Source organism: Arachis ipaensis, chromosome B9, assembly GCF_059453495.1.
Source record: "Arachis ipaensis isolate K30076 ecotype BB chromosome B9, ASM5945349v1, whole genome shotgun sequence".
Classification (NCBI taxonomy): Eukaryota; Viridiplantae; Streptophyta; class Magnoliopsida; order Fabales; family Fabaceae; genus Arachis; species Arachis ipaensis.
The window spans coordinates 118,839,233-118,911,321 of NC_142444.1; the positions used below are offsets into that span (position 1 = coordinate 118,839,233).

Here is a 72,089-nt window from a genome sequence, read left to right on the forward strand (position 1 = left end):
GGCTACTACCCAGGCGGGTGTTTAAAAGCTCAACCTGGAGCGAGTGGAATCACCACTACTACCGCTACTACCCAGGCGTCACAATCTCTGACCTGGAGCAAGTGGGACGAACCACAACCCTTGCTACTACCCAGGTATCTCAAGCATATATTCATTCAGTCCCAACAATGGATCAACGTCCATCTTAGCCATACGGCCCATAACTCATTCGGCAATCAGCCATAAATCAATATCATACACAGCCATTCCGGCTCACGATTCAATCCAGAACCAGCCAATATTCATAATCATACACAGCCATTCCGGCCCATAACAAAACAGCACTTCCACCATCCAACATCATCAAATTCATAAAACCGGCATTTAAGCCATAAATCACTTTTTCTCAAATCGCTTCACTTTGAAATCAAGTTTCAACTCTTTTCAGCCTTGGCTTTAGAAATCTCGTTTCTCAAATCATCTCAGGCTCATAAGCCAAATTTACTCAAAGTGAGTTCCCTTTTTAAAACAAAGCCACTCTCGGCATTCTCTTTCCAAAACTTCCAAAACCATGGCAAGTTAAGGATTTATTTCAAAGTATTCAAAATCATCCATTCAACAATGGGATTTTATAACAAAGTTTCTCGGCAGAGTCCCAAGTCTTTAGGGGAGAATAACATAACTCATTTCGCCAAATTCATTTAAAATCATTAAAACATTTGCTTTCTGATTTGAGTAAGCAAATAGGATCTAAGCCAAACCGAGCAGGTAATCATTTACTTCTTTCAAAACCATTTCCTTTTCTTAAACAAAAACCGGCTTCAATTCCATAATTAAACCTGAAGCGTTTCAAACTGATAAGAGAATCATTTTTGTTATGTTAAATTAGAGTTCAAAGGGTACTCTGAATCTTATTCAAAACGTCAAAATAATGAGGTTCGTCAATCGAGATCCACTTCCTTTTAAAATCACGAAAACTCTTCCAATGGACACTCTTTATGTTTAATAGAGAAAAACATAAACCAGTTTTACCTTTTAAAATAGCCTCAAGGCAAAATTCCTTTTCGAATAACTTGTGCCCAAAGACATACTATTCTTCTCGGAAAAGTAAGGAGGAATCGTGATTCTCTTTTCAATAATTCTTTCAAAGCGTAGCTTCATCGCTTTCATAATTGTTCTAAGTAAGAATAATAAAAGAAGCCATAAATTCACAATCCTCCAAGTAAATATGAAAGGCATTAAACTCCAAATTTCCCGAATAACATTTCAAATAAAGCCTCGGATTTTATAGAAATTTCGGCTAGCATCCCTATCGTCAAAGGCAAAACCGTGAGGCCTTGTGCGCCAAAGCAGACAATATCATGCTAGCGGGTGATTTGGACTGTTACAGATGGTATCAGAGCCGGAACCCGGATCTATATGCCAGCGAGGGCACTAGACTCCCTTAGGGGGGTGGATTGTAAGGCCCACATCGGTTGGGGAGGGGAACGAAGCATGCCTTATAAGGATGTGGATACCTCTCCCTAGCATGACGCGTTTTGACGAGTGAGTGTGGGGGGCTTTGGCCATCATCCCTATCGTCAAAGGCAAAACCGTGAGGCCTTGTGTGCCAAAGCGGACAATATCGTGCTAGCGGGTGGTCTGGGCTGTTACAGTAACCTTCATATGAATCATAGTAGGAAGCTTTAATTAGAGTGGTAGGGCACATTTAAATCAAGAGATGTTGATGTTGATTTCGTTGCCAAATAAATTAATTAACATTGATAATAAATAATGATATTTGTAAAAGTTGAAGATGCAATCTTGTGGTTGGACCATCCCCTTTACTATGTTCACATATAACTAAGAAGAAATACAAGTCAAAACTCCAAAGTGATGGTGACTTTGCATTCTTGAAGCTTGACTCAAGTTTCATCAAACCACAAGTTCTTGTTTCCATCCCCACGCCAATAAGGCTTCATGCTTATCTTAACTTGTGCTTGTTAATTAAGGGTGTGCAAAAAAACTGGTTTCATTGAACTGAATTGAAACTGAACTGAAACTGTTTTAAATAAACCAGTTTTTTAAATAAAAAATTGAACTGAAACCATAGTTTTTATGAAAACCAGTTTATTAAAAACCAGTTTTTATGGTTCAGTTTAGTTTTAAACCAAATTAAAACTAGTTTTATTTAAACTCTAAAATTAGTTTTTACATACTCTTTCTGTCTCTCTCCCTTCACTCTCTCTCTCTCCCCTTCCTCTCTCTCTCTCTCTCCTCTTTCTCCCCCTCCTCTCTCCCTTCTCTCTCTCTCCTCTTTCTCCCCCTCCTCTCTCCCTTCTCTCTCTCTTTTCCCTTTCTTCCTTCTCTCCCTTCTCTCTCTCTCTCTCTCTCTCTCTCTCTCTCCCTCTCTCTCCCTCTCCTCTTTGTCTCCCTCCTTCTCTCTCTCTACCCCTCCACTCCTCTCTCTTTCTCCCCCATTCTCTCTCTCTCTCTCCCTCTCTCTCTCTCTCTCTCTCTCCCCCTTCTCTCTCTCCCGCTCCCTTTCCGTCTCTTTTCCTCTCTCTCTCTCTCTCTCTCTCTCTCTCTCCCTCCTTTCCCTCTCTCTTCCCCTTTCTTTCTCTCCCTCTCTTCTCCCTCCTCTCTCCCCCTCCCATCTCTCTTCGTCTCTCTCTATCCCTCTCTCCTTTCCCCCATCTCCCTCTCTCTCCCCATTCCTTCCTCTCTCTCTCCTCCCTTCTCTCTTCCTCTCTCTCCCTCTTTTTTCTCGCTCTCCCATTTTCTTTCTCTCTCTCATCTCCCTCCTCTCTCTCTCTCCCCCTCTTTCTTCCTCTCTCTCTCTCCTTCTCTTTCTTCCTCTCTCTCTCTCTCTCTCTCTCTCTCTCTCTCCCCTTTTCCTCTTGCTCTCTCTCCCTCTCTTTTCTTTTTGTCCCCTCTCCCTTACTCCCCCTCTATTCCCCCTTCTCTCTCTCTCTCTCTCTCTCTCTCTCTCTCTCTCTCTCCTTTTTCTCTTTTATCTCTTTCTCTCTCGTATTTCTCTCTCTCTCCCTTCCCTTCTTTCTCTTTCCTCTTCTCTCTCTTTCTTCTCCCTCCTCTCTTTCTGTCTCCTCTTTCTTCCCTTTCTTTCTCTTTTTTCTCTCTCAACCTTCTCTCACTCTATATCCCTCTTCTCTCTTTCTCTCTCTCTCTCTCTTTTCTCCAAAATAAGAGAGAGAAAGAAGGAGAGAGAAAAGGGGAAAATAGGGGAGAATGAGAGATAGGAAAGAGAGAAAGAGAGGAGGAGAGAGAAAAAGAGAGAGAAGGGAGGGAAGAAAGAGCGCAAGAGAGAGAGAGAAAGAGAGAGAGGGAGAGAAAGTGAGAGAGACAGAGAGAAAGAGAGAGGGAGAGAGAGAGAGAGGAAGGGAAGAGGGAAGGAGAGAGAGAGGGAGAGAGAGATATAGAGAGGAAGAGGGATAAAGGGAGAAAAGGGAGAGAGAAAGAAAGGGGAGGGGGAGAAAGAAGGACAGGGGAGAGAGAGAGAGGAGGGAAAGAGAGAGAAAGATAAGAAGAGAGAGGGAGAGAGAGAGAGAAAAGGAAAAGGAAAATGGGGAGAGAGAGAGAGAAAGACAAAGAGAGGAGAAGGAGAGAAAGAGGGGGAGAGAGAGAAGAAGAAGAGTGAGAGGGGAAAGAGAGAGAGAAAGGGAGAGAAGAAGAAGAGAGAGAAAGGAGGGAGAGAGAGAGGGAGAGAAGAGATAAAGAGAGAAAGAGGGGAAGAAAAGAGAAAAAGGGAGAGAAGGGAGAGAGAGAAAAAGAGTGAGAGAGAGGAGGGAGAGAGAGGGAGAGAAGGAGGGAGAGAGAGAGGAGAAGAAAGAGAATGTAAAATCTAATTTTATATATGTTAAGAGAGAGAGGGAGCAAGAGAGAGAGAGAGAGGGAGAGAAAGTGAGAGATGAGGGGGAGAGAAAAGGAGAAGAGGGAGAAAGAGGGATAGGGGGAGAGAGAGGAAGAGATAAAGAGATAGAGAAGGAGAAAAGTGAGAGAGAGAGAGAGGAGGGGGAGAGAGAGAAAGACAAAGAGAGGGGAGAGGAGAAAAAAGGGAAGGGAGAGAGAGAGAAAAGGAAAAGAGAGAGAGGAGGGAGAAAGAGAAAGGAGGGGGAGAGAGGGAGAGAAGAAGAGAGAGAGAGGAAGAAGGGAAGGAGAGAGAAAGGGAGAGAAGGAGAGAGAGTGGGAGAGAGGGAGAGAAGAAGAGAAGAAGAGAGAGAGAGGGAGAAGGGAAGGAGAGAGAGAGGGATAGGGAGAGAAGGGAGAGAGAGAGAGAGCAGGGAGAAGGAGAGAGAGAGAGAGAGAGAGAGAGAGAGAGAGAGAGAGAAGGGGGGAGAGAGGGAGAAAAGGAGAGAGAGTGGGAGAGGGGAAAGAAAAAATGTAAAAACTAATTTTATATATGTTAAAATTTAAAACTAGTTTTAGCCGATAAACCAGTTTAAACTGGTTTTTTCAATTAAAACTGGTTTTATTTTTATGAACTAGTTTAAACTGGTGCACTGTATTGTAAACTGGTTTAAAACCAGTTTCTTATTTGACAAAGTAGTTTGGTTCAGTTTCTAAACCATTTAAAATGGTTTAGTGCAGTTTCAGTTCAGTTTATGAAAAAACTGAACCATGAACACCCCTATTGCTAATTAATAAATTAAATAAATGCTTTTGCCATTAATTTCTATGAATAATGTACTATTTTAATATAAATATAGAGGAGTAGTGTATATGTATTCAAGTACTATTGAGTATTGACATTTACAAAAATTTGTGGTGTAAAGAGATTTTAATTTAACAACTAAAAAAAGTTAAATTAAGACTCTGAATTATTACTCATCCACAAAATATCCATATCGCCTTGCTAAAAAAAACACTTAGAAATCAGAACTAGAGAGAGGAGTGATATAAATCCATTGCATGCAAATTAGGACACTGGTCCTATTGTAATATTTTTGTATTATAATTTTTTCACTTATAAAAAGATGCATGATGGGTACTGATGCTATTGTAAGTTATATAACAAAAGCAAATAACATAGCTATATATCATTAGGTAGGACCACCTGGCCAGCTACAAAGAACCAGTCCATATTAAACTGTATCCATAAAGTGTGATGTTGGGCTTTCTGATCAACAATAAGATTAAACACTAATATAATTGAGGCATGTGTAAAAAATAGTTTATCTTACCTTCACCTCCTCCAGTATTTGGTGCGGCAGCTTCTTGTCTGTACTTGTTATGAACACAAAGCCAAATTTTCTGCAGTACTTTCGTCCGAATTGCTCCAATTCCTACAGTGTTAAGAGACTCAAACAATGTAAGAATTTTGGTAGTGTCCTTTGTGTATAGGATAATAACATCACTCAAATTAGTGTTGCAGTTTGAAAAAGTAAAAGGACCAAGCAATTGTCCGACTTATCAAAGCGTACCAACATAATGGGCCCAGGCGCAAACTTAGCAGCCTGATCTATGTGCAAGTGTGCAGAGAACACATTTAGCCATGATTGAATAAGCAACTTGTTGAACCATAAGTCCCTTGCAAATGATGTTGCCTGCTCCAGCGAGGAGAATGGAGATGCCTGAACCATTGCCTTGGAAAACCAGATGCTAGTGCCACAAAGAAAGAAGTCTCTCTCTTCCAATTTCGCTGATAAGTCCCATCATGAAATCCTTAATAACTCCTAGAAATTAATCGGACAATCAAAAAATAAAACCATTATAAACCACCAGCAATTATGACATTCACTGCTAGTGCAGCAGCAAATTCTAGTAGACTAGTATACAAGTGCACCCTATTCAGAAAATTGCAAGATATGTACCAGTACTAGTGTATAAATATAAAATAAACCTAATGTTGGAATACCACACTTAGCAAAGAAAATTAAATCGGAGCATATGTATCACACCATAATAAAGCTAATAATAATAATAATAATAATAATAATAATAATAATAATAATAATAATAATAATAATAAAAATAATAAGCAAATGTTCTACACTAGAAACATTATAAACCTGCAAATTCTAGAGTCATATATAATTTGCATAATCTTAATAACACTTAGTCAAATCAAATTTCTAGTCTTCTTCATTGCCAAACACATCTGATAATCAACAGCCTCTTCGTGAGTATCGAAGGCATCATTGGTGGGTTCTTCTAAATCCTTATCAGTGACAAACCTTCCACGTCACACTCAGCCAACTCAGATAAACTCGGTTGGGGGAAAAGTTCCACATCACAATGTTCATGTATATCACCCATGTCGAACAAATCTCTTGGCTTCACAAGGACTACTACATTGCATTCCTTATCAACCTCATCTTCCACATAGTAAGCAAGGCGAGCCTCTGATGCAAGAATGTACGGTTCATTATCCTCTCGATTACCAACATGTATTGGATTAGAGAAATTGACAAGTGTGTGGCCCAAAACATCTTGTTTTATGCCTCTACCAGATGTGGTATTTGCCCAGATACATCTAAACAAAACGACTATGAATTGACCACTGTAATTCAACTCAATGATGTCCACTAGTTTCCCATAATACGAGACACCACCAAACGCTACATTACTGTCGCGCTTTCTTGCATAACTTCTAGTGTCGGAAGTGACGTGAACCCTGCTATTCTGAGTTTTCAGCCCTTCTTCTCTTGACAGGGTCCTAAACCTAAATCCATTTACGTTGTAAGCTATAAAGTGGCTAGCTTGAATATTGGGGTCACATGCAAGCCACTGCAGTTTGCTCGAATGCCTGATGCTTCCCAAAGGAACCTGGTAGGTAACAATCACATGTTTCATCAGTTCAGGATAGAACAAATAGGATACCGTCAAGAACAGGATTGATCATAATAGGATTCACCTCACGCTTGAACCACTCGGGAAATTCTCTGTGCACAACACTGTCTATGTGAGACTGGGACCTTGTCCTGCTTCGTAGCTGCCTCTTTGTGATGGCCCTGAAATCACTGGATAGATCACAGCAGTTTCATGTCAGAATCTCCATCTAGATTATGTCATTTTCGTAATCTATAATATTAACTTTACATACTCTATGAACTTTTCCACAGTCGGAGAATTGACCAAGACGTGACGGTGAGCTTGAAATTTCTCAATTGGTGTGAGAGCGTAAAACGAAGCAGCCCCCCCCCCCGCCTTTCCTATCTCTGGGAACATGGCTGCACTTTCACACTCACTAGGTTCACACGGTCGATCGTCAACACGCATTGGTCGATTGATCCTACTCTCAACATTATCGAGGTATCTTGAACAAAATATGAGAATCTCCTCCGATAAGTATCCCTCTGCAATTGAGCCCTCTGGGTGTGATCTATTATGCACCTACTGCTTGAGATGAAATCGGTACCTTTCAATTGGTTACATCCACCGATATTGAATTGGGCCACCGAGTTGCACTTCCTCGACCAGATGTACGGTCAAGTGAACCATGATGGTGAAGAAAGAAGGAAGGAAAATCATCTCCATGCGCCACAGAATATGGACCACATGATCCTGAAGGAGGAGAAGTTGTTGAGGGTCAATGGATTTACTGCATATTCTGCGAAAAAGGATGATAAATCCGCCAAGACAGAGGACACTGGGGCAAGCAAAGCATTTCTTAACGCAATTGGCAGTAGATGCTCCATCAGAATGTGACAGTCGTGGCTTTTCAATCCCGACATCTTGCGCTGTCTTAGGTCAACACAGCGAAAAATGTTGCTAGAGTACCCATCTGGAAAAATCACATTCTTGATAGTCCTTAAAAAGACATCCTTTTGTGTATTGGTCATAGTAAAGATGGCGGATGGATACTTTCCATCTTTCCGTGGCCATAGATCATGCTTGATTCCCATCAATTGGAGGTCTTTTCTTGCCTTAAGGTGGTCTTTAGATTTACCTTTCTCGTTCATTATCATGAAAACTATGTTGTCGCACACATTCTTCTCTATGTACATCACATCAAGATTGTGACGCAATCCATTATTTTTCCAATATGGTAGCTCAAAAAATATACTCATCTTCTTTCAAGGGGACTCATCTTGTACGGCGGTTTGCTGTCTGCGTGTCCTTTTTTCAGCAACCGATTGCACCTTGCCAAGGTGGACATGCACGTCTTGTAGTTGTCTCACAATGTCTCCACCAGAGAGTTTGACAGGTAGACATCTATCCTCTATCTTTCCATCAAATCTATCTGGTCCTTTCTATATCTGTGGGTAGGATTCAAAAAGTGACGATGACCCATGAAACACCAGTTCTGACTGTGTGTGAGCCGGTTAGTCTCAACATCCAAGTTGCATGCAGGACAAGCTCTCCCACCGTACGTGTTCCACCCGAACAAGTTGCCTAAACCTGGAAAATCACTAATTGTCCACATTAACACAGCAAACATCTTGAAAGTTTTTTTTTGTGTAAGCATCGTACGTTTCAACACCAACCCACAATAGCTTCAACTCATCGATCAAGGGCTGTAAGTAGACATCTATATTATTTCCAGTCATTTTAGGCCAGGAATAATCATGGAGAGGATAAAAGAGGTGGATTTCATGCAAATCCAAGGGGACAGGTTGTACAGAATAAGAACCACTGACCAAATTGAGTACTTCGAGCTCATGTTTCCATAAGGGTTAAAGCCATCGCTAGCCAAGGCTAGGCAAACACTGTGTGGGTCGCTGGAGAAGTCGGAATAAGTTCTGTCAAATGCCTTCCATGCGTTGCTGTCCCATGGATGCCGATAAAAACCATCAGAGCTATGACCACCCTTATGCCACAGCATGTCATCGGCTATCTTACTAGACATGTAGAGCCGTTGCAATAGTGGAATAAGGGGGAAGTAGCGAAGAGTCTTTGCCGCTTGTGGTTTTCCGTTCTTCTTAACAACCCTGTTGATCCTCACTCTGGAGTTCCTATCAGTCTTTTGCTTCCATCTTGATGTCCCACATCGCTTGCATTTAGACAACTCTTCGTCGCTGCCCTAGTATAGCATGCAGTCATTTGGACATGCATCTATCTTTTTGTATGCGATACCGAGCTTTCGTATGATCCTCTTGGCATCGTGCATAGTGCCCGGAATCCTTGCATGCTCAAAGGCATCGGCTAGCAACTCCAGTATCATTCCGAAGGCCTTGTCGCTCACTCCTCACAGGGACTTTATATGATATAGTCTCACCAAGAAAGATAGCTTAGAGACCCTTGAACATCCCGGGTATAGCTCCTGTGCTCCATCTTCGAGCAGGTCATGCAAGTTGCGGACCTTGCGACTACTTTCATTTGATAAGTATGGCAACTCCTCCCGATCCCCGCCAGCATGTTCATTCACTGAATCTTCTTCGTCACCATGAAGTACTGGGGAGTTGAATGCCTCCTGAACCATGTCAAGCATTGGGTCTTTGAGGTTTTTATCAGATTCTACTTCTTGTCCTTAACTAGAGCTCTCTGCCTTGCGTCTCTCACCGTGATGCACCCAAAATGTATAACTAGAGGGGAAAGGTTTTATTATCAAATGATCATACGCATCCTCTCTAGTTTGGAGAAGGCAGAACCCGTATTTCAAACATGGACAATGTATCATCCAATGGGTTGATACATTGGCAAATGCGAAATCTAAGAATCTGTTTAAACCGTCCCTATACTCTGGGCCAATTCGTGGCTTTGAAATCCAACTCTTATCAATGTCTACCTCAATGATATAATAGAACACCAAAAATTCAAATAATAAAGTCAGAATAACAGATAATAACTAATAAAATAGTCATAAAATAGATGCGGACAATAACTCTTAAAATGAAAAAAACAAAACACAGATACTATCCTTCAGAACAATACGCATAACACAAGATAATTATTGAAAGTTGCTTACTCATTGGGAAATTCTGCACTTTAGAAAAAAATTACTGGAATAAAGAAATGCTGGTCCCAAAGCCAAAAAATTGAAATGGAAAATGATGAGCGGATAATTTATACGCTTTTTGGCATTGTTTTTACATAGTTTTTAGTATGATTTAGTTAGTTTTTAGTATATTTTTATTAGTTTTTAAATAAAATTCACATTTCTGGACTTTACTATGAGTTTGTGTGTTTTTCTATGATTTCAGGTAATTTCTGGCTGAAATTGAGGGACTTGAGCAAAAATCTGATTCAGAGGCTGAAGAAGGACTGCAGATGCTGTTGGATTCTGACCTCCCTTCACTCAAAATGGATTTTCTGGAGTTACAGAGACCCAAATGGCGCACTCTCAATTGTGTTGGAAAGTAGACATCCAGGGCTTTCCAACAATATATAATGGTCTATACTTTTCCCGAGTTTAGATGACACAAACTGGCGTTCAACGCCAGCTTTCTGTCATATTCTGGAGTTAAACGCCAGAAACAGGTTGCAAAGCAGAGTTAAACGCCAGAAACAGGTTATAAACTGGCGTTTAACTCCAAGGAAGACCCCTACATGTGAAAGCTTTAACGCTCAGCCCAAGCACACACCAAGTGGCCCCGGAAGTGGATTTCTGCATCATTTACTTATTTCTGTAAAGCTAGTAACTAGTTTAGTATAAATAGAATTTTTTACTATTGTATTTACATCTCTGAAACACATTATGTAACTTTTATGTTCTGAAACCTCCATGGGAGGCTGGCCACTTGGCCATGTCTACCCTATTTTCACTTATGTATTTTCAACGGTAGAGTTTCTACACACCATATATTAAGGTGTGGAGCTCTGCTGTTCCTCATGAATTAATGCAAAGTACTATTGTTTTTCTATTCAACTCAAGCCTATTTCTTCTCTAAGATATTCATTAGCACACAAGAACATGATGAATGTGATGATTATGTGACGCTCATCATCATTCTCACTTATGAACGCGTGCCTGACAAACACTTCCGTTCTACATGCAAACAAGCTTGAATGCATATCTCTTAGCCTCCTGATCTACGATCAGAGTCTTCGTGGTATAGGCTAGAATTATTAGCGGCCATCTTGAGATCCGGAAAGTATAAACCTTGTCTGTGGTATTCCGAGTAGGATCTGGGAAGGGATGGCTGTGACGAGCTTCAAACTCGCGAGTGCTGGGCGTAGTGACAGACGCAAAAGGATTACTGAATCCTATTCCAGCAGGATCAAGAACCGATAGATGATTAGCCGTGCGATGACAGCGCATTTTGGACCATTTTCACTGAGAGGACGGGATGTAGCCATTGACAACGGTGATGCCCAGTATACAGCTTGCCATGGAAAGGAGTATGAATGATTGGATGAAAGCAGTAGGAAAGCAGAGGTTTAGAAGGAATAAAAGCATCTCCATACGCTTATCTGAAATTCTCACCAATGAATTACATAAGTATTTCTATCCTATTTTATATTTAAATTATATTTTAATTATCAAATCTCCATAACCAATTGAATCCGCCTGACTGAGATTTACAAGGTGACCATAGCTTGCTTCAAGCCAACAATCTCCGTGGGATCGACCCTTACTCACGTAAGGTTTATTACTTGGACGACCCAGTGCACTTGCTGGTTAGTTGTGCGAAGTTGTGACAAAGAATTAAGATTATGAACGTGCGGATTAAGTTTTTAGCGCCGTTACCAAGGAATGAACGATCACAATTTCGTGCACCAAGTTTTTGGCGCCGTTGCCGGGGATTGTTCGAGTTTGGACAACTGACGGTTCATCTTGTTGCTCAAATTAGGTAATTTTATTTTAATTTTAAGCTTTTGTTTTTATTCTTTTTATTTTTGAAAAATTTTCAAAAAAAACTAAAATAAATTATTCTATGTTCTTCAAAATTTTTAAGAATGAATTCTAGAGTTTCTTCATGATCTGTTGGAGCCTGGCTGGCTGTCAAGCCATGTCTAAATTTTTGGACTGAGGCTTCCACTTATCATGGAAAGAGTCCTTGGACTCTCATCTAATCAGCTGTTATATGCCTGATTTGTATCTGCTGGAGCTTGGCTGGCCATTGGCCATGTCTAATATTTTGGACCGGAGCTTTCACTGAAAGCTTGGCTAGCTAGTAAGCCATGTCTAATTCCTGGACCGGAGCTTTAGACTAAATTGCACGATTCCTGGAATTCTCATTAAAAATTTTGAAATCCTTATTTTCCTTTTCCCAAATAATTTTCGAAAAATCCAAAAATTTTTTAAAATCATGAAAACCAAAAATAATTTTGTGTTTCTTGTTTGAATATAGTGTCAATTTTTAAGTTTGGTGTCAATTGCATGCTTTTATAATTTTCTTTAATTTTCAAAAATTCATCATATGTTCTTCATGATCTTCAAGTTGTTCTTGATGATCTCCTTTGTTTGATCTTTGCATTTTTATGTTTAGTATCTTTTCTTGTTTTCCATATGCATTTTCAATTTGTTAGTGTCTCAACATTAAAAATTTTTAAGTTTGGTGTCTTGCATGTTTTTCTTTTCTTAAAAATTTTCAAAAATAAATTCTTGGTGTTCATCTTGACATTCAAAGTGTTCTTGGTGTTCATCTTGACATTCAAAGGGTTCTTGCATGCATTAGTTGTTTTGATTCATAATTTTTATGTTTTGTTTCAATTTAGGTTTTTCTCTCCCATCATCAAAAATTCAAAAATAAAAAAATATCTTTCTCTTTTTTTCTCATAAATTTTTGAAAATTTGAGTTGACTTTTTCAAAACTTTTTAAAATTTAGTTGTTTCTTATGAGTCAAATCAAATTTTCAATTTAAAAATTCTATCTTTTTCAAATCTTTTTCAAAAATCAAATCTTTTTCATTTTTTCTTTCATAATTTCGAAATTTTCAAAATTTATTTTCAAAATCTTTTTCTTATTTATATTTCATATTTTCAAAATTAATGCTAACAATTAATGTGATTGATTCAAAAATTTTAAGTTTGTTACTTGTCTAGTAAGAAAGGTTCAATCTTTAAAGTTTAAAATCATATCTTTTTGTTTCTTGTTAGTCAAGTAATCAACTTTAATTTTCAAAATCAAATCTTTTTAAATTTCTTTTTCAAATCTTTTTCAAAATAAATTTCAATCACATCTTTTTCAAAATCAATTTCAAAATCTTTTCTAACTTCTTATCTTTTCAAAATTGATTTTCAAATCTTTTTCAAATTAATCTTATCTTGTTTGATTCTTATCTTTTTCAAAATCACCTAACTAATTTTCCCTCTCTAATTTTCGAAAACTCTTTCCCACTTTTTCAAAATTCTTTTTTAATTAACTTTCGTTTTAAATTCTAATTTAATTTAATTTAATTTTTCTTTTTAAAACTTTCGAATTTTAACTTCAAATTTTAAATTAAAAACAAAAATATTTTTATTATATTTTATTTAATTTTCGAATTCTTCCCTCTCTCATCTCCTTCTATTTATTTATTTATTTATCTACTAACACCCCTCTTCTACAAAAATTCGAACCAACTCTTCTCCTCTGTGTTTGAATTCTTATCTTTTCTTTCTTCCATCCTTCTCTTCTTATACTCATATAAGGAATCTCTATACTGTGACATAGAGGATTTCATATTTTCTTTTCTGTTCTCTTCTTTTTCATATGAGCAGGAACAAGGATAAGAACATTCTTGTTGAAGCTGATCCTGAACCTGAAAAGACTCTGAAGAGGAAGCTAAGGGAAGCTAAAGCACAACTCTCTAGAGAAAATCTGACAGAAATTTTCGAAAAAGAAGGAGACATGGCCGAAAATAATAACAATGCAAGGAAGATGCTTGGTGACTTTACTGCACCAAATTCTAACTTACATGGAAGAAGCATCTCAATCCCTGCCATTGGAGCAAACAATTTTGAGCTAAAGCCTCAATTAGTTTCTCTGATGCAACAGAACTGCAAGTTTCCTGGACTTCCATCAGAAGATCCTTTTCAGTTCTTAACTGAATTCTTGCAGATCTGTGATACTGTTAAGACCAATGGGGTTGATCCCGAGGTCTACAGGCTTATGCTTTTCCCATTTGCTGTAAGAGACAGAGCTAGAATATGGTTGGACTCTCAACCTAAAGATAGCCTGAGCTCTTGGGATAAGCTGGTCACGACTTTTTTAGCCAAGTTCTTTCCTCCTCAAAAGCTTAGCAAGCTTAGAGTGGATGTTCAAACCTTCAAACAAAAAGAAGGTGAATCCCTCTATGAAGCTTGGAAGAGATACAAGCAACTGACCAAAAAGTGTCCTTCTGACATGCTTTCAGAATGGACCATCCTGGATATATTCTATGATGGTCTGTCTGAGATATCAAAGATGTCATTGGACCATTCTGCAGGTGGATCCATTCATCTAAAGAAAATGCCTGCAGAAGCTCAAGAACTCATTGACATGGTTGCAAATAACCAGTTCATGTACACTTCTGAAAGAAATCCTGTGAGTAATGGGACGCCTCATAGGAAAGGAGTTCTTGAAATTGATACTCTGAATGCCATATTGGCTTAGAACAAAATATTGGCTCAGCAAGTCAATATGATTTCTCAGAGTCTGAATGGATTACAAGCTGCATCCAACAGTACTAAAGAAGCATCTTCTGAAGAAGAAGCTTATGATCCTGAGAACCCTGCAATAGCAGAGGTGAATTACATGGGTGAACCTTTGGAAACACCTATAATCCCTCATGGAGAAATCATCTAAATTTCTCATGGAAGGATCAACAAAAGCCTCAACAAGGCTTTAATAATGGTGGAAGAAATAGGTTTAGCAATAGTAAGCCTTTTCCATCATCATCTCAGCAACAGACAGAGAATTCTGAGCAGAATCCATCTAGCTTAGCAAATATAATCTCTGATCTATCTAAGGCCACTTTAAGTTTCATGAATGAAACAAGGTCCTCCATTAGAAATTTGGAGGCACAAGTGGGCCAGCTGAGTAAAAGAGTCACTGAAACTCCTCCTAGTACTCTCCCAAGCAATACAGAAGAGAATCCAAAAAGAGAGTGCAAGGCCATTACTTTCCTTGGTGTGGCCAAACCCAGAGAGGAGGAGGAGGACGTGAATCCTAGTAAGGAAGACCTCCTGGGACGTTCAGTGACCAATAAGGAGTTTCCCTTTGAAGAACCAAAGGAATCTGAGGCTCATCTAGAAACCATAGAGATTCCATTGAACCTCCTTTTACCATTCATGAGCTCTGATGACTATTCATCTTCTGAAGAAGATGAAGACATTGTTGAAGAGCAAGTTGCTCAATATTTAGGAGCAATCATGAAGCTGAATGCCAAATTATTTGGCAATGAGACTTGGGAGGATGAACCTCCATTGCTCATCAAGGAACTAAATGCCTTGGTTCAGCAAACTCTACCTCAAAAGAAACAGGATCCTGGTAAATTCTTAATACCCTGTAACATAGGCACCATGACCTTTGAGAAGGCTCTGTGTGACCTGGGGTCAGGAATAAACTTAATGTCACTCTCTGTAATGGAGAAACTGGGAATCTTTGAGGTACAAGCTGCCAAATTCTCATTAGAGATGGCAGACAAATCCATGAAATAGGCTTATGGACTAGTAGAGGACGTGCTAGTAAAGGTTGAAGGCCTTTACATCCCTGCTGATTTCATAATCCTAGACACTGGGAAGGATGAGGATGAATCCATCATCCTTGGAAGACCCTTCCTAGCCACAGAAAAAGCTGTGATTGATATGGACAGAGGAGAGTTGGTTCTTCAACTGAATGAGGACTACCTTGTATTTAAGACTCAAGGTTCTCCTTCTGTAACCATGGAGAGGAAGCATGAAAAGCTTCTCTCACTGCAGAGTCAACCAAGCCCCTACAGTCAAACTCTAAGTTTGGTGTTGGGAGGTCCCAAAAATGCTCTGAACATCTGTGAGGCTCCATGAGAGCTCACTGTCAAGCTATTGACATTAAAGAAGTGCTTATTGGGAGGCAACCCAATGTTATTTAACTATATTTAATTATTTTCCATTTCTATTTTATGTTTTTTTAGGTTGATGATCATGTTAATTCACAAAAACTACTTAAAAATAAAAAACAAAATTAAAAATAGCTCACCCTGGAGGAAGAACTTACTGGCGTTTAAACGCCAGTAAGAAGCAGCAAACTGGCGTTTAACGCCAGAAAGAAGCATCAAGCTGGCGTTAAACGCCAGAAACAAGCACCAGACTGGCGTTTAACGCTAGAACAGAGCATGGAAGTGGCGTTAAACGCCAGAAATAAGCAGCAAGTTGGCGTTTAACGCCAGACATGCACTATAAGGGCGTTTTGCACGCCTAATTGGAGCAGGGATGCTAAGTCCTTGTTCCCACTGGATCTGTGAACCCCACAGGATCCCCACCTACCCCACCTTTTCTTCTCTACTCTTCACACCTTTTCACCTCCATACCTCTTCCCTAAATACCCTTAACCACTCACATCCATCCACTCTTCCCCATAAACCCCACCTACCTCCAAAATTCAAATTCTTTTCCCTCCCAAACCCAACCCTAATGGCCGAAACCTACCACCCACCCCACCCCTATATAAACCCCTCAACACTACTCTATTTTCACACATTACATCCACCACTTCTACCCCTTGGCCAAATACACCTCCCTCCATCTCCTCCATTTTCTTCTTCTTCTACTACTTTCTTTCTTCTTTTGCTCGGGGACGAGCAAACCTTTTAAGTTTGGTGTGGTAAAAGCATTGCTTTTTGTTTTTCCATAACTATCAATGGCACCTAAGGCCAGAGAAACCTCAAGAAAGAAGAAAGGAAAGGTAATTGCTTCCACCTCTGAGTCATGGGAGATGGAGAGATTCATCTCTAAGGTCCACCAAGACCACTTCTATGAAGTTGTAGCCAAGAAAAAGGTGATCCCTGAGGTCCCTTTTAAGTTCAAAAAGAGCGAATATCCGGAGATCCGACAAGAGATTAGAAGAAGAGGATGGGAAGTTCTCTCTGATCCTATTCAACAAGTCGGGATCTTAATGGTTCAAGAGTTCTATGCAAACGCATGGATCACTAGGAACCATGATCAAAGTGTGAACCCGAACCCAAAGAATTGGCTCACAATGGTTCGGGAGAAATACTTAGATTTCAGTCTGGAAAATGTAAGGTTGGCGTTCAACTTGCCAATGATGCAAGAAAATGCACGCCCCTACACTAGAAGGGTCAACTTTTATCAAAGGTTAGACCAAGTCCTCATGGACATATGTGTGGAAAGATCTCAATGGAAAGTTGACTCAAGAGGCAAGCCGGTTCAATTGAGAAGACCGGACCTTAAGCCTGTAGCTAGAGGATGGTTGGAGTTCATCCAACGCTCAGTTATTCCTACTAGTAACCGGTCTGAAGTTACTATAGACCGGGCCATCATGATCCATAGTATCATGATTGGGGAGGAAGTGGAAGTTCATGAGATTATACCTCAAGAACTCTACAAGGTGGCTGACAAGTCCTCCACTTTGGCAAGGTTAGCCTTTCCTCACCTCATTTGCCACCTCTGCAATTCGGCTGGAATTGACATAGAGGGAGATATCCTCATTGATGAGGATAAGCCCATCACTAAGAAAAGAATGGAGAAAACAAGAGATCATGGACCTCAACAAGAGCATGAGAAAATTCCTCACCATGAAATCCCTGAGATGCCTCAGGGGATGCACTTCCCTCCACAAAACTATTGGGAGCAAATCAACACTTCCCTAGGAGAATTAAGTTCCAACATGGGACAACTAAGGATGGAGCACCAAGAGCACTCCATCATCCTCCATGAGATTAGAGAAGATCAAAGAGCTATGAGGGAGGAGCAACAAAGACAAGGAAGAGACATAGAGGAGCTCAAGAGCACCATTGGTTCTTCAAGAAGAGGAAGACTCCACCCTCACTAAGGTGGACTCGTTCCTTAATCTCCTTGTTCTTATTTTGCTGTTTTTCGGTTTTTGAGACTTATGTTTTATTTATATTTGTGTCTTTACTATATGATCATTAGTGTTTAAGTGTCTATGTCTTAAAGCTATGAATGTCCTATGAATCCATCACCTCTCTTAAATGAAAAATGCTTTTAATTACAAAAGAACAAGAAGTACATGATTTCGAATTCATCCTTGAAACTAGTTTAATTATTTTGATGTGGTGACAATACTTTTTGTTTTCTGAATGAATGCTTGAACAGTGCATATGTCTTTTGTATTTGTTGTTTATGAATGTTAAAATTGTTGGCTCTTGAAAGAATGATGAAAAAGGAGAATTGTTATTTGATGATCTGAAAAATCATAAAAATGATTCTTGAAGCAAGAAAAAGCAATGAATACAAAAGCTTGCATAAAAAAAGCAAAAAAAAAAGAAAAAAATGGCGAAAAAGAAAGAAAAAGAAAAAAAGCAAGCAGAAAAAGCCAATAGCCCTTAAAACCAAAAGGCAAGGGTAATAAAAAGGATCCAAGGCTTTGAGCATCAGTGGATAGGAGGGCCTAAAGGAATAAAATCCTGGCCTAAGCGGCTAAACCAAGCTGTCCCTAACCATGTGCTTGTGGCGTGAAGGTGTCAAGCCAAAAGCTTGAGACTGAGCGGTTAAAGTCAAGGTCCAAAGCAAAAAAAAAAAAGAAAAAAAAAGAAAAGAGTGTGCTTAAGAACCCTGGACACCTCTAATTGGGGACTCTAGCAAAGCTGAGTCACAATCTGAAAAGGTTCACCCAGTTATGTGTCTGTGACATGTATGTGGATATGGTAATACTGGAAAACAAAGTGCTTAGGGCCACGGCCAAGACTCATCAAGTAGCTGTGTTCAAGAATCAACATACTGAACTAGGAGAATCAATAACACTATCTAAATTCTAGGTTCCTATAGATGCCAATCATTCTGAACTTCAATGGATAAGGTGAGATGCCAAAACTATTCAAGAGGCAAAAAGCTACTAGTCCCGCTCATCTGATTGGAGCTAAGTTTCATTGATATTTTGGAATTTATAGTATATTCTCTTCTTTTTATCCTATTTGATTTTCAGTTGCTTGGGGACAAGCAACAATTTAAGTTTGGTGTTGTGATGGCGGATAATTTATACGCTTTTTGGCATTGTTTTTACATAGTGTTTAGTATGATTTAGTTAGTTTTTAGTATATTTTTATTAGTTTTTAAATAAAATTCACATTTCTGGACTTTACTATGAATTTGTGTGTTTTTCTGTGATTTCAGGTAATTTTTGGCTGAAATTGAGGGACTTGAGCAAAAATCTGATTCAGAGGCTGAAGAAGGATTGCAGATGTTGTTGGATTCTGACCTCCCTGCACTCAAAATGGATTTTCTGGAGCTACAGAAACCCAAATGGTGCGCTATCAATTGTGTTAGAAAGTAGACATCTAGGGCTTTCCAGCAATATATAATAGTCCATACTTTGCCGGAGTTTAGATGACGCAAACTGGCGTTCAACGCCAGCTTTTTGCCCTATTCTGGAGTTAAACGCCAGAAACAGGTTATAAACTGGCGTTTAACTCCAAGGAAGACCTCTACACGTGAAAGCTTTAACGCTCAGCCCAAGCACACACCAAGTGGCCCCGGAAGTGGATTTCTGCATCATTTACTTATTTCTGTAACCCTAGTAACTAGTTTAGTATAAATAGAACTTTTTACTATTGTATTTACATCTCTGAAACACATTATGTAACTTTTACGTTCTGAGACCTCCATGGGAGGCTGGCCACTCGGCCATGTCTACCCTATTTTTACTTATATATTTTTAACGGTAGAGTTTCTACACACCATAGATTAAGGTGTGGAGCTCTGCTGTTCCTCATGAATTAATGCAAAGTACTATTGTTTTTCTATTCAACTCAAGCCTATTTCTTCTCTAAGATATTCAGTCGCACACAAGAACATGATGAATGTGATGATTATGTGACGCTCATCATCATTCTCACTTATGAACGCGTGCCTGACAAACACTCCCGTTCTACATGCAAACAAGCTTGAATGCATATCTCTTAGCCTCCTGATCTACGATCAGAGTCTTCGTGGTATAGGCTAGAATTATTGGCGGCCATTCTTGAGATCCGAAAAGTCTAAACCTTGTCTGTGGTATTCCGAGTAGGATCTGAGAAGGGATGACTGTGACGAGCTTCAAACTCGCGACTGCTGGGCGTAGTGACAGACGCAAAAGGATTACTGAATCCTATTCCAGCAGGATCGAGAACCAACAGATGATTAGCCGTGCGGTGACAGCACATTTTGGACCATTTTCACTGAGAGGACGGGATGTAGCCATTGACAACGGTGATGTCCAATACACAGCTTGCCATGGAAAGGAGTATGAATGATTGGATGAAAGCAGTAGGAAACCAGAGGTTTAGAAGGAATAAAAGCATCTCCATACGCTTATCTGAAATTCTCACCAATGAATTACATAAGTATTTCTATCCTATTTTATATTTAAATTATATTTTAATTATCAAATCTCCATAACCAATTGAATCCTCCTGACTGAGATTTACAAGGTGACCATAGCTTGCTTCAAGCCGACAATCTCTGTGGGATCAACCTTACTCACGTAAGGTTTATTACTTGGACGACCCAGTACACTTGCTGGTTAGTTGTGCGAAGTTGTGACAAAGAATTAAGATTATGAACGTGCGTATTAAGTTTTTCGTGTCGTTACCAAGGAATGAACGATCACGATTTCGTGCACCAGAAAATAAAACCTTACAAAAAAAAGAAAAAGAAGAGAGGCGTAATAGTTAAAGTTAAGATCATACTTAAGACAAAAGCATCAAAGAACTAAACAATCAATTCTAAAAATAGGATTTTAATAATTTTACAGTTAAATAAATAAAAAATGAATTATAGATAAAGGGCTTAAGTTAACTAGTTTTAACATGCATATAAGTTTGGTTACTTACTAGATGTATACTTTTCAATTAAATAATATTAAGTAAGGTGCAACTCTAATATGAAAAACTAACTATTATATAATTACTCTAGCCACAAAATTAATGTTATTGTATATATAGATGAGAGTGCAATTCACCTATATTACCATCTAGATGATTATATACACCTGCTCCTACCAAATAACAATAATCTGTGTGCGAAAATTTTACCAAAAGATAAGAAAAAGGTGAGAAAATATATGTGAAATTTTGAAGCATGCTAATTGAAGTTCAAATTAGCTTCATGATTTCATCATAACACTCCTACATTTTACTGTTCCAAGTTGGTAGAACAATTTGAGTCAAAGAACAAATAGATCTAAGAAGTGGTTTGCCATTAATTTATAGGTCTTTAGATTAAAAAAAAATACTTGGTAAATACTCGAAAAGTTTTTGTGCAAGACTCATTGCTTCTTAACAAATGAAGTACCTGTCACAGTTGAAGGTACAAGGACGCACCCCAAATATTTTATTTCAAATTCCGAGATATCCGCTCGTCAGAGAACTTGCTTCAAGGAATTTAATTTTATCCTATGTCATCGAAGAAAACAGAACCCACAAATTATCTCACAAGCGTTTAAAAAATAAATTAGAATAAAAGAAAAAGAGAAAAAGAAGATGGTAACATACATTTGGAACTAATGATTAACTCAACTTGAACTTATTTGTGTGAAAATTCAGATAATCCAAAAAATGACATAATTGAATGTGAACAAAGTATCATAAGGAATTTAAATATGCACAGGTTAAGATTTGTTTAATTTAAATATGTTTAGTTAATTTACAATAATAACGTATTGGTGGTGGTAGACAAAGTCTACTATCCTCTCAAACCAGTCAGAGAACGTGGTCTCATAATATTGACATCACTATAAGACCAGTTGAGCACATGATATCTATCTTCATTTACCCCCTCCAATAATATTATCCATTTAATACCAATTTTGCGCCTACTGTCATGCGTTTAAAACCCCCTCTCTCCCTAGCTACCTAAATAAGTATTCAAAATACCTTTGAGTCAATCCATCTCTCTTAGTTGAACTTTCAGAGAAGCTAGGAAAAGATGGTGAATAGATACACTTAAGAAAAGATGTGGTCATCAAAGTATATTTAGGGAGTGTGTCCTTACAAATAAATATAAAAAAGTACATCTAAATGAAACAGGACAGTTAAGATTGTCTTAATCACTTGGATAATTAGTCATATTTTTATAACTAACATATAAATTATAGAGAAACACAATAAAGATGAACAACAACAGCGGAGGGGAAAAACAAAAAAAGCAACAGCAGAAGAAGAAAGAGGAATTGAAGGAAAATGAAAGAAAAAAGATAGAAGGAAGAATAAATAAGGGTGACCAACTTTTTCGGGTTTTCATTGTTAATTATCTTTTGTGCAATCTCTTGTGTTGGTTAGTTATGGGCAATAATCTTACTCGTTTTATTTGAAATGGTTTTTGGTTTTCACCATGATGTGTAGAGCAGTTCACGCAATCTTGTGATCATTTTCTTTCTCTGAAAATTGCTAGACTGGATTATAAAGCTGATATGATAATATAGAAAAAGGACCTTAGGAAACTTAGTAATCCCTTGGTGTAAATATTGTCAGAGAAGGTTCATATATAATAGATTATAGATGTGTGCCAATATTTCATCATTCATGAAATTTCAAGTAGATATTTCTTTAAAAAGTACTAACTACCATGGCATTTTGCATATCTAACCTCTCTCATTTGAACACTATAAAGTGACTAACTTTGTTTCTCCCATCCAAAAAAGAAATCAAACCTTAATTTAAATTTAAATCTTTAGGTGTTGCAATTGTTACAATCTGAGTTATTTGTGAATCTCTTTGTCCTCTATAATCTAAAATCTTTGCCTATGTTATTCATCATTGTTAGTTTGTTTTCCTTTATTTTATTAATTAGTTCTATTATTACTATTATTATTATTATTATTATTATTATTATTATTATTATTATTATTATTATTATTATTATTATTATTATTATTATTATTATCACTACAAGAAAAACACTCATTCAGGTACACTTGAAAAGTGTAGCCAAAAGTGAAAAAAATAATGCCTTAGGCTACGGCTACGCTTTCTAGGGTGATTCCTATTCGGCCGTAAAAACAGCTTTTGGGAGAAAAAATATTGCATCAAGCATATTTGTTGTTAACTCCTACGAAAGGCTGAACATAAGCTTTTCCACCTGTCAACAGGTACATCGTGTGCAGAGCTTGGTCGATACCCTAGATGCTCTAAAGGCATGAAATGCCAACCCTTTTAGTAGTAGTGACAATGGTGTGAAAGTTACAACCCAATGGGAGACCTTTGACTCCGAAATGGGAAACTCTAATGCCCCACCTTCAACATCATCTTCTACTAAAGTAACTAAAGACTGGGAACGGTTCGATTAGCTCATAAGTTGCTGTGGAACATTAAATTATAAAGTTTATACAACACCATAGGGTTGGACTTTGATGCTTCATCATTTATTCAAGGTTCAATCTTTCTTAAGTTTGCTGTATATTTCTGGGCACAAAGATAAGATTGCTGGTTAGCTTGTGAAGTAGGTGGCAACAATTCTGGTAGCATAAGAATTCTTTCCCTTAATAGAGGTAAGACTGATAGCACTCAATCCTCTGCAGACTTCATAATATTATAGACATGAGATGGGAGCCCCATCTACTTAGTTTTAGAACTAAACATGTGTATAAGTTAAATTGTATTTTTTTAGCTGAATAGTATTCCTACACTGTTATGGTTAATGACTTAACGCATTTTTATTTAAAGGTGTTTCTTTTATTGCATAACTATTCTTGTAACAAGGTTTTTGTTTTATTTTATTTCGATGGCTCTATGAGTTGCAAAGCATATTAACTTTTATATTCTTTATGAAATTTAATTTTTGTCTTAATATCATTGAAAATGTTATATTTTAAGATAAAAATAGCAGCAAAAAAGACTCAATTCACAGCCAGAATTGTAGTTGTGTGGACACAATTCAGAGTCACACAACTTAAAATAAAAACACACTTACATACATAAACTTAGCCATGGTGAAATTTTGCTACAAATGTTAACAAAGAGCACACATGATCTTAGATATTAGATAACATTTAGATATAACTCATTACAAATCTGATGCATTTTAAGAATTCTTTCAACCCAATCATGGTTGTATCTAACAGTTTCATGTGACAGAAAACACAATCAGCAAGGGAAAAAAAGAGAACACCGAACTCTGTTTTATAACTCTTCTGTTCTGTTTTTTATTTTTGCTTGGATCTTTCCTAGTAAAAATTTTTGACTTGGTTTCCTGCTCCATTGACATACCACAGAAGGAAAACCTGTGAGTGCTCTTGGATAATTAGTATTAATCACATGGCTTTGGGTGGTTTTGAGTAACAAATCAAACTATACAGCTAGCCTAACATCCATCCTCACATTGCAGCCGTTGTCATCCATATATTTTCAGCAAAGAATTGGGAACAATTAAATTGGGACTAGATTAGGGACCGAATTGGGACTAGGGTTCTAACCAAATTAGGGACCAAATTGGAAACTGATGGGTAAACAAATTTGGTGCACACAAATCCGATCAACAATCAAAATTATTCAATTCAAACAAAGGTACCAGGCCAACACATGAAATTAGAAGAGCAAGAAACGGGGGAGAGAGCGAACCTGAAAGTGAGGAGAGGGTGCGGTCGAGCGGCGCACAATAGGGTACGGGGGAAGGTTGAGGATGACGACACCAGGGAGGTCAGGAAGCCTCACGATGACATCGGGACGTGCATGGCGGAGGAACGAACAACGGACATGCCTATCCACCCTCCTTTCACGCGTAGGAGATATTGATAAACCCATATTTTATGATATATTTTGTGCTCAATTCAAGAGATTTATTCAATCCTTCACCCACTTATTCATGTAAATTGCATGGTTTCACTTTTCCTTCCTTATTATGTGATATATGTGAAATACATGTTTCCTATGCTTTGAAATTAGTTATTTTAATTACCCTTTATTACCATTCGATGCCGTGATTCGTGTGTTGAGAAGTTTCAGATCTTCTAAGGCAGGAATGACTTAAAGGATGGAAAGGAAACCTACAAAAATGGAAGGAAAGCACGAAATGGAGTTTTTGAAGAAACTGGCAGCGACATGAACGCATGGATGACGCGGTCGCATGCGCAGTGTGAAAAGGCAGCGACGCGAACGCGTTACTGACGCGGACGCGCGTTATGAGCAGAACACAGATAACGCGTACGCGTGACCGAAGCGAACGCGTGATAAGGAAAACTCCAGATGACGCGACCGCGTGACCCACGCAGACGCGTGACAGATGCCACGCACCAGAAAATACAGAAAATGCTCCCAGCGATTTCTGAAGCCCTTTTTGGCCCAGATCCAAGTACAGAAAGCACAGATTAGAGGTTATAAAGTGGGAAAATGAATTCATTCATAAGAATGTCTTCAATTATTCACTTTTCATAGTTTAGATGTAGTTTTTAGAGAGAGAGGCTCTCTCCTCTCTCTTAGATTTTTAGGATTAGGATTCCTCTTAAAGGATTTAGAATTTCAACTCTTCATCAGGTTCAATATTCCTTTCACTTTATATTTCTCTTTTACTTTCAGATATTTTAATGCTATCATTTAATTACTTATGTTGCCAGATTGGCTTATGAACTCTTTATGTTTAAATTGATTTTCTCTTATTAATGCAATTGAGGTATTTCAGATCATTGATTCTTATTTAGCTTTTTATGTTGTTGGCTTTAATTGATTAACTGGAAGCTCTTGAGTCATCAACTATCCGTGATTGGTTGTTATGTCGGCTAAATTGACTGGTATTCCACTAACTCTAGTCTTTCCTTAGGAGTTGGCTAGGACTTGGGAATCTAACTAATTAGTTCACTTGACTTTCCCTTGCTTTCATAAGGGTTAACTAAGTGGGATTAACTTCCATTCTCATAGGAGTAACTAGGATATGACTTCCGAATTTTCATACCTTGCCAAGAGTTTATTTTATAGTTATTTATTTATTTTTCTTGTCATTTAAATTACATGTCCCTTACTTGCAAAACCTCCAATTTACAAAACTCGTAACCATTAATAAGAACATACATCCCTGCAGTTCCTTGAGAAGACAACCCGAGGTTTAAATACTTCGGTTTTCAATTTTAAAGAGGTTTGTTACGTGTGACAACCAAAACGTTTGTAAGAAAGGTTGATTGCTTGGTTTAGAAACTATACTTGCAACGAGAATTTATTCTGAATTCTAAACCGTCAATCTTCAGTTCTTCAAAATGGCGCTGTTGCCGGGGAACTGCAAACGTGTTCCTTATTATTGGTTATTGTAAATATTTTTCTTTTATTTGTTTATTTGTTTTTGTTTTTCCTTTTTATTTCTACTAGCTACCATGAATTCTCACCCCTCTCGCTTTGAGTTTGGTTCTAATATTGTTGAAGAGAATGAAAGCTATAGCAAGAACATGCATCAAGGTCAGAGCAATCAAAGATGGATGGAGCCAAGAGGATCTGATCAACCCTTTAGGCAACAACACCCTCTAAGATATCATGGGAAATGACCCCCTTGTAATCACCAACAAGCCCCACCGTGTGCCTATAGACCATCCTCTCAACGTAGCTTTGAACCACCACACTCACAAGTTCCTTTTCACCACTCACCACCGTATGATCCTTATTTATCCCAATTCCAATCTAATTACTCCCTAACACCACCACTTCCCTATGTACCATGTCCATATCCATCACCTCAAGAATCACAGGCTCGCCTCAAGGAAACAGTAGATCAACTTCATACAACCCTTCATCAGCTGGAGCAAGCAATACATCAATTATCTTCCAGACGTTTAGGCACTCAAGGAACTCCAATAGCTTTATGTGGAGAATCTAAGGACAAACGTAGCATGAAGGAGACACTAGAAACCCCAGTAGGCAGTAATGAGCATAACTTTGTTCTGGAACAATTAGAGGAAGCTCAAATTATCCAAGAAGAAGAAGTACTGATTGAAGATTTAGGAGATGCTGAACCTCCATAGGATCCAGAGTTGTGAAAAATTCCGTCAAGGACGTTACAATTGATGCTAAGAAGGATAATGCACAACCCCAAAGCAGGTATTTCATGAAGAACTAGACGGAATAACCCAAGACGCAAGTTTCCTTGATGATGATAGTCTCAAGTCAAGTTCTCTTAGTAATGAACTCGCATCCGCACGTGAATTTTCTGAGATTGAAGACCCTTATCCAAGTAAATATGAAGATGATGTCGAGGTAGATTTTTCTCAACCTCCAACTTATGACTTGACTGATGCGGAATATATCGAAGACTTTGATCAAGACATGGTTGCATTTGAAGAAGTTTGCAAAGAAGTGGAGGAATTCACAGAAGATTACAAGGGAGTAGAACTTACAGAACCACTGGAAACACCTATCCCAAGGCCATTACCACCTAATACAAGCTTCAAGTGGGTACAATCCTTAACCTTTATCTTTACTTTTCCACTTGAATATGGTTTGCTTGAAACAGATGGCCAGCTTAGAGCTCTCTGCGGCTTTAAGAGTAAGAGGAAAATGGCTCGTACTCAGAGCTGGTGTACAAGATTCAATAAGGTTCCACGCTTCAATTCGAAGTGCAAGGATTGGTATCAAGTTCAATTGAATGGGTCACGGAAGACGTTTGGTCATCTTGGTGAGAATACAATTTTTAAACCGCCCGGATGGAAGCATATAGATCAAGACAAAGGCGGATTTAAAAGCAAAGTTTGGGATCCTGGAATCTATTCTGATATTCGTCACCCCGTAAGGCTGAGAATCTGTTTGAAGCTGCTCAACAGCTTTACATGCCTAGTTTGGGACCCTGGAGGCTGTTGGCATTCCAAACATTGGTGGAGATTTCTGGATGAATTTAAGCATAAGCCACCATAACAGGAAGCTCATCCAATGTCCAACTTAAGGACTTTAACTAAAAGTGCTAGGTGGGAGATAACCCACCATGGTATGGTCGTTTCTTTTTCAATTTTTATTTCGTACTGTTTGATTTTATGTTATATTATTGAACCTGGATGTTATTCATAGCATTTGCATTAGCATTGCATACTGCATAATTGCATACTGCATAATTGCATACCTGCATATATATATATATATATATATATATATATATATATATATATATATATATATATATATATATAAAAAGAGGGCGTGCGACGCGACCGTATTGCTAACGCGTTTGCGTCAGTTGCGAAAACCACCTCCCACGCGTCCGCGTCAATCACGCGAACGTGTGATCTGGAAATCGGCATAAAAATCCAACGCCCAGAAATCTGGACTGGAATCGTGCGGCTGGTGTGCATTTAGCACAAAACGGCCCACGCGTTTGCGTCCCTGACGCGAAAGCGTCACTTGTAAAACACCCATCCCACGCGAAAGCGTGAGCGACGCGTTCGCGTCGCGTGGATATTATGGCACCCCAATGCAGACAGAGAGTTGTGCTGAAACGACGCTGGAATTGTGCGTTTAGCACAATTTCCAGCGACGCGGTCGCGTGCCTCACGCGACCACATCATTCATCCTTTTACCCATTCCATGCGATCGCGTCAACCCCATTCCACCCTAGCCACGCGATCGCGTGGATTCAAATTCACTAACCCCAGTGACGCGAAACCCTACCCCTATCGCGCCCTCATTCTTCCCTCCCCAGCCCCCCTCTGCCCCCTCTCTGCTCCCTACTCCAACACCACCACCCCAACCACCTCCGACCGCCGCACCATCCCCACCAACCCGGACCCACCGCGACGCCCACCCCCTCCTTCTTCCTTCTCCCCTCCTTCTTCTTCTCCCCTCCCATATCTCCCTTCCACCACCGCGGCCAGCCACCACTACCACGCCATCACCGCCGTGACTCCCACCACCATCACCCTCACCTCCCTCCCTTCCTTCCTCCTTAACCCCCTTCACCATTAACCCAACCCGAAACCCCTACCACCGAACAGCCACCCACCGCCGCGCCAACCACGGTTCGCCGCCTCGCCGCCCTACGCCACCACCATATTGCCGCCAATACAAACCCACTCCCACCATCTCTCTTCATTCCATACTTGTGCCTCTACTCACCAGGTTCCGCCGAACGCCACTTTTCTTTCATTCGTAGTTAGTTGCATATTTTTTAGTTTATGTTTAAAATTAGGCTAGTTAGAGATACATGTTTGTAGTAGATTCTAGGTGGTTAGGTAGCTAGGATGTGGTTAGTGGATTTAGGCATGATAATTGTGCTGTTCGTGCTTCTTGTTTTATCAATTCCGCAATTCTGATGTTGCTGTGATGTTAATACTGTTCATATGCTGTTCTTTACTGTTTCTGCTGCTTTTTACACTGCTTTTTCATGTTCATATTCTGTATATGTAATTGCAGCTTTATTTTAATTTTATGAACTGTTCTGCTTGCTATTTATTACTCGGGAACATCCAATTTTAGCCGGAATGCTGCCAATTTTTTGTAAATTGTTTTGATTTTCATTCATGTTTTGGTTTTGGCAATTTGATTTTGGCATCCCCTAGCTTTTCCCAAACCACTTCATGAATGCACGGGCAACATTCTTTTTCCTTTCGATTTTCTGGTTAATAAATTGCACTTTTGATGATTCGATTTTAATTTTTGCTATTTTTATATCTTTATGAATCATCATCAATAACCTGATATTTTTGAATATGAGTTGACTAGTCTTTATATTTATGAATTTCTTGTTACTTAGGAAACAATTCTCAATGCCACTTACTTTAACTTTCTTTCTCTTAACTCACTGCTTTCCACTTTTTCACTTTTAACCACTTTTAACTTTCTCACTTCCCCCTCTGCTTTTTGACTAACTCTTTCAACTTTTTAACTCATGGCATGATTATTGTTGCTCCTAATTAACAAGTATTCTACTCATAATATATTTTGGATTGTGATTTCTCATCTCAGATTTTTACCTCCGAAACAATCCAAAAGATACATTTATTTAACTCATTTCATTATTCTACTGCCCTTTTGCCACTATGTGCTTATATTACTATTATGCTATTTGCCGACTTATTTTTCTGCTCTGTTCTTCATTTATATCCTGGAATTTCTGCTTTTCAGGATGTCTGACCCTCAAAGAAAAGGAAAAGGCAAGGCTACCACTGGTAAAAGGAAAAGAGGTGAATCCTCTATGTCCATTCTGGACATTATGCATGATGACTCCTGGCGGGAAAAGTACTTTACCCCGCAGGAGAAGGCTGACCAGCTCCTCCCTGCTAATGATCCCATTAAGTTTGCAAACCGATACTGTGAGCTGAAGTATCCAGTGTTTGCCACCTCCAGAAACCTGTACCTGGAGCGAACTCTGAAAATTCCAGAAGAATTACAGCAGTACACCTCCGATTAGATTAAACAGAGAGGCTGGTTCTTCTTGGAGAGAAATTTGACTGAGGTCAATGCTTCTTGGGTAAGAGAGTTTTACTGCAATTATTTCAAGACTTCCCTAGATGCAGTGCACCTCAGAGGGAAACAGATATTGGTCACTGAGGAAGCCATTGAGGATATTCTGCGCCTTCCGCCTAAGTCAGATCAGCCTGACGGTTACCAAAAGGCTGAAGAGGACATGCGCTTCATGAGATTTGACAGGGATGCTGTCAAGCAGCGGATAGCCCTTGATCCGACTGTCCCATGGGTCATGGGTAAGAACACCACAATGCCTAAAGAAATCAAGCTTATGTATCTGAATGATGAAGCTTGGCTCTGGCACCAGATCCTGAGCAACTTTGTTATGCCAAGCACTCATGAGACGGAGCTGCCTGCCACTATGATCACCCTTCTCTGGTGTGTGCTGGAGGGTAAAGACCTGTAGCTGCCACGATTCATCCAGCACTTTATGGCCAGGGTCCATGTCCGAGGCACTCTCCCTTTCCCATATCTGATTACCCAGGTCGGCCATCGAGCTGACGTGCCTCGGGAGCTTGCTGATGAGAAGCCACCTGCTGCGCACTGCAAGAAGATTATCCCTCACAGCAGGAAGTTTCAGGCTTTAGGCTACAGACCTCCATTCGTGACCGCTTCTGATGAGACAGCCACGCCTTCAGCTGCCCCCTTCTTCTTCCACTGCTGTACCAGCCCCACCCACTACACCTCCACCTACCTCAGAGCCCGTTTACCACCTCGTGTACCGCTTATTCCAGCAGCTGGACCAGATGGAGCGCCGCAACAAGCGGCGATATGAGAGATCTGAGCGTCGCAACAAGCGACGCTATGAGCACCTCAAGATGATGATCCGATCTGGCAGCGACTTTCCCTCCGAGCCTGACACACCATCAAAGCCATCTGAGGAGGAAGCAGACGAGCATGAGGAGGAGACCCATCCACAGAGAGAGGCCGAGCAGGCAGGCTCAGAGCAGGCTGCACCACAGCAGGAGGAGCCACACCAGATTCAGGTCGTAGATCCAGAGATTCCTATCCAGTCAGAGCCCCTACTACAGCAGACAGATCCTCCTACCCTTATCCAGTTTGCAGATCCTCAGGCCACCACAGAGACTCATGCAGCCCATCCTTCCGGTGATGACACCCCTTCACACCCAGCTTGACGATGCTACATTTTAAGTGTGGGGAGGTCGCCATCCCTGGCATATTTCTTTTTTGGTGAACCACTACAGACTCTTTTTATCTCATTTTGTTTATTTTTCTATATTTTTATCTTTATTTTTATTTTTCAGTACTTGCACACTGTTCTTTTGCTGTATTTTTACTCAATTTCCGCATTTTGCACTTTAGTTTATACCTTAGCCAGTTAGTTTAGTTGCAATTCTAACTTATTAGTTATAGAATGTGGATTAATTAGTATAGTTTACCCTTTTAGCATATGATAGTTTGGTTTAAATTGAAAATAAAAAGGAAGTAAACTAGAGACTTTAACATAATCAAAAATAATCCACACACCTTATATATATAGCATTACATGTTAGTTAGTTAACAACATTTCATCAAGGAACAACACTAAAACTTTAAAGGCACCCTAAGATTTACGTTGAGAATAATGGAAACTCTTAATTTCTACTTGCATGACATGTATAACTGATATATGATTTTTGAGCTAGAAAACACACAGCCTGTGAGTTTTGAGCTTAATTGTATGGTTACATTCAAACCATAATTTTTATTCCTGTGTGTTTTGCCCTTCTTTTTCATTCTGATGTTCTTTACTTTGTTTTAATTTATATGTCCAATTATAGAGTATAGATACATACTAAGAGATGATTGAGGCCATCAATTGAATTTTTCCTCACTTATCCCAAAATTAGCCTACCTTTTACATCACCCTTGTTAGCCCCCTTGAGCTTTTTAATCTCCTCTTGTTCTATAAACCACATTACTAGCCTTAAGCAGAAAAACAAAATAAAAATCCCAAGTTGAATCCTTGGTTAGCTTAAGATAGAAATTGTATATTGTTTAAGTGTGGAAAACTTTATGGGAACATGGATGATAGAAACAAAGGTGGAAAGTTAAAAAGAATAAAGATGTTTCAAAATAAAAAAATTTTGGAAGCATGCTCATGTGAAATCAAAACAATTGAATTACCATGTGCATTAATATATATATATATATATATAAGAGAATCAATGCAAAAAGAATTAAGGGGATACAAAAAAATTCCCCAATTGCAAAAAGAATCAATGCACATGGAATAAAATTAAAGTTAATGCATGAGCTTGCAATACAAAGTGAGAAAATTTGGGCAAATAGGTTAAGAAATTTTGATTTATAAAATATGTATGTTAGGTGAGATCTTAGACTAATCAAGGATTCACTTATTAGCTCACTTAGCCTTATACATATACCCCTACCTTTACCTTGGCCCCATTACAACATTGAAAAAGACCTCATGATTTTTGTATGTCTGTATTCTATAATTGTTGATTGGTTAGATGAAGAACAAAGTTATAGAAAGTAAGGATAAAAAAAAGAAGAATAGAGTGATTAACCCAATAAACAATGAGTGACTAGAGAGTAAACACAAAATCCAGTGAGGGTTCAATAGCTCATCACCATATATCTCTGCTTAAATTGTTAATTGTCTTGCAAGTTTATAAAATATTTTTACACATCTCAATTGTAAAAGTGCTTTAACATTATCTAGGGTTTGGCTATGCATATATGATTCCTTGAGAATGTGAATTAATTTAACTACATGTAAGTTTTATATACAAGTGAATAACAATTAGAATTGCATGATTCATTTAGGTAGTTTGCATTTAGAATAGATTGCATTGCATGAGATTCCACCACTTTAACCTTACCTTACTCTTCATCTTGGATTTAGCATGAGGACATGCTATTGTTTAAGTGTGGGGAGGTTGATAAACCCATATTTTATGATATATTTTGTGCTCAATTTAAGAGATTTATTCAATCCTTCACCCACTTATTAATGTAAATTGCATGGTTTCACTTTTCCTTCCTTATTATGTGATATATGTGAAATACATGTTTCCTATGCTTTGAAATTAGTTATTTTAATTACCCTTTATTACCATTCGATGCCGTGATTTGTGTGTTGAGAAGTTTCAGATCTTCTAAGGTAGGAATGACTTAAAGGATGGAAAGGAAACATAGAAAAATGGAAGGAAAGCACGAAATGGAGTTTTTGAAGAAACTGGCAGCGACGCGAACGCATGGATGACGCGGTCGCATGCCCAGCGCGAAAAGGCAACGACGCGAATGCGTGACTGGCGCGGACGCGTGCCATGAGCAGAACACAGATGACGCGTACGCGTGACCGAAGTGAACGCGTGATAAGGAAAACTCCAGATGATGCGACCGCGTGACCCACGCGAATGCGTGACAGATGCCACGCACCAGAAAATACAGAAAATGCTCCCAGCAATTTCTGAAGCCCTTTTTGGCCCAGATCCAAGTACAGAAAGCACAGATTAGAGGTTATAAAGTGGGGGAATACATTCATTCATAAGAATGTCTTCAATTATTCACTTTTCATAGTTTAGATGTAGTTTTTAGAGAGAGAGGCTCTCTCCTCTCTCTTAGATTTTTAGGATTAGGATTCCTCTTAAAGGATTTAGAATTTCAACGCTTCATCAAGTTCAATATTCCTTTCACTTTATATTTCTCTTTTACTTTCAGATATTTTAATGCTATCCTTTAATTACTTATGTTGCCAAATTGGCTTATGAACTCTTTATGTTTAAATTGATTTTCTCTTATTAATGCAATTGAGATATTTCAGATCATTGATTCTTATTTAGCTTTTTATGTTGTTGGCTTTAATTGATTAACTGGAAGCTCTTGAGTTATCAACTATCCGTGATTGGTTGTTATGTCGGCTAAATTGACTGGTATTCCACTAACTCTAGTCTTTCCTTAGGAGTTGGCTAGGACTTAGGAATCTAACTAATTAGTTCACTTGACTTTCCCTTGCTTTCATAAGGGTTAACTAAGTGGGATTAACTTCCATTCTCATAGGAGTAACTAGGATAGGACTTCCGAATTTTTTATACCTTGCCAAGAGTTTATTTTATAGTTATTTATTTATTTTTCTTGTCATTTAAATTACCTGTCCCTTACTTGCAAAACCTCCAATTTACAAAACTCGTAACCATTAATAAGAACATACCTCCCTGCAGTTCCTTGAGAAGACGACCCGAGGTTTAATACTTCGGTTATCAATTTAAAGAGGTTTGTTACTGGTGACAACCAAAACGTTTGTAAGAAAAGTTGATTGCTTGGTTTAGAAACTATACTTGCAACGAAAATTTATTTTGAATTCTAAACCGTCAATCTTCAGTTCTTTAGATATGCAGCAGCTTCAGCAGATTTGTGACCCGGAACGATATGGCGGCTGCAACTGATGGAAGGAATGTATACCGCGGGAGTAAGTCTTGGACCTGGTGATTGGCGGCTTTGCCCCCTTTTGGGTTCGCGTGCAAACAAGGGAAATTGGATCTGGCTTCCTCCAATTTTGGTTTGGTTGTTTTGTCACTCTGAGCTTTATGTAATTTGGAGCGTTTGAGGCACAAAACCACAGCTATGGTGACTGGTCTTTGACGGACACAAAATCCGCGATAAGAACCGCAGCTCCTCCATCACGTTGTCGCGGTTTGGGGAGACGTAGGAAATTCGGCGCTGCTAAGCTGCGGTTCTCTTGTAGTGATAGTTGTACGCTCACAAAACACTCATGCATAAATAAAACAATAATATCGAAATAAAATTATACACAATATGTCAAAAAACAAAATTTTAAAATACTACCTAAAATAAACTAATAGTGGAATTTCTAAGAAAGAAGATATAGAAAATATTATTTTATTATCAAAATTTAATTTAAAAATTCTGTTTAAGAGATTAATATATTTATTCCTTAAAATGAGTCTATGTGTAACACCCTACCACACAGAGCCTTATGCTTAAGTTATAAGACAGAGGTGGCGAAGTATTATAACCTCTAAAAATAAAATTATATATATGATAATAGTAAAAAGGTTTTATAACTAGGAGCCTTTGAGAAAAAGGGTAAAAAGAAAAATCGTTAAACAGGAAAAAGCGCAACACTCACGAATGTGATAACGTAAGCAGAACGAGGTAAAGGATAAGTTAACACGAGTATATGTACAAAGAGTTTCAAAAATACAGATATCAAAGCTCAAGACTCGGTTTGCGAAGATAACCAGCCCGAACATTTAAGTGTATATATATATACATATATATGATCTACCCAAAATGAACCCAAAAGACAGAATTACAGAACCTGTTTCTCCAAAATAACCTCTAAGAAGAGTTAATATAGTATATATATAAATAGTGGAGATAATAAGTATCTATGCATGTACATATAACCAAAATAAAGCCCAAAAGATAAAGATCTTCGCCAAATCAGAAGCTTTCAGCATGCCTCAACAAGGAGCTCACATCCTGCATCTGAAAACCACAAAATCTGCATGGGTGAGAACCGGAGGTTCTCAGCATGGTAACAGTGCCCACATATCTAACATATAATGTCCTGGAAAAGCCGAAGGCAATCCTAGAACTTCTGATATATAATTAAAGCTTATAAACATAACTAAACCATGAGAAATGAAAATAGGCAACTAACTAAGGACCTTCAGTCTAACTAAACTCCCCTTTCCTCCGAATGTAACACCCTAATATTCAAATTCTTATGCTCGAGTCATAAGTCAATGATAATAAGGTTGTACAACTCTCAAGGGGGATTTATAATACATAATTATAAGTAAATTTGAAAGGAGTATTAATCGAGAAGCCTGAAAAGAGTAAAAATAAAATCGCGAAGTCGTATCGCTCACGTATCGACAACTTAAAGATAAAGCGTGAAGTCGAAAGTGATACACAGATAAAGGCATAAAGGAGAGTAAGAGAAGGGCAGTGTATAGATATATAACATAAGTAAATAGCCACTAGTCGTGACCCGTGAAGTTTAGGCCGGCTAGGGTACAGTATGAAAGTAGTTGACAACAGAATCTCCTAATCTCTTCCAAAAGAAACATAAGAGTCTCTATAGGCAAGTTCAAAAGAGTTCTAAACATAATATAAGCTTTTCAAAATAAAGGTGGAGATATTCTAAGCAAAATATAAAGTAGAGAATATAAAAATCTTCGTCGTCTCTCAGATGAACCACAGCTCACTTCTGAGCACTTGGACCTATATATGAAAAACAAGAGATATACACGGAATGAGAACCCCCAACCCATGGGTTCCCAGTACGGTAAAAGTGCCAAATAAATACAATGCATTGTAATAAAAACTCACTAAGAATCCTAAACTTCCTTTCACCAAATATTCATCCTATGTTCTTGCTAATCCATAAATAGGCAACTATCATAAGGGAATGCTAAATCTAATTCATATACCTCATGCTTCCCAACTTTCTAACTCTCCAACAAATCAGAATCAGAATCATAAACAAAACCATCACCAGTTATTCTGCCTCAAAAATTCTATAGTTATACTTTATATCCTCACCTAGAGCAAGTGAAATCACTTCACTGCGTCTACCCAGGGAGCTCAAATTACTTCATGCAATAATCATCATTTTAAATTAATCATATCATTACTCCATCTCAACAAGAACAGCCCTCAGCGTCAACTGACACCAGCATGAGGGACCTTTCATTTGTACAAATACAAGCAATATAGGCAAGTAATGCACAATAACAAGTAGAACAAGTAGCACATAATCAGGTAACATAGCATATATGATGTAGCAATCCAAAACAAATAGGCAAACCCAAACAATTCAAACATATGCATATGATGTATGCCTGCCCTATGGTTGATGATATCATCTGTCGGTTACAAAGCCAACCCGACATGTTCTGGTAGCTAACCATTGGACAGAAACACCCATCACAGAGCAAGTAGGTTTGAGCTACAACCCCTTTGCTACTGTGATACGTAAGCATCTTTCCTATCTTTTCCTAGTGAATTTGCATTCAATTTGTCGAGTTTAATCAAGAATTAATTATCTTTTAGCCACAATGGATGCTACTTTGAATCGTTTTCAATTCTGTTTATTTTAGGTAGCATTTGGCTGGATTTGATGGAGTTTCCGCAGAAAAAGAGAAGAAGGCGAATGATGTTGTCAACCCTGACCTCTCTGCACTCAAACCTGAATAACTTGAGCTACAAAGGTCCAATGAACGTGATTTTAGTGGCGTTGGAAAGATAACTTCCAGAGATTTCCAACGTCATATAATAGTTCATACTTCTTTTCCACCAACACTGCCAAGGCTGCGCCTAACTTGAGATTTCTCAAGTTAGGCGCAAGACATTAACAATAACATACAACAATTGCCTTCAATCCAAGTAAGGCGCAATAAATCTTCAAGTTAGGCGCAGCACATGAGAGAAACACACTCTTTCTCGCTGCATCCCTCAAGTAAGGCGTGGTCCTTAGTAAAGTTTAGTGGTCCCCATGTTTACAAGGTTTGTGCGGATTGTTTGATTGGTTCTGATTAAACTTTAATTTTTATTTTAGAATAGGAAAAAATATTATTTAGTTTTAGAAATTATAATTTATATTAATTAGGATTAGATATAAAAGGAAAAAAGAATCATCCCTTGGGGCTTCTCTTCTCTCTTACCTCATTCCGCACTTTACAGTTTTACGAATCCTAGTTTTTCTCTCTGCATCATGAGCAACTAAACCTCCACTGTTAAGGTTAGGAGCTCTGTCTATTGTATGGATTAATATTATTATTTTTCTATTTTAATTCATGTACTGATTTATAATACAAAAATTATTTCCGTTCTTTATTTTATGAATTTGGGTGGAACGGAAGTATGACCTTGATTCAAATTGAGTTCTTGTATAACTTGGAAAAGCTCTTTACTTGAACAATAGCTTGAAAACAATTTCTCCTAAATTTCTAATTATCTGGACTTAACGGGATACGTGACATATAATCCTCTTATATTTGGGTAATTAGAATTTTTGTGGCATATAAACTAGAATTGAACTTCACCCTCTAATTGGAATTAAGTGACCAAGGAATTGGCGGTTGATGAATTTTAGAGGAGACTAAAAAGGTCTAAGGAATTAGGGTTTAGTCACATATAGTTTGCCATGAATTAAATCTTGCATGATTAAAATAGTTAGTAAGAAAAGCCAATCCGAAAAATAGATAACTCTAAAGCCTTAACTGTTTCTCCATACATATTTCATAACATGTTTACTGCTTGCTTTATTAATTTTCTGGATTTACTATTAATGCGTTTGAACTCTTAAAACATCATTTTATGATTGTCTAACTAAGTAAATTAATCAACCATTATTGCTTAGTCCATCAATCCTTGTGGAATCGACCCTCATTCACTTGAGTTACTACTTGGTACAACCGGTGCACTTGCCGGTTAGTTTGTGGGTTATAAAATCCGCACCAAGTTTTTGACACCGTTGCCCGGGATTGACGGTGATTTATAACTACTCGTTGTTTGATTACTTAGATTAGATAATTTGTTTAATTAGTTTCTTTTAGCATTATTAATTTTTATTTTCCATTTCTTTTTATTCCTTTGATTTTTCTCTTTTTTTCATTAGCTTTCCCTCCTCCCCTATTTCTTTCTTTTCCTTTTATTTTATTGTTTAGTTTTAATATATATATAAAAAAAGAGACTTTCGTTCTTTTTCTATTATTTATTCCTCTTTTAATATTTCATTTTTTTATAGGTGCCTCTGCTTTAGTTTAATTATATTTGTCCCTAATTTTCGAATATTGCAGGATTTGTTTCTCCTTAATTCCTGAAATTAAGTTTGGTATTCCCTAGTTATTTTTATTTTAATTTTTCTTATTTATTTAGCTCCATAATTTTGAAAATTTTGTCCTAAATTTACTAGTAATTTTCTAATTTTATTTAATTATTTTATTTAGTATTTTTATTTTAATATTTTACACAGGTTACCTCACAGGGAATTTTCTACACTCTGACATAGAGAGTCCCATCTTTTCTTGTCTTTTGTTTGTTTATGAACAGGAACAGGGACAAGGAACCTCTGTTAGACTTTGATCCTAAACCCGAAAGGACTTTTAGGCGACGTTTACAACAAGCAATACTTTACAAGGCTACAGAGTCCAACATGGATCATAATAGTCATGCTGCTATGCCAATGTGGCAAATCCTATTGGGAATGAGGAACCTAGAAGAGTGCTTGGCTCTTACACTGCTCCTAATGTAGATCTTTATGGAAAAAGCATTGTGGTGCCTCCCATAGCTGCAAACAATTTTGAACTGAAGCCTCAACTTATCACTCTTGTGCAACAAAATTGTCAGTATCATGGACTTCCACAAGAAGACCCGAATCAATTTATTTCTGATTTTCTGCAGATTTGTGATACTGTGAAGACAATGGAGTGAATCTTGAGGTGTACAAACTCATGCTCTTCCCATTTGCTGTGAGGGATAGAGCAAAATTGTGGTTAGATTCTCAACCCAAGGAGAGTCTGGATACTTGGGATAAGGTTGTCACCGGATTTCTGACTAAATTTTTCCCACCTCAAAAGCTGACTAAGCTAAGGGTGGAGGTTCAGACTTTCAGACAGAAAGATGGTGAGACCCTATATGAAGCTTGGGAGAGATTCAAGCTACTGACTAGGCAATACCCTCCGGACATGTTCTCTAGATGGACTTAGCTAGATATCTTTTATGAGGGTTTATGTGAAATGTCCAAGATACGCTTGGATAATTCTGCAAGTGGTTCTTTGCACATGAAGAGGACACCAGGGGAGACTATTGAACTTATTTAGTTGGTTGCTAACAACCAATACTTATATTCCTCCAACAGGAATCTTTTGCACTCTGAGACCTCTCAGAAGAGAGGCGTGTTGGAAGTGAAAGATGTTAATGCTCTTTTTACTCAGAACAAGCTTATGTCTCAGCAAATAAATCTACTTACTCAACAGTTGAGTGGAATGCAAGTTTCAGCTGTAAACACTCAGAATGCACTTCAAGAGGTCCCTTATGACATGACAGGTAATTTTATGTCAAATGAGAATTATAATTATGCTCAATCTTCTACTGAACAGGTCAATTACATGGGGAATGCTCTTAGAAACCTCAATAATGATCCCTATTCTAAGGCCTACAATCAGGGGTGGAGAAATCACCCAAATTTTAGGTGCAGAGAGCAACCTCAGAGGCCACAAAATTTTAATAATAATTTTCAGGGTAGTTTTCAACAGAATAATTTTAATAACCACCAGTTTCAGTCATCTCAGCAAGCAACTTCTCAGCCCCAGCAGAACAATGATTTGGAAGCAATATTGGCAAGCTTTAGACAAGAAACCAGAGCATCAATCAAGAACTTGGAGATTCAAATGGGTCAATTAGCCATAAAAGTTAATGAAATTGATCAGAGGACCACTAATAGCCTTCCTGGTAACACAATTCCAAATCCAAGAGAGGAATGCAAGGCTATCACCTTGATAAGTGGACAAGTGGCAAGTACAGAAGCACAAGTTAATGAGGAGCCAGTTGAAGAAGAAGATCCAGAGGAGAAGAAGGAAGAAGTAGAGCACGTCCCTCCAAAGTGTGCGGACAACCCATTCCCAGACTCTCTTGACACTTATCCTACATTGCCAAAGGCTCCTGAGTATAAGCCTAAAATGCCATATCCTCAGAGACTTTAAAAGGAGACCAAGGACAAGCAGTTTTCAAAGTTCTTGGAAGTCTTCAGAAAGTTGCAAATCAATATTCTTTTTGCTGGAATTTTGGAACAAATGTCTCTCTATGTCAAATTCATGAAGGAGTTGTTGTCAAAGAAGAAGCCTTTAAAGGGAGACGAGACAGTGGTCCTAACTAAGGAATGTAGTGCCATCATTTAGAAAAACTTGCCAAGGAAGATGCCGGATCCAGGGAGCTTTCAAATTCCATGCACCATTAGGAGCACAACCTTTGAGAAAGCGTTATGTGATCTGGGAGCAAGCATCAATTTAATGCCCTTGTCTATGATGAAGAAGCTGCAAATCCAAAAGGCACAACCCATAGGATAGCATTATAGATGGTAAACAAATCTATAAAGCCTGTATACGGATTAGTGGAGAATATCTTGGTCAAAGTGGGTAAGTTCTTCCTCCCAGCAAATTTTGTGATTCTTGACACAGGGGAGGATGAGAATGCCTCTATAATTCTAGGAAGGCCATTCCTAGCCACTAGAAGAGCTCTGATTGATGTGGAAGAAGGTGAATTAGTGCTTAGAGTGCATAATGCGCAACTAGTCTTTCATGTCTTCAAAGATATACATTCAGCAGGTGAAGAATAGAGGTGCATGCAGACTGAGCTTATTGATCCAAACCTTCAAGAACCCTCTGATGATGCACAGCAGAATTTGCAGCTCAAACCTCCTTTGGTGACAATCAATAAAATTTCTCCTGACATCAAACCTAAGTTTGGTGTCGGGAATGCATCATCCACTAAGGTAGAGGTTCCCAAAAAGAAGAAAGTACCCAGGGGATGGAGAAACAAAAAGATTTCCACTGAAGACTTCTCCCCAGGAATGAAGGTGGTGTTGACTAGCAATCCAGTGTTCACTTATACAATAAACAGAATCCTCTCTCTGGAGCATATTGAGCTACTTTATGAGGACACAGGGAGAAGGTTCACAGTGAGGGGGGAAGAGCTGAGCCCCTATGTTCCTCCTCCTTAGAGGAGCTGCCCGTCAAGCTAGTGACGACGCGAGACAACCCAATGATTTTGTATCCTTTAGTTTGATTTCTGTTGGTTTGATTCTATTATTTATTTGATTTTTCTGTTGAGTTTCTACTGTTTTTCCTTTGTTTTACGTATATTTGGATCATGCAGAATTATTAAAACAGAAACAGTTCCTGAATGCAGAATTTCGGACACCAAGAAAGAAGTGTATTGATTCGGATGAGGTGACGCCTGACTTAAAAATTTCAAGTTAGGCGCCACATACTATGTACAAAGGAGCATTTTTTTTTTTTGGACGGTCTGCGCCTAACTTGAGAATTCTCAAGTTAGGCGCAAGGTTTGAAGACCCAACACAAGTCAGGCACAAGGAGAAGCAAGTTAGGCGCCGAGGCAACCAGCACACTCGGGAGGCCTCAAGTTAGGCGCCGTGGGGAGAAAAGCATATCAAGTTAGGCGCCGAAATACCAAAGTTAGGCGCCTAACCAATTGTCACCCAATATTTGCTAACCAAATCAGGCCTATTAAATCACCATATCTCCCCTAATTACACCATATTTCCTTCCTCTTTTTGTTTGCAAGCCCTGCACAACTATAGCTCCTGTCCCCTTCCTTCAAGAACCCTTCCCCTTCCCGCATCACAACACAATACCCAACCAATCCTTTGACAAATCCCAGCCCTTAGCCCCAAACCGTGATACACGCCATTCCCTATCTATTACCATTCCCTACCTATTCATATATATATATATATATATATATATATATATATATATATATATATATATATATATATATATATATATATATATATATATATATATATATATATATACAAACCCTAAACCATATATATATCCCATACCCACATAATAACCATAACATACAACACCGTCTCCCCCCCCCCCCATCCCCTACTATATATATAATCCTAACCACCCACCCCCCAACGTAACCCCATATATATATATAATAATAAAATAAATAAATACATTAATAAATAAAATACTCATAATAATAATAATTTTTTTATCTTTATATCATTTTTTTAATTAAATTTTTTTTTACTCATCCGTGCATTTTTTATGTTTCTCCCTGTTTTCAGTTTTTCTTTGCTTGAGGACAAGCAAACTTTTAAGTTTAGTGTTGTCGCTTCGCTTGTGGCTTTTTTGTTTATTTTAATGGCACTAAAGGGAGGCAAATCATCTTCATGGAGGAGCACAGCCTGAAAAATGAGACGACCATTAAAATAACTGAGGTGGTTGAATTCCTTTCATTCTATATTTCCTCCCGTTCTTATTATGTTATATTCCTATTTTCTGCTATTTTACTTGGTTTCTGCATAATTCTTTCTTATTTCAATTTCTAAGTTCCAGTTTATTTTGCTATTTTTATTCTGTTATTTACTTTTAATTCTAAAAAGTGTCTCATTTATTGCTCACTGAGCTTGAATTCAAAAGAAAAAGAAAAAGATGTATTGCATGAGAAATAGAATGTATAACAAAGAATAGTCTTATTTACTTAAATGTTGTGGTATTCTTTGTGATTCTGAATGCATGACATAAACAGTGCATAGTTGAATTTGAATCAAAGGATGTTGATGTATGAGGAACAAGAATTTAGAGAACTATTATGAATTCTCTAAAGTTAGTGAAAGCCTAATCCTTGAAGCAAAAGAAACAGCAAAAGAAAAATAAAAGCAAGGTCCAAGGCTCTGAGCATCAATGACTAGGGAGGTCAGACATGATTAAAAGCTCAAAGAGTTGTTTCTCTAGTCATATGCTTGTGGTGTGAATGTGTCAAGTCATCCTTGTGACAGAGCACTAAGAGTCGAGATCAAATGCATTTAACAGAGTATGCCAAAGGCTTTGAGCACCACTGTATGGGAGTAACTGAAAAAAAAATCAGAACTTAAAGAAGTTCCCCAGTTAAGTGCTTGTGGTGTTTTTGTGTCAAGTGAAGCTTGAGACAAAACATTTAAAGTCACGGCTAGGCTCAAGGTGCAAAGCACCAAAGAAAATAGAATTAAAAGGAATTTGCTGTGTTTAAGGATTAAACTGAAGTACAAAAGATTAGAGAATTCATAATATTATCCGGGTTCTAATTCCGAATGACAGCACCATCCTTCTTATTCAAAGGAGAGTGAGATGCCAAAACTATTCAGGATTGCAGTTTGTAAACCCCACTTCAAGAAGAGACATGAGCTTAATTGAACTCTCACTCTCATGCAAATTCACATCCTAAAATTATGTTAATTTTGGTTGTTTGAGGACAAGCAACAATTCAAGTTTGGTGTTGTGATGCGTGGGCATCTTTCCTATCTTTTCCTAGTGAATTTGCATTCAATTTGTTGAGTTTAATCAAGAATTAATTATCTTTTAGCCACTATGGATGCTACTTTGAGTCGTGTGCAATTCTATTTATTTTAGGTAGCATTCGGATGGATTTGATGGAGTTTCTGTAGAAAAAGAGAAGGAAGCGAATGATGCTGTCAACCCTGACTTCTCTGCACTCAAACATGAATAACTCGAGCTACAGAGGTCCAATAGACTTGAATTTAGTGGTGTTGGAAAGCTAACTTCCAGATCTTTCCAAGGATATATAATAGTTCATACTTCTCTTCCATCAACTCTGCCAAGGCTGCACCTAACTTGAGAAATTTCAAGTTAGGCGCAATGCACAACAACAACACGCAAGATTGGTTCTGCCCACTTCAAATTAGGCGCACTAAAGCCCAAGTTAGGCGCAGCATCACTTAACTAAACTCCAATTCATATTGTCATACCCAAGTTAGGCATGCTCCACTCCAAGTTAGGTGCCAGTTCGTCAATTTAGCAAGTGGTCCCAGCACCAAATCAAGGATTGCACAAGTGTTTAATTAAATTCTGATTAAACTTTATTTTATTTAAAAATAGAAAAAGATATTATTTAGTTTTAGAAAATATAATTTACATTAATTAGGATTAGATATAAAAGGAAAAGGAATCAGCCCTTCGAGCTCTTCTCTTCTCTTGAACCTCATTCCGCAATTTACAGTTTTTCAGAATCCTTATTTTCTCTTTGAACCATGAGCAACTAAACCTCCACTGTTAAGGTTAGGAGCTTTGTCTATTGTATGGATTGATACTATTATTTTTCTATTTTAATTCATGTACTGATTTATAATTCAAGAATTGTTTTCGTTCTTTATTTTATGAATTTGGGTGGAACGGAAGTATGACCCTTGTTCTAATTGAGTTCTTGTATAACTTGGAAAAGCTCTTTACTTGAACAATAGCTTGAAAACAATTTCTCCTAAACTTTTAATTATCTGGACTTAACGGGATACGTGACATATAATCCTTTTATATTTGGGTAATTAGAGTTTCTGTGGCACATAAACTAGAATTGAACTTCATCCTCTAATTGGGATTAAGTGACTAAGAAATTGGCGATTGATGAAAGTTAGAGTAGACTAAGAAGGTCTAAGGAATTAGGGCTTAGTCATATATAGTTTGCCATGAATTAAATCTTGCACAATTAAAATAGTTAGTAAGAAAAGTCAATCCGAAAAATAGATATCTCTGAAGCCTTAACTGTTTCTCCATATATTATTCTCATCAATTTAATGCTTGCTATTTTAATTTCTGAATTATTGTTTAATACTTTTGAATACCAAAACAGTCTCTTCGGTTTGTCTGACTAAGCCAATCACTCAACCATTGTTGCTTGATCCATCAATCCTCATGGGATCGACCCTCATTCACCTGAGGTATTACTTGGTACGACCCGGTGCACTTGCCGGTTAGTTTGTGGACTTTAAATTCCGCACCACTACCCGCTCAACCCAGAGCCAGTGGAATAACCACTACTGCGGCTACTACCCAGGCGGGTGTTTAAAAGCTCAACCTGGAGCGAGTGGAATCACCACTATTGCCGCTACTACCCAGACATCACAATCTCTGAAAGCTCAACCTGGAGCGAGTGGAATCACCACTACTACCGCTACTACCCAAGCGTCACAATCTCTGACTTGGAGCAAGTGGGATGAACCACAACCCTTGCTACTACCCAGGCATCTCAAACATACATTCATTCAAAACTCCACAATTAAACTCATTTATCATAATCCTCCTTCCCCATCTCATACCCGGAGCAAGTGGACAACGACACTGCCTATTACCCGGGGTTACATGTCACATTCAACATTTTCCATCATTGTTCATTTACCACATTTATTCACTAATCATATATTCATCTCCGGCATACTCGCCGTATGTCCAAGCTTCCTCAATCAATCATAATCATTTAATTATTAATCATCTACATAAACATACTCAGCCATAATTCAATGCTTATCACAGTCATCCGGCTCATAACATACACAACACTTGCACCATCATCCTCAGTAATTCATGCAATCATCATTACTCATCATTCATCATTGATTCTCACTTTACTTCATCCACAAGTTACCACCTGTCCTAATTTCTTTTCATTACTAAGCATACTTTAAAGATTTAGGACTTAGAGGATAAAAATGGAGGCTTAAAAATCTGAAATTCAGCTTTAAAAACTCCAAAATCAATTTTTGCTGAAAACGCATGACAGACGCCACGTACAGGAATCTGCAGAAAATGCCCCCAGCAATTTCTGGACCCTTTTTCGGCCCAAATCCAAACCAAAAACACAGAATATAAGCTAGAGAATGGAGGAATCAAAGGGAGACGAAAAACAACATTCATATTCACTATTTTAGGATTAGATGTAGTTTTTAGAGAGAGGTTCTCTCCTCTCTCTTAGGATTTAGGATTAGGATTTCTCTTATTTTAAGATTGCTTCTTCAATCACAGGTTCAATATTCCTTTAATTTATTTTCTGTTTTTATTTATTTCAATGCTTTCACTTGTTAATGTTCCTAATTTGGCTTATAAATTTTTCATGTTAAGATTTGAATATTCTGTTTAATGTAATTTGAGGTATTTCAGTTTATGATTGTTTTATTCTATTTATGAATGCTTTTAATTTAATTTAAGATATTTTTCCCTTTTGGCCTTGGTTAAGTAATTTATAATACTTGAGTTATCAACTCAGCTGTTGATTGAAATTGGAATTCTTTGCTGGTTAATTTGTACTCCAATAACTCTAGTCTCTCCATAGGAGTAGACTAGGACCTGAGAATCAAATTAATTTGTCCACTTGACTTTCTTTTGTTTAGCAAGGGTTAATTAAAAGTGGGAGTAAAATCCAATTCTCTTCACACCTGATAAAGGATAACTAGGATAGGACTTCAATTTCTTATACCTTGCCAAGAGATTTTATTAATTATTAATTCATTTTTCCTGTCATTTAAATTACTTGTTCCTTATTTTGAAAAACCCAAAAACATATCTTTTTACATAACCAATAATAAATCATACCTCCCTGCAATTCCTTGAGAAGACGACCCGAGGTTTAAATACTTCGGTTATAAATTTAATTGGGTTTTGTTACTTGTGACAACCAAACTTTTGTAAGAAAGAAATTCTTGTCGGTCTAAAAGCTATACTTACAACGGGAATTTATTTGTGAAAATTCTAGATCGCGCGAGAGTTTTGTTCTTCAAAATGGCGCTGTTGCTGGGGAATTACAAACGCGTGCCTTATTATTGATTATTGTAAATATTTTCTTTTACCTGCTTATTTATTTTTATTTTTGTTTTTAATTTTTATTAGTCACTATGAATTCTCACCCCTATCGCTTTGAGTTTGGTTCTAATAATGTTGAAAGGAATGGAAGCTATAACAGGAACATGCATCAAGGTCAAAACAATTAGAGATGGACGGAGCCACGAGGATCTGATTAACCCTTTGGGCAACAACACCTTCCAAACTACCATGGACAACGACCATTCAACAATGCATGTCGAGACAATAGTTATGGTGAACCCTTTCGCGATAACCATCACCCACCAAATTACCATAGTCATAAACCATTCCGAGGTGCATACCAAGATGATAGATATGGTGGAACCACTTGTAATTACCGACAAGCACCGCCATATGCCTATGAACCACCTCCTCAACGTAGCTTTAAACCACCACACTCACAAGCCAACTACCACCATTCACCTCCATATGACCCTAACTCTTATCCACCCCAATTCCAACCCAATTACCCCCAAGAACCACCACTTCCCTATGCACCATGTCCATATCCATCACTCCAAGAATCAAAGGAGCAACTCAAGGAAACATTTGAAAAATTTCATGCGACACTTCACCAATTGAATCAAACAATAAATAGACTACCTTCCCGACGTTCGGACACTCAAGGAACCCCCATGGCTTCATGTGGGCAATCTAATGAAGAACGCAGCATGAAGGAGATACTAGAAACCCCACTGGACAATAAAGAGCATGATTTTGTACTGGAACAAGTGGAGGAAGCTGAAATTATAGAAGAAGAAGAATTGGTTGAAGACTTAGGGGACGCTGAACCTCCATGGCACTCCAAAATTGTGGAGAATTTCGTCAAGAAATTTACAATTGATGCTAAGGAGGATAGTGCACAACCTCCAAAGCAGGAATCTTATGAAGAACTGGACGGAATAACTCAACAAGCAAGTTTCCTTGATAATGATAGTCCCGAACCAAGTTCTCCTACTAATGAACTTGCATCCACAAGTGCACTCTTTAAGATGGGAGAATCTTCCCCAAGTGAATACGAAGATGATGTAGAGGTAGATTTTTTGCAACCTCCAACTTATGACTTGAGTGATGAGGAAGATATCAAAGACTTGGATCAAGATGTGGTTGAAACCAAAGAAGCCTGCAAGGAAGTGGAAGAATTCACAGAAGAATACAAGGGAGTAGAGCTTGAAAAACCACTGGAAACACATATCCCGAGGCCATTACCACCCAATACTAAATTTAAGTGGGTAAAATCCTTAGCTTTTATCTTTACTTTTCCACTTGAATATGGTTTGCTTGAAACAGATGGCCAGCTTAGAGCTCTTTGCGGCTTTAAGAGTAAAAGGGAAATGGTTCGTGCTCAAGGCTGGTATGCAAGATTCAATAAGGTTCCACGCTTCAATCTGAAGTGTAAGGATTGGTTTCGAGTTCAATTGAATGGGTCTCGAAAAATGTTTGGTCATCTTGGTGAGAATACTACTTCCAAACCGCCCGGCTGGAAAAATATAAATCAAGACAAAGGCAGATACAAAAACAAAGTTTGGGATCCTGGAATCTATTCTGACATTCAACATCCCGGGAACCTGAGAACCTGTTTAAATTTATTCAAAGGCTTTACATGCCTAGTTTGGGACCCCGGAGGCTGCTGGAATTCCAAACACTTGTGGATATTTTTGGATGAATTCAAGCACAAGCCACCATAACAAAGGACTCCTCAAATGTCCAACATAAGGACTATAACTAAAAGTACTAGGTGGGAGACAACCCACCATGGTATGATCGTTCTTTTTTCAATTTTATTTCATTTCGTTTATTTTTATTTTATTTTCATTGAACCTATAATTATTCATAGCATCCACATTAGCATTGCATATTGCATACTGCATAATTGCATAAAAAAAATTTTCCCCATGCGAGCGCGCAGGCCACGCGTGGGCGTCAACTGGAAATTGGCGTAAAGATCCAACGCCCAGAAAGTTGGGCTGGAATCGTGCGGCTGGTGTGCGTTTAGCACAAATCGGTCCACGCGTTCGCGTCCCTAACGCAAACGCGTCACCTGCACCACACACATACCACGCGAAAGAGTGAGTGACGCATATGTGTCGCGTGGATTTTATGCCCCCCATTGGAAACAGAGAGTTGCGCCAAAACGACGCTAGAACTGTGCGTTTAGCACAATTTTCAGTGACGCATTCGCGTGCTCCACGCGTACGCGTCCCCTACCTTTTGCCTAATTCACGCGATCGCGTTAATGACGCGTTCGCGTCAACACCCTTTTCGCCCAAATCATGCGATCGCGTGCTCCACGCGTTCGCGTGGATTCAAAAACACTAACCCCCCATTCACGCGAAACCCTACCCATCGCGTCACCCAAAACGCCCCACCCCCCTCTGCAACCTCTCTTCTCCCATCCCCCAACCACCACCACTCCTGGCTGCCCAGACCCGACCGCTGCGCCGCCATCCCGACTGCCGCACTACACCGTCGACGCTCCCTCCACCCCCTCCCCTTCTTCTTCTCCTCTCTCCCCTTCTTCCTTTCCCCTTCTCCCCTTTCCTCCTCCCTCCACAACCACCAAACCCCACTGCCACTGCCCCATCAGCGAGTCGCCACCACCAGCCATCACAATACAACCCTCAACCCCTTCTTCCCCCCCCCCCCCACTAACTCTTATCCACCCACAACCACCAAACCGCCCATGCCGCCACCTCGAACCGTCGCCGCGCCGCCACCTATCGCCGCTGCGTCCCCACCATACCGCCACCATCTCTCTGAGCCTACTTTCTATTTCTACATACCAGGTTCCACCGAACACCGATTTTATTTTTCCAATTAGTCAGTTAGTTGCTTACTTTATAGTTTTTGTTCGAAATAGGATAGTTAGAGATGCATGATTGTAGTGGATTTTAGGTGAGTAGGTAGCTAGGATGTGGTTAGTGGATTTAGGTCTGATAATTGCACCATTCGTGCTACCTGTTTTTATCTGATTCGCAATTCTGAATTTGCTGTGATGATTCTGTTCATATGTTGTTCTTCATATTTGATGTTGTTGTTGAACTGTTCTTTATTGTTCTTGCTATTTGTTAATCTTTCAAGCACTGTTTAATTTCATATGAACTAATTTTTTCTGCTGTTTACTACTCGGGAACATCCAATTTTAGCCGGAATGCTGCCCAATTTTATGCAAATTTATGGTTTAATCTACCCCCATTCATGTATTGGTTTGAAAATTCAATATTTTGCATTACTTGGCTACAACCAAACCAATTCATGAATGCATGGGCAAGCATTCTTCTTCCTTTTTGTTCCCTGAGTATTAAATTGCTTATTGATGATTTCATTCTCATTTTAAACTTACTTTATTTATCGGAATTATCATCAATAAACTGCACTCCTTGCTTGAATATGAGTTGATTGTTCTTCAAGTTTGTGAATTTCTTGGTAACTAGGAAAACCATTCCCATGCCACTCACTTTAACTTCCTTTTTAACTCCTAACCAGTTTAGCTTTCTAACTTCTATTTTTGGTTTTTACCTAACTACTTTAACTTTCTAACTCAAGGCATGATTATTGTTTTTCCTAATTAACTTGAATTCCACTTCTATTATATTTTGGATTGTGATTTTTACTCTCAGACTTTTAACTCGAATTCAATCCAATATGTACATATATTTACCTCATTTCATGCTTCAATTGCTCTTTTTCCTTTATTCTTACATTGACAAAATCCTACTTGCCTACTTGTTTTCATGCTTTAGTTCTTCAATTATATCCTGCTACTTCTGATTTTCAGGATGTCTGACCCCAAAAGTAAGGGAAAAGGCAAAGCAACTACAGGAAAACAGAAAAGAGGATAATCTTCTACTTCTATCCTGGATATCCTTCACGACGATTCTTGGTGGGAAAAGAACTTTACCCCGCAGGAAAAGGCCGACTAGCTCCTCACTGCCACAGATCAAGTAAAATTTGCAAACAGATACTGTGAGCTAAAGTATCCAGTGTTTGCCACTGCCAGGAACCTCTACCTGGAGAGAACTCTTAAAATTCCAGAAGAACTCACCCAGTACACTTCCGAACAGATAAAACAATGAGGCTGGTTCTTCATGGAAAGGAACTTGACAAAGGTTAATGCCTCCTGGGTCAGAGAATTTTACTGTAACTATTTCAAGACCTCCTTGGATGCAGTGCACCTTAGAGGGAAACAGATTTTAGTCACTGAGGAAGCTATTGAGGATATCCTCTGGCTTCAGCCTAAGTCAGATCCGCCTGACGGTTACCAAAAGGCTGAAGAGGATATGCGATACATGAGATTTGACTGGGATGCAGTCAAGCAGAGAATAGCCCTTGATCCTACTGCCCTATGGGTCATGGGAAAGAATACAGTGATGCCTAAGGAAATCAAGCTGATATACTTGAATGATGAGGCTCGGCTTTGGCAGCAGATCCTGAGTAATTACGTGATGCCGAGCACTCATGAGACAGAAGTGCCCGCTGCTATGATCACCCTCATCTGGTGTGTGATGGAGGGTAAGGACCTGTATCTTCCATGTTTCATCAGGTATTATATGGCCAGAGTCCATGTCAGAGGCACCCTCTCTTTCCCTTATCTGATCACCCAGCTAGGCCGCCGAGCTGACGTGCCTTGGGAGCTTGCTGATGAGAAGCCAACTGCTGCAGACTGCAAGAAGATCATTCTTCACAGCAGGAAATTTCTGGCATTAGGGTACAGACCTCCTTTTCTCACTGCCTCAGGTGAGGCAGCCACATCTTCAGATACCCCTTCTGCATCCACTGCTGTACCAGTCTCATCCACTACACCTCCACCTGCTCTTGAGCCCATTTATCATCTGGTGCACCGCCTCTTCGCACGCCTGGATCGTATGGAGCGTCGCCACAAGCAATGCTATGAGCACCTAAAGTTGATGATCCGATCCGGCAGCGACATCCCCTCCAAGCCTGACACCGCTTCTGAGCCATCTGATGTGGAGGCGGATGATCATGAGGAGGAGGCACATGCCCAGGCTGAGCAGGGAGGACCTAAGCAGGCTGCACCACACCATGAGGAGCCCCACCAAATCCAGGCCGCAGATCCGGATATCCCTCTACAGACAGAGCCTCCGCTTCAACAGGCAGCTCCTCCGACACTTATCCAGACTGCAGACCCTCAACCTACCGCAGAGACACCAGCAGCCCATCTTTCCGGAGATGACACTTCACACACCCAGCTTGAGTGAGCATCGAGGATGATGCTATTATTTAAGTGTGGGGAGGTCGCCATCTCTGGCGTACTTTATTTTGGTGAACCACTTTTCAGACTCTCTTTATCCTATTTTGTTTATTTTTCTGTATTTTATTTTATTTTTATTTTACCTTATCTTATTTATCTTTCAGTACTTGCACATTTTGCTGTATTTTTACTTTATTTCTATATTTTGCACTTTAGTTTATATATATCTTAGATATTTAGTCTAGTTGCAATTTTAGCTATTAAGTTGTGATATAGAATATATAGATTAATTAGTTTAGTTTACCCTTTTAGTATACGATAAATTGGATTAATTGAAAATAAAAAGAGTAAACTAAAAACTTTAATATAACAGAATCACAACAATCCACACTCTGTATATATATAGCAATAAATGATTGGTTAATTTACACAATATTTTTCAAGAAAGAACACTAAGATTTTAAGAGCCACCCTAAGATTCACATTGAGAATAATGGGAACCCTTGATTTCTACTTGCATGGCATACATAACTGATATATGGTTTTTGAGCCAAAGAACACACAGCCTGTGAGTTTTTGAGCTTATTTGTATGGTTACATTATTTAACCATAATTATTTCATTCTTGTGTGTTCGCCCTTCTTTTTTATTATGGTGATCTTTACTTTGTTTCAATCTATATGTCCAATATAGAATATAGAAACATACCAAGAGATGATTGAGGCCATCATTTAAATTTTTTCTCACTTATCCCAAATAAGCTTACCTTTTACATCACCCTTGTTAGCCCACTTGAGCTTTTAATCCCCTCTTGTTCTATAACCACATTACTAGCCTTAAGCAGAAAAACAAATTAAAAATCCCAAGTTGAATCCTTGGTTAGCTTAAGATAGAGATTGTGTATCCACTAAGTGTGGAAAAATATGGGAACATGGGTTGATAGGAAAGGATTAATTCAATAAAGTAATAAGGATTTTGGAAGCATGCTCATGTAAAACAAATTTAAAATTAAAATACCATGTGCATTGATATATGTTTTGTTTATGTTTCAAAAAAAATCCTTTTAGTTAAACAAGTAAATAAGGGGACAAAATTACCCCAATAATAAGCTTAGTAAAGAAATCAATGCACATAAGGTGAAAATCAAAGCAAAGTTAGTACATGAGTATGTAATAAAAAAGTGGAAAAATTTGGATAGCTAGGTAAAGCATTTCAAATTATATAAAGTATATGTTAGGTGAGATCTTAGACTAATTAAGGATTCAACTTATAGCTCACTTAGCCTTATATATACTCCTACCTTTACCTTGGCCCCATTACAACCTTTAAAAGACCTCATGATTTTTGTATGTCTGTATTCAATATTTGTTAATTGGTTAGATGAAGAACAAAATTTTAGAAAGCAGGAATAGAAAAGAATAGAGTGATTAACCCCAAACACTGAGTGACTAGAGAGTAAACACAAATCCAGTAAGGGTTCAATAGCTCATCACCATATATCTCTGCTTAATTGTTAATTGTCTTGCAAGTTTGTGAATCTTTACCCAACTCAATTGTGAAAGTGCTTTAACATGATCTAGGTTTGGCTATGCATATATGATTCCTTGAAAAATATGAAACAAATTAACCACATGTAAGCTCTCTATATATAGGTGGGTGATAATTAAAATTGCATGATTCATGTAGGTAGTTTGCATTTAGAATAGATTGCATTGCATGAGATTCCACCATTCTAACTTTACCCTTTCTCTTGGATTTAGCATGAGGACATGCTATTGTTTAAGTGTGGGGAGATTGATAAACCCATATTTCATGATATAATTTGTGCTCAAATTGGGTGTTTCTATCAATTCTTCACCCACTTATTCATGTAAATTGCATGGTTTTACTTTTCCTTCCTTGTTTTATGATATATGTGAAAAACATGTTTTCTATGCTTTAAAAATATTAATTTTAATTATCCTTTATTACCATTCGATGCCGTGATTTGTGTGTTCAGTATTTTCAGATCTCATAGGGCAGGAATGGCTAAAAGGACAAAAAGGAAACATACAAAAATGGAAGGAAAACACAAAAATGGAGTTTTGAAGAAAAGGCAGCGACGCGAACGCATGGACGACGCGAACGCGTGCCTAGCGCGAAAATGCAGCGACGCGAATGCGTGGATGACACGGACGCGCGCCTTGAGCAGAACGCAAATGACGCGTACGCGTGACAAGGAAAACTCCCAGATGACGCGAACGCGTGACCCACGCAAACGCATGACAGACGCCACGTACAGGAATCTGCAAAAAATGCCCCCAGCAATTTCTGGACCCTTTTTCGGCCCAAATCCAAACCAGAAACACATAATATAAGCCAGAGAATGGAGGAATCAAAGGGAGACGAAAAACAACATTCATATTCACAATTTTAGGATTAGATGTAGTTTTTAGAGAGAGGTTCTCTCCTCTCTCTTAGGATTCAGGATTAGGATTTCTCTTATTTTAGGATTGCTTCTTCAATCACAGGTTCAATAGTCCTTTAATTTATTTTCTGTTTTTATTTATTCCAATGCTTTCACTTGTTAATGTTCCTAATTTGGCTTATGAATTTTTCATGTTAAGATTTGAATATTCTGTTTAATGCAATTTGAGGTATTTCAGTTTATGATTGTTTTATTCTATTTATGAATGCTTTTAATTTAATTTAAGATATTTTCCTCTTTTGGCCTTGGTTAAGTAATTTATAACACTTGATTTATCAACTCAGCTGTTGATTGAAATTGGAATTCTTTGCTGGTTAATTTGTACTCCAATAACTCTAGTCTCTCCATAGGAGTAGACTAGGACCTGAGGATCAAATTAATTTGTCCACTTGACTTTCCTTTGTTTAGCAAGGGTTAATTAAAAGTGGGAGCAAAATCCAATTCTCTTCACACCTGATAAAGGATAACTAGGATAGGACTTCAATTTCTTATACCTTGCCAAGAAATTTTATTAATTATTAATTCATTTTTCCTGTCATTTAAATTACTTGTTCCTTATTTTGAAAAACCCAAAAACATATCTTTTTACATAACCAATAATAAATCATACCTCCCTGCAATTCCTTGAGAAGACGACCCGAGGTTTAAATACTTTGGTTATAAATTTTATTGGGTTTTATTACTTGTGACAACCAAACTTTTGTAAGAAAGGAATTCTTGTCGGTCTAGAAGCTATACTTACAACGGGAATTTATTTGTGAAAATTCTAGATCGCGCGATAGTTTCGTTCTTCAACGCTACCATCACAACTCTCTGGAATTTATACCACGTACCTACATCAATACAACGATGCATATGCGTTGGCCAGGCACACGCGCGAGAGAGTAAAAATAGTGAGTGACGCGTGCGCGTCGGCCATGCGTGCGCATCGGAGTACGTTTTACCAAAAATTTTACTAAATTTAAAAAGCTGCAGAATTTCATTTTCAAACCTCAAACTTCCGCCACACATAACTTCTACAAAAAAATTTTTTCAACCCTTTCTGAACCGTTGGAAAGATTGTTGAATGAACTTTCATAAAAATCTGGTTTTGAAGAATTCCTAACTCCGTGGGCCGAGTTACGGACCGCCGAATTTGGTCAAAAATTAGTTTTTACCCAAAAATAGAAATCACCAATTATTCCAATGTTCACAAGCCAAATTCATTTCCACTCATCCAAATGACCACAACCCAACCACATTCACATAATTACACTCAACCAAAACCAAACCTACCTCATCTACATAATTCAATTCAATTTCGTCACCTTCCACTCCTAAATTCCTAATTTCTTATTATTCCACATTCCTCCCATTTATTCACACACTCAATATCCAATATTCATTCAACCTCATATGACATCACACAATACACACATCACTTACCTTCCTTACCTCTTTCTGGCCTCTGGCCCAAGATTCACGGCCTCCAGCCCAAATTCACAATTTAAATGCATATTTCACAAACCAATATTAATTATCGAATTCATCAAATTCTCAACACACCAAACATACAAATTCACACAATTCTCAATCCAATCATTAATTTACATTACATATCAACTATACATATTAGTATCAACCATTTACACAATCCAAACTTAATCCTAGGGGCATCTAGCCTAGAAATTCTCATCACACCACACGGTACTTAAATGAAACTTAAATCGTACCTCTTGTAGCCAAAATAATTGAGCTTCTTCTTGGAAGTCTCCACCAACCCTTAGCTCCAAGCTTCACCAAGGCCCCACAAGTAGTATTAATCTTCCAATTGTGCACCAAAATCACCCAATACTCTAACATAATCAATTTTCACACTTATAATCAATCTAGGGTTCATGAAATTGATAAATCACAAGGGTTAGAGGGTTCCTTACCTTAATCTACGAAATTGGTTGATAGAACTCACCAATGGCTCATACTAGAGCACTCTTAAACAATCAAAATCATAAAATTACTCAACACCCATAACCAAACTCAAATTTAAGGGAGAAAACGAAAACTGGGCAAAAGACAGTAGAATACTCACCACAAAACTTAGATAGAATTGTAGAGGATGAGAAGAACAACGCGTGGCCATAAACGGCTCGTCAATCGGAATTTCGGAGAGAAAGTTATAGAGGTTTGAAGTTGATGGGAGTTAGGGTTTCTCCTTCCCCTTTCTCTCTTCTATCAATCCGTGGCTCTCATGAATTTGGGGGGGGGGGAGAGGGGGAGAATGAAGCTGAAATAAAGCCATCTAAGGATTTATATATGTGGGCTTGGACCTAACATGGGTCTGGTTCAGTCGTTTTAGCCCATTTGCCCAATTTTGGGCCAAAACCTCTAAGATTGGTGTTTTAATTCACGTTCTAAATATTTTATTCTTTCTAAGTTACAAACTATAATTTCTTAACTTTCTTTGCTCATAATTAATTTATTTATTAATTATTTATTATTTTTCTAGGGTTTTACAAGGGTCGAGATAGTTTCGATAGAAGCTACCCTAAAAGCTGCTCATTTTGCAATAAGGCTGGGCACTTGGTAGATGTTTGCTACAAAAAACATGGGGTCCCTCCCCATATGAAGCAGCAACCTAGAAGTGCTAGCATCAACATGGCCACATAAAAGAAATATGATGACAAGAGCAGTCCAAACTCAACTTAACTGGCAGATCCAACTAGCTCTACAGTGACATTGTCTCTTGAACAAAGGCAACTCCTTATGTATATCCTCCTACAAGAAGACACTCAGTCTCAAGGTGCCAACCTAGCTCCTCACTCAGTCAATCCTTTCAACACCTTAGGTAACTTTTATGCTTTGTCAATGAGCACACATATTTCTTACTTGCTTACAATGAAAATTTTCTTTTAAAAACCTTGGATTATGGACACAGGAGCCACTGACCATGTTACTCACACCATATCAAATTTTTCAAGTTATTAGATACATCAATCCTATTTTAGTTAAACTTCCCAATGGCTCGTAAATTACAACACAGATCATTTGCACCATTTTTTTCACCAAAGACTTATTTCTCACCAATGTATTGTATATTCCATCATTCAATTTTAATCTCATTTTAGTTTCAAAATTAACTAAAAATCTACATTGTAAGTGTTTTATAACTAATTCAAGGTATGAGATTTAGAGCTTGAATACCTGGAAAATGATTGGCACAGTTGAGGTGGATCAAGAACTTTACATGCTAAAACTACCTGCAAATTAGAAATTGGTTTTCCCTCCAACTCAAGTCACACACATAGAACAAATAGAAATAGCACATGTATTAGATAATAAAAAAGTTTTATGTTATTTTAGATTAGGACGCATGTCACAAGATAGGATGCATAGCATTCAGAAACTGCACCCATTCATTCGTTGTAAAAACGATATTATACCATGTGATTATTGTCTTTTTTCAAGACAAAAGAAATTGTCTTTTCTTGACATTGTTACAGAAATAAAATGTTATTTTGATCTTGTTCATGTGGATATATGGGGACCCATTGCTACAGCTTCTATTAATGGTTACAAGTATTTTCTTACCATTATGGATGAAAAAAGTAAATTTACATGGATACTTTTTATGAAACTCAAAATCAAAGGCAGGTTCCTTACAAGCTTTTGTTAATTTGATTCTAACTCAATTCGGAAAAATTATAAAATGCATTGTTAATTTGATTCTAACTCAATTCGAAAAAATTATAAAATGCATAAGAAGTAATAATGGACCTGAGTTTCGCCTTACAACCTTTTTTTATTCCAAAGACATACGACATCAAACTAATTGTGTTGAGACTCCAGAACTAAATAGTATTGTGGAGAGGAAACATCAAACCATTCTCAACACAGCTAGAGCCCTCATATTTCAATCCAATGTTCTTAAACTTTTTAGGCTTTTTGCTATTAGCAATGCTGTCCATCTTATCAATCGAATGCTGATGAGCGGATATTTTATACGCTTTTTGGGGATAATTTCATATAGTTTAGAGTATGTTCTAGTTAGTTTTTAGTCTATTTCTAGTAGTTTTTAGGAAAAATTCATATTTCTGGACTTTACTATGAGTTGTGTGTTTTTCTGTAATTTCAGGTATTTTTCTGGCTGAAATTGAAGGAGCTGAGCAAAAATCTGATTCAGGCTGAAAAAGGACTGCTGATGCTGTTGGATTCTGACCTCCCTGCACTCAAAGTGGATTTTCTGGAGCTACAGAACTCGAAATGGCATGCTTCCAATTGCGTTGGAAAGTAGACATCCAGGGCTTTCCAGCAATATATAATAGTCCATACTTTGCACAAGGATAGACGACGTAAACTGGCGTTCAACGCCAGTTCTCTGCCCAATTCTGGCGTCCAGCGCCAGAAAAGGATCAAAAACTGGAGTTGAACGCCCAAACTGGCATAAAAACTGGCGTTCAACTCCACAAATGGCCTCCGCACGTGAATTGCTTAAAGTCTCAGCCCCGGCACACACCAAGTGGGCCCCAGCACACCAAGTGGGCCCCAGAAGTGGATCTCTGCATCATCCATCATAGCCCACTCATATTTTGTAACCCTAGGCTACTAGTTTAGTATTTAAACAACTTTTAGAGACTTATTTGGTATCTCATGACATTTCAGATCTAAACTTTGTATTCTCTGACGGCATGAGTCTCTAAACCCCATTGTTGGGGGTGAGGAGCTCTGCTGTGTCTCAATGAATTAATGCAAGTATTTCTGTTTTCCATTCAAACACGCTTGTTCCTATCTAAGATGTTCATTCGCGCTTAACTGTGATGAAGGTGATGATCCGTGACATTCATCACCTTCCTCAACCCATGAACGTGTGCCTGAAAACCACCTCCGTTCTATATCCGACTGAATGAGTATCTCTTAGATTCCTTAATCAGAATCTCCGTGGTATAAGCTAGAACTGATGGCGGCATTCATGAGAATCCGGAAAGTCTAAACCTTGTCTGTGGTATTCCGAGTAGGATTCAATGATTGAATGACTGTGACGAGCTTCAAACTCCTGAAGGCTGGGCGTTAGTGACAGACGCAAAAGGATAGTAAATCCTATTCCAACCGGATCGAGAACCAACCGGTGATTAGCCGTGCTGTGACAGAGCACGTGAGCGTAGTTTTCACTGGAAGGATGGAAGGTAGCCATTGACAACGGTGATCCACCAACACACAGCTTGCCATAGGAGGACGTGCGTGCGTGAATCAGAAGACAGAGGAAAGCAGAGATTCAGAGGACAAAGCATCTCCAAAACTCCAACATATTCTCCATTACTGCACAACAAGTAACTTTTAATTTATGCTCTACTGGTTATTCACAATTCAACCGATAAACATAATTGACTTCCTGACTAAGATTTACAAGATAACCATAGATTGCTTCAAACCAACAATCTCCGTGGGATTCGACCCTTACTCACGTAAGGTATTACTTGGACGACCCAGTGCACTTGCTGGTTAGTGGTACGCGTTGTGAAAAGTGTGATTCACAATTCGTGCACCAAGTTTTTGGCGCCGTTGCCGGGGATTGTTCGTGTTTGAACAACTGACGGATTATTTTGTTGCTTAGATTAGGAAAATTCTTTCTTTTTTTTTGGTTTAGAGTCTTTTATTAATTACCCCTTGTTAAAATACTTTAAACTTATAGCTCAGTTATTTAGAACGTGGTGTTTATGTTCATGATAATTGGCTATCATATTTTTTTAAAAACCTTTTTCAAAAATAATTTTTCTATTAAATCCTGTGCCAAACTTTAAGTTTGGTGTTTTCAAAAATAATCTTTCTTAAAATTTTTGAAGGTCCCATAACTCATTTGGCTAGAGCATTAATCTGATTGGGTTAGAATCTTTTATACTCTTTTCAAAACCTTCTTTTTCAAAAATATTTTTTCTATTAAATCTTGTGCCAAACTTTAAGTTTGGTGTTTTCTTGTTGATTCCCCTTTGATTTTCGAAAATTTTGGTTTGGTTTTCTAAAAATTTTAAGTTTGGTGTTCTTCCTTCATGTTCTTGTGTTCTTGTGAGTCTTCAAAGTGTTCTTGAGTTTCCTTGTGTCTTGATCTTAAAATTTTTAAGTTTGGTGTTCCTTGGTGTTTTTCCTCCAAATTTTTCGAAAACAAGGAGCATTAGATCTAAAAATTTTAAATCTTGTACTATCTTATTGTTTTTCTCTCTCCTCACTAAATTCAAAAAAATATCTTTTCAAAATATCTCTTCTAACTTCCTAACTTCTTATCTTTTCAAAATTTGTTTCAACTAACTAACTAACTTTTTGTTTGTTTCTTAACTTTTTCAAAACTACCTAACTAACTCTCCCTCTCTCTAATTTTCGAAAATATCTTCCCTCTTTTTCAAAAATTTCTTTTTTATTAACTTATTAATTTCTTTTTTTTTTATAAACGAAAAAAAAAATTTTCAAAATTCAAATTCTTTTTAGTTATTTTATTTTATTTAAGTATTTACTTCTTATAAAATAAAATAAATAAAAAGGTAAATCAGTCCAAGTTATATCCATAGATCCATCATGGACATAAGTGGAAATGAACAGTCCAGGAGGACTCTGGGGTCATATTCTAACCCCTCTACTGCTTCATATGGGAGTAGCATCTGCATACCCTCCATTGGAGTCAGTAGCTTTGAGTTGAATCCTCAGCTCATTATCATGGTACAGCAAAGTTGCCAGTATTCCGGTCTTCCACAGGAAGAACCTACAGAGTTTCTGGCACAATTTTTACAAATTGCTGACACAGTACATGATAAGGAAATAGATCAGGATGTCTACAGACTATTACTGTTTCCATTTGCTGTAAAAGATCAAGCTAAGAGGTGGTTAAATAACCAACCTAAGGCCAGCATAAGAACATGGAAACAGCTGACAGAAAAATTCCTGAATCAATATTTCCCTCCAAAAAGGATGACACAGCTAAGGCTGGACATCCAAGGCTTTAAACAAGGAGATAATGAATCTCTTTATGATGCCTGGGAGAGATACAGAGAGATGCTACGAAAATGCCCCTCTGAAATGTTTTCAGAGTGGGTTCAGTTAGACATCTTCTACTATGGGCTTGCAGAAGGAGCTCAGATGTCTTTAGATTACTCAGCTGGTGGATCTATCCATATGAGAAAGACAATTGAAGAAGCTCAAGAGCTCATTGATACAGTTGCCAGGAATCAGCATCTGTATCTAAGCAGCAACCCTTCCATGAATGAAGAGGTTAAAACAGTAACTGCTGAATTCAGTACTGTAAAACAAGCTGCTGAATTCAATCAGCAATTAGATTTTCTAACAAAACAGCTAGCTGAATTCAAAGACAGGTTACAGGAGACAAGGATAGCTAATATACATATGGACGAACAGTTTAAGCAAACAAAGCAGCAGCTATCAAAGCAAATAGCAGAAGAATGCCAAGCAGTTCAATTAAGAAGTGGGAAAACATTAAATACCCCACCTCAAGGCATCAAAAATTCAAGAAATGAGCAACCCACCAAAGATTCCCCTGAGGACAGTAAGAGCCCAGGGAAAAATAATTCTGGCACTAAAACGCCAGAAAATGGGTGGAAGGCTGGCGCTGAACGCCCAGACCATGCCCAAAACTGGCGTTCAGCGCCAGAAACAAGGCAGGATTGGCGTTCAACGCCAGAAATGGGCAAGAATCTGGCGTTGAACGCCCAAATGGGGCAGAATCCAGCGTTGAACGCCCAACAGGGGCACATTTCTGGCGTTCAGGCGCCAGGAACAGACAGTGAGCTGGCGTCTGACGTCACTCCAGCTTCTGACTCTGGCATTCAATTGCCAGTGAGGGATCAGACACACACAAGTACTGACAACAACCCCTCTAAAAAGGCTTCTTTAACTACTAAGGTTGAGGAATATAAAGCCAAGATACCTTATCCCCAAAAACTCCGGAAAGAGGAGCAGGATAAGCAATTTGCTCGCTTTGCAGATTATCTGAGGACTCTTGAAATAAAGATTCCTTTTGCAGAGGCACTTGAGCAAATACCTTCTTATGCCAAGTTCATGAAAGAGATCTTGAGTCATAAAAAGGAGTGGAGAGAAACAGAAAGAGTTCTCCTCACTGAAGAATGCAGTGCAGTCATTCTGAAAAGCTTTCCTGAAAAGCTTAAAGACCCTGGGAGTTTTCTGATACCATGCATATTGGAAGGTGATTGCACCAAGACAGCCTTATGCGATCTTGGGGCAAGCATCAACCTAATACCTGCATCCACTATCAGGAAGCTTGGCTTAACTGAAGAAGTTAAACCAACCCGGATATGTCTCCAACTTGCTGATGGTTCCACTAAATACCCATCAGGCGTGATTGAGGACATGATTGTCAGAGTTGGGCCATTCGCCTTTCCCACTGACTTTGTTGTGCTGGAAATGGAGGAGCACAAGAGTGCCACTCTCATTCTAGGAAGACCCTTCCTAGCAACTGGACGATCCCTCATTGACGTCCAACAGGGGGAAATAACCCTGAGAGTCAACGATGACGAGTTCAAGTTGAACGCTGTCAAAGCCATGCAGCATCCAGACACATCAACAGACTGCATGAAAGTTGACCTTATTGACTCTTTGGTAGAAGAGATCAACATGGCTGAGAGTCTCGAATCAGAGTTGGAAGACATCTTTAAAGATGTTCAGCCTGATTTGGAGGATTTAGGGGACATGAAAGAGCCTCTGAATTTTCTTCTGAAAGAGGAAAAACCTCCTAAACCAGAGCTCAAGCCACTGCCACCATCCTTGAAATATGCATTTCTAGGAGAAGGTGACACCTTTCCAGTGATCATAAGCTCTGCTTTAAATTCACAGGAAGAGGAAGCACTTATTCAAGTGCTAAGGACACACAAGACAGCTCTTGGGTGGTCCATAGGTGACCTTAAGGGCATAAGCCCAGCTAGATGCATGCACAAAATCCTACTGGAGGATAATGCCAAACCAGTGGTTCAACCACAGAGGCGGCTAAATCCAGCCATGAAGGAAGTGGTGCAGAAAGAGGTCACCAAATTACTAGAGGCTGGGATTATTTATCCCATTTCTGATAGCCCCTGGGTGAGCCCTGTTCAAGTCGTCCCAAAAAAGGGAGGCATGACAGTGATTCATAATGACAAAAATGAACTGGTTCCTACAAGAACAGTTACAGGGTGGCGCATGTGTATTGACTACAGAAGGCTCAATACAGCCACCAGAAAGGATCATTTTCCTTTACCATTCATAGACCAGATGCTAGAGAGACTAGCAGGTCATGATTATTACTGCTTTTTGGATGGCTACTCAAGCTATAACCAGATTGCAGTAGATCCCCAGGATCAAGAGAAAACAGCATTCACATGTCCATCCGGAGTGTTTGCTTATAAAAGGATGCCCTTTGGGCTATGCAATGCACCTGCAACCTTCCAGAGATGCATGCTCTCTATTTTCTCTGATATGGTGGAAAAATTTCTGGAAGTCTTCATGGATGACTTCTCAGTATATGGAGACTCATTCAGCTCCTGTCTTGATCACCTGAAACTTGTTCTGAAAAGATGCAAAGAAACCAACCTAGTTTTAAACTGGGAAAAGTGTCACTTCATGGTGACTGAAGGAATTGTTCTTGGGCATAAAATCTCAAACAAGGGAATAGAGGTGGATCAAGCAAAAATAGAGGTAATTGAAAAATTACCACCACCTGCCAATGTTAAGGCAATCAGTAGCTTTCTGGGGCATGCAGGATTCTATAGGAGGTTTATAAAGGATTTTTCAAAAATCGCAAAACCTCTAAGCAATCTGCTAGCTGCTGACACGCCATTTGTGTTTGACACAGCATGCCTGCAGGCGTTTGAAACGCTGAAAGCTAAGCTGGTCACAGCACCAGTCATTTCTGCACCAGACTGGACATTGCCATTTGAGTTAATGTGTGATGCCAGTGATCATGCCATTGGTGCAGTATTGGGACAGAGGCATGACAAGCTTCTGCATGTCATTTATTATGCCAGTCGCGTTCTAAATGATGCCCAGAAAAATTACACAACCACAGAAAAAGAACTACTTGCAGTGGTTTACGCCATTGACAAGTTCAGATCATACTTAGTAGGATCAAAAGTGATTGTGTATACTGACCATGCTGCTCTTAAATATCTACTCACAAAGCAGGATTCAAAACCCAGGCTCATCAGATGGGTATTGCTTCTGCAAGAGTTTGATATAGAAATAAGAGACAGAAAAGGGACAGAGAACCAAGTAGCTGATCATCTGTCCCGGATAGAGCCAGTGGAAGGGACATCCCTCCCCTTCCTTGAGATCTCTGAGACATTCCCTGATGAGCATCTATTTGCCATTCAGGAAGCACCATGGTTTGCCGATATTGCAAACTATAAAGCTGCAAGGTTCATACCCAAGGAGTACAATAGAATACAAAAAAAGAAACTAATTACTGATGCAAAGTACTACTTGTGGGATGAGCCCTATCTCTTTAAGAGATGTGCAGACGGAATTATCCGTAGGTGTGTCCCTAGAGAGGAAGCACAGAGAATCCTATGGCATTGCCATGGATCTCAATATGGAGGCCATTTCGGAGGTGAGCGAACAGCCACCAAGGTCCTCCAATGTGGCTTCTATTGGCCCACACTCTATAAAGATTCCCGAGAGTTTGTACGTAATTGTGACAGTTGCCAAAAAGCTGGTAATCTGCCTCATGGTTACGCCATGCCTCAACAAGGAATCTTGGAAATAGAGTTGTTTGATGTATGGGGAATTGACTTCATGGGACCTTTCCCACCATCATACTCAAACACTTATATTCTGGTGGCAGTTGACTATGTATCAAAATGGGTTGAGGCTATTGCCACACCCACCAATGATACTAAAACAGTGCTGAAGTTCCTCCAGAAACATATCTTTAGCAGGTTTGGTGTCCCTAGAGTGTTAATCAGTGATGGGGGCACTCACTTCTGCAATAAACAGCTTTACTCTGCCATGGTTCGGTATGGAATTCGCCACAAAGTGGCCACTCCATATCATCCACAAACCAACGGGCAAGCTGAAGTCTCTAACAGAGAATTAAAGAGAATCCGGGAACGGACAGTAAATACCCGTAGAAAGGATTGGGCAAGGAGCTTGGATGATGCTCTGTGGGCTTACAGAACAGCATTCAAGACCCCTATAGGAACCTCTCCATACCAACTCGTGTATGGTAAGGCATGCCACTTGCCCGTGGAACTGGAACATAAGGCCTACTGGGCAACCAGATTCCTAAACTTAGATGCCAAATTAGCAGGAGAAAAATGATTACTCCAGCTAAATGAGCTAGAGGAATTCAGATTTACAGCTTTCGAAAATGCCAAGCTTTATAAAGAAAAATCAAAAAAATGGCATGACAGAAAGCTGTCATCTAGAATCTTTGAACCAGGACAGAAGGTCCTGTTGTTTAACTCTAGACTCAGGCTATTCCCCGGGAAACTGAAATCCCGGTGGAGGGGACCATACGTGATTACAAGTGTGTCACCATATGGTTACGTAGAGCTTCAAGATATTGATTCTGATAAGAAGTTCATTGTCAATGGACAAAGAATCAAGCATTATCTTGAAGGCAACATTGAGCAAGAATGCTCAAGGCTGAAGCTAGATTAAAAGCTCAGCAAGGTCTAGCTAAAGACAATAAAGAAGCGCTTTCTGGGAGGCAACCCAGCCATGGGGCAACAATCCTCTAAGCATTTTGCCCTATTTTTATTTTTATTTGTTTATATAAAGTTCACTGACACTAAGGTAAAGAATCATTTGCATAAGTTTACAGGGTTACAGAAGGAATCTACACACAAAACAGAGATAGGGAGCTTACTGGCAAGAAAACGCCAGTGAAGGCCATTTTGGGCGTTCAGCGCCCAAAATGGGCATCCAGTGGGCGCTGAACGCCAGTAAGGATAGCTATCTGGCGTTCAACGCCAGAAAAGGGCAACAACTGGGCGTTGAACGCCCAGGAGAGCAGCATTTGGGCGTTGAACGCCCAAAACAGGCAGTGTTTGGGCGTTCAAACGCCAGGATGGTGGGGAGGAGCTCTCCTTCTACCCATCTCCTTCTTTTTCTTTTGCTTGAGGACAAGCAAAGCTCTAAGTTTGGTGTGCTTATCCGTGATCACTAAGATCATGGCCCCTAAAGGAAAACAACCCACTCCAAGAGGAGCAAGGGCGTGATTTAAAGGAACTGAAGCGCCAGAAATTCTCTCTTGAAGGACCAAGCACCTCACAGACTAGAGGAACATCCACTTCCCAAACCTCAAGGTTGTTGAGTTCTAATCTTAGCCTTAACTCTGTGATAACTGTTCTTATTTTAATTTTACCTTAGGAGTCATATAGTAGTAATTAGTATCTATTTTGATTTTATCTCCAATTAAGCTATAGTTTATTTTACTCATCATCAGCAAACATGAATAAAGTAGTAGATCTTTTGAATAAGAAGCAATAAAATTTCGAGTTTTAATAAGAGAAATTCTAATTAGTTAAATGTGGTGGCAATGCTTTCTGTCTTCTGAATGAATGCTTGAACAGTGCATATATCTTTTGAATTTGTTGTTTAAGACTGTTAAATATGTTGGCTCTTGAAAGAATGATGAACATGAGACATGTTATTGAGAATCTGAAAAATCATAAAAATGATTCTTGAAGCAAGAAAAAGCAGCAAAGAACAAAGCTTGCAGAAAAAAAAAAAAAAAGAGAAAGCAAGCAGAAAAAGCCAAAGCTCTTAAAACCAAAAGGCAAGAGCAAAAAGCCAAAGCCCTTAAAACCAAAAGGCAAGGGTAATAAAAAGGATCCCAAGGCTTTGAGCATCAGTGGATAGGAGGGCCAAAAAGGAATAAAATCCTGGCCTAAGCGGCTAAATCAAGCTGTCCCTAACCATGTGCTTGTGGCGTGAAGGTGTCAAGTGAAAACTTGAGACTGAGCGGTTAAAGTCAAGGTCCAAAGCAAAAAGAAGAGTGTGCTTAAGAACTCTGGACACCTCTAATTGGGGACTTTAGCAAAGCTGAGTCACAATCTAAAAGGTTCACCCAATTAAGTGTCTGTGGCATTTATGTATCCGGTGGTAATACTGGAAAACAAAGTGCTTAGGGCCACGGCCAAGACTCATAAAATAGCTGTGTTCAAGAATCATCATACTGAAAAAGGATACTCAATAACACTATCTGAATTCTAAGTTCCTATGGATGCCAATCACTCTGAGCTTCAATGGATAAAGTGAGATGCCAAAACTGTTCGGAAGCAAAAAGCTACTAGCCCCGCTCATCTAATTAGAATCTGAGCTTCATGCAAAAAAAAAAAAAAAACTCTGAGATATTATTGCTTCTCAACCTACTAGTCTTCTATTTTATTTGTCTAGTTGCTTGAGGACAAGCAACAGTTTAAGTTTGGTGTTGTGATGAGCGGATATTTTATACGCTTTTTGGGGATAATTTCATATAGTTTAGAGTATGTTCTAGTTAGTTTTTAGTCTATTTCTAGTAGTTTTTAGGAAAAATTCATATTTCTGGACTTTACTATGAGTTGTGTGTTTTTCTGTAATTTCAGGTATTTTTCTGGCTGAAATTGAAGGAGCTGAGCAAAAATCTGATTCAGGCTGAAAAAGGACTGCTGATGCTGTTGGATTCTGACCTCCCTGCACTCAAAGTGGATTTTCTGGAGCTACAGAACTCGAAATGGCATGCTTCCAATTGCGTTGGAAAGTAGACATCTAGGGCTTTCCAGCAATATATAATAGTCCATACTTTGCACAAGGATAGACGACGTAAACTGGCGTTCAACGCCAGTTCTCTGCCCAATTCTGGCGTCCAGCGCCAGAAAAGGATCAAAAACTGGAGTTGAACGCCCAAACTGGCATAAAAACTGGCGTTCAACTCCACAAATGGCCTCCGCACGTGAATTGCTTAAAGTCTCAGCCCCAGCACACACCAAGTGGGCCCCAGCACACCAAGTGGGCCCCAGAAGTGGATCTCTGCATCATCCATCATAGCCCACTCATATTTTGTAACCCTAGGCTACTAGTTTAGTATTTAAACAACTTTTAGAGACTTATTTGGTATCTCATGACATTTCAGATCTAAACTTTGTATTCTCTGACGGCATGAGTCTCTAAACCCCATTGTTGGGGGTGAGGAGCTCTGCTGTGTCTCAATGAATTAATGCAAGTATTTCTGTTTTCCATTCAAACACGCTTGTTCCTATCTAAGATGTTCATTCGCGCTTAACTGTGATGAAGGTGATGATCCGTGACATTCATCACCTTCCTCAACCCATGAACGTGTGCCTGACAACCACCTCCGTTCTATATCCGACTGAATGAGTATCTCTTAGATTCCTTAATCAGAATCTCCGTGGTATAAGCTAGAACTGATGGCGGCATTCATGAGAATCCGGAAAGTCTAAACCTTGTCTGTGGTATTCCGAGTAGGATTCAATGATTGAATGACTGTGACGAGCTTCAAACTCTTGAAGGCTGGGCGTTAGTGACAGACGCAAAAGGATAGTAAATCCTATTCCAACCGGATCGAGAACCAACCGGTGATTAGCCGTGCTGTGACAGAGCACGTGAGCGTAGTTTTCACTGGAAGGATGGAAGGTAGCCATTGACAACGGTGATCCACCAACACACAGCTTGCCATAGGAGGACGGGCGTGCGTGAATTAGAAGACAGAGGAAAGCAGAGATTCAGAGGACAAAGCATCTCCAAAACTCCAACATATTCTCCATTACTGCACAACAAGTAACTTTTAATTTATGCTCTACTGGTTATTCACAATTCAACCGATAAACATAATTGACTTCCTGACTAAGATTTACAAGATAACCATAGATTGCTTCAAACCAACAATCTCCGTGGGATTCGACCCTTACTCACGTAAGGTATTACTTGGACGACCCAGTGCACTTGCTGGTTAGTGGTACGCGTTGTGAAAAGTGTGATTCACAATTCGTGCACCAAATGCCTAGTAAGAAGTTGCATGAAAAATCTTCATTTCAAAACTTGTTTCATGAATTACTTGATCTGAAAAATTTAAAGGTGTTTGCATGTTTAGCTTTTGCTTCCACTTTAACTGCTAATCGAAGAAAAGTAGATAGCAAAGCTAGAAAATGTATATTTTTTGGATTTAAACAAGGAACCAAAGGATATATTCTATTTGACCTAAATTCTAGAGAATTTTTTATTTCAAGACATGTACAATTCTATGAGATTCATTTTTCATACAAGTCCAATGACAATTATTCAAGCTCTCAACATGCATCACACACATGTATACCATCTCACATTATTACTGACCTTGATCTATTCGTAATAGATCTTGAGCCACAACATATGACACACACTGCCACACATACTCCACACGTTATCATGGAACATCTCATGCCTTCCCTTACACAAGCACAAAGCATTGCCTCACGCACTTCAGGCACAACATTGCATGATACACAAAATTTATAAACATCTTTAGTACATTCAAAAAATGTACAACTTGCTAAGATTATACCACACACACATATAGCACTGAGAAGGACCACCACAGAGAGAAGACGCCCTTCTTATTTGCAGGATTATCATTGCATGCTCATGGCTACATCCACCAAAGCCCAAGTGCCAATCACACACAAGTATCCACTCTCTGAGGCAGTAGATTATGATGCTCTTTCCCAGAATCATAAATGTTTCACACTGCATCTCTCATCCAATCCCGAACCGAAATCCTATTAAGAGGCCGTGGTGCATGAATGTTAGAGAATAGCCATTCAAGACAAATTTTTGGTTCTTGAGAACAATAGAACTTGGCGTCTAGTTGATTTACCACCTAGAAAGAGACCCATTGGCTGCAAGTGGGTCTTCAAGACAAAGTATAATCCTGATGGCAAAGTAGAGCGCTATAAAGCGTGATTGGTTATGTAGGGATTCACTTAGAGGCCTGGCTTCGATTTTCTTGACACATTCAGCCCCGTAGTAAGGATGACCACTCTACGAATGTCACTTGCTATTTTCACGAACAGAAACTAGTTTCTTTGTCAGCTGGATGTCAACACAGGGTTCTTACATGGAGACTTACCCGAAGAAGTTTACATACGAGCACCACCGGGTCTTGATGCAAAAGGAAAAGTGTTCAAGTTGGAACGATCCTTATATGGACTAAAACAAGCAAGTAGAATGTGGAATCTGAAGTTAAGCAGAGAGCTAGAAAGAGAAGGCTTTGTTCAGTCAAATATGATTACTCTCTTTTTACTAAAGCCACTGGGAATGAATTTATAGCAATTCTGGTTTATATAGATGACCTCATCCTCTCTGGAAATGACATGGAAGAAATCAACAATGTGAAAAAGGTCTTGGTTGGATGAGAAGTTTAAAATCAATGATATAGCCATATTAAAGTACTTTCCAAGACTGGAATTTGCTCACAGTTCAAAAGGATTGGCAATTTGCCAATGCAGGTACACTTAGACCTCTTAGAAGAATTTGGTATGTTGGGTGCCAAGCCAGCAAGCACTCCCATGCAATATTCAGCTGCTCTCTCCAAGAATTCAGGGACGAAGTTGAGTGATTCACTACAGTACAGGAAACTAGTTGGTAGGTTGTTATATCTCACCAACACTCGACCAGATATTTCGTATGCTATAGGATATTTGACCCAATTTCTTGAATGCCCCACTGATCAACATTTTTAAGCAGATCTCCATGTGCTCCAGTATCTCAAGGGTGATCCGAGTTCATGACTATTTTTTGCC

General features: G+C 38.6%; 2 non-coding genes across 2 annotated transcripts; both read right to left on the reverse strand.

Moving 5' to 3' along the window:
* Window positions 1–14,027: 14,027 nt before the first annotated feature.
* Window positions 14,028–14,135, reverse strand: LOC148546093 (small nucleolar RNA R71). Its single transcript, XR_015901533.1, has one exon. It is a non-coding gene; the product is annotated as a small nucleolar RNA R71 (small nucleolar RNA).
* A 25,732-nt stretch (window positions 14,136–39,867) lies between these two features.
* On the reverse strand, window positions 39,868–39,973 carry LOC148546094 (small nucleolar RNA R71). The gene has a single exon (XR_015901732.1). It is a non-coding gene; the product is annotated as a small nucleolar RNA R71 (small nucleolar RNA).
* Window positions 39,974–72,089: the final 32,116 nt, after the last annotated feature.